Consider the following 72089-nt stretch of genomic DNA (forward strand, 5'->3'; position numbering starts at 1 on the left):
GTGACACTGACACTCCGATACACCCCTCACTGTGACACTGACACTCCAATACACCCCTCACTGTGACACTGACACTTGAATAAACCCTCACCATGACACTAACACTCCGATACTCCCCTCACTGTGACACTGAAATTCCAATACACCCCTCACTGTGACACTGACACTCCGATACACCCCTCACCGTGACACTGACACTCCGATACACCCCTCACTGTGACACTGACACTCCGATACACCCCTCACTGTGACACTGACACTCCCATACACCCATCACCGTGACACTAACACTCCGATACACCCCTCACTGTGACACTGACACTCCGATACACCCCTCACTGTGACACTGACACTCCCATACACCCCTCACTGTGACACTAACACTCCGATACACCCCTCACTGTGACACTGACACTCCGATACACCCCTCACCGTGACACTGACACTCCCATACACCCCTCACTGTGACACTGACACTTGAATAAACCCCTCACTGTGACAGTGAAATTCTGATACACCCATTACTCTGACACAGTAACTCCGATATACACATCACTGTGACACTGACACTCCGATACACCCCTCACCGTGACACTAACACTCCGATACACCCCTCACTGTGACACTGACACTCCGATACACCCCTCACTGTGACACTGACACTCCCATACACCCCTCATTGTGACACTAACACTCCGATACACCCCTCACTGTGACACTGACACTCCGATACACCCCTCACCATGACACTAACACTCCGATACACCCCTCACTGTGACACTGACACTCCGATACACCCCTCACCGTGACACTGACACTCCCATACACCCCTCACTGTGACACTGACACTTGAATAAACCCCTCACTGTGACTCTGAAATTCCGATACACCCCTCACTGTGACACTGACACTCCGATACTCCCCTCACTGTGACAGTGAAATTCTGATACACCCATTACTCTGACACAGTAACTCCGATATACACATCACTGTGACACTGACACTCCGATACACCCCTCACCGTGACACTGACACTCCGATACACCCCTCACTGTGACACTGACACTCCCATACACCCCTCATTGTGACACTAACACTCCGATACTCCCCTCACTGTGACACTGACACTCCCATACACCCCTCATTGTGACACTAACACTCCGATACTCCCCTCACTGTGACACTGACACTTGAATAAACCCCTCACCATGACACTAACACTCCGATACACCCCTCACCGTGACACTGACACTCCGATACTCCCCTCAATGTGACACTAACACTTGAATAAACCCCTCACTGTGACACTGAAATTCCGATACACCCATTACTCTGACACAGTAACTCCGATATACACGTCACTGTGACACTGAAACTCCGATACACCCCTCACCGTGACACTGACACTCCAATACACCCCTCACTGTGACACTGACACTCCGATACTCCCCTCACTGTCACACTGTCACTTGAATAAACCCCTCACTGTGACACTGACACACTGATACACCTGTCACTGTGACACTGACACTCCGATACACCCCTCACCGTGACACTGACACTCCCATACACCCCTCACTGTGACACTGACACTTGAATAAACCCCTCACAGTGACACTGACACAACAATACAACCCTCACTGTGACACTGAAACATGGATACAACCCTCACTGTGACACTGACACACTGATACACCTGTCACTGTGACACTGACACTCCGATACACAGTGCACTGTGAGAGTGACACTCTGATACACCTGTCACTGTAAGAGTGACACACCGATACACCTGTCACTGTGAGAGTGACACACCGATACACACCTCACTGTGACACTGAAACTCCGATACTCCCCTCACTGTGACAGTGACACTTGAATAAACCACTCACTGTGACACTGAAATTCCAATACACCCCTCATTGTGACACTGACACTCCGATACACCCTTTTCTGTGACACTGAAACTCTATTACTCCCCTCACTGTGACAATGACACTTGAATAAACCCCTCACTGTCACACTGAAACACGGATACACCACGCACTGTGACACTGACACCCCGATACACCAGTCACTGTGACACTGACACCCCGATACACCCCTCACTGTGACACTGACACTTGGATACATGCCTCACTGTCACACTGACACTCCGATACACCCCTTACTGTGACACTGACACTCCGATACACCCCTCACTGTGACACTGACACTCCGATACACCCCTCACCGTGACACTAACACTCCGATACACCCCTCACTGTGACACTGACACTCCGATACACCCATTACTCTGACACAGTAACTCCGATACACCCCTCACTGTGACACTGACACTCCGATACACCCTTGATTGTGAGACTGACACTCCGATACACCCCTCACTGTGACACTGACACTCCGATACACCCCTCACTGTGACACTGACACTCCAATACACCCCTCACTGTGACACTGACACTTGAATAAACCCTCACCATGACACTAACACTCCGATACTCCCCTCACTGTGACACTGAAATTCCAATACACCCCTCACTGTGACACTGACACTCCGATACACCCCTCACTGTGACACTGACACTCCGATACACCCCTCACCGTGACACTAACACTCCGATACACCCCTCACTGTGACACTGACACTCCGATACACCCCTCACCGTGACACTGACACTCCCATACACCCCTCACTGTGACACTAACACTCCGATACACCCCTCACTGTGACACTGACACTCCGATACACCCCTCACCGTGACACTGACACTCCCATACACCCCTCACTGTGACACTGACACTTGAATAAACCCCTCACTGTGACAGTGAAATTCTGATACACCCATTACTCTGACACAGTAACTCCGATATACACATCACTGTGACACTGACACTCCGATACACCCCTCACCGTGACACTAACACTCCGATACACCCCTCACTGTGACACTGACACTCCGATACACCCCTCACTGTGACACTGACACTCCCATACACCCCTCATTGTGACACTAACACTCCGATACACCCCTCACTGTGACACTGACACTCCGATACACCCCTCACTGTGACACTGACACTCCCATACACCCCTCACTGTGACACTGACACTTGAATAAACCCTCACCATGACACTAACACTCCGATACACCCCTCACTGTGACACTGACACTCCGATACACCCCTCACCGTGACACTGACACTCCCATACACCCCTCACTGTGACACTGACACTTGAATAAACCCCTCACTGTGACTCTGAAATTCCGATACACCCCTCACTGTGACACTGACACTCCGATACTCCCCTCACTGTGACAGTGAAATTCTGATACACCCATTACTCTGACACAGTAACTCCGATATACACATCACTGTGACACTGACACTCCGATACACCCCTCACCGTGACACTGACACTCCGATACACCCCTCACTGTGACACTGACACTCCCATACACCCCTCATTGTGACACTAACACTCCGATACTCCCCTCACTGTGACACTGACACTCCCATACACCCCTCATTGTGACACTAACACTCCGATACTCCCCTCACTGTGACACTGACACTTGAATAAACCCCTCACCATGACACTAACACTCCGATACACCCCTCACTGTGACACTGACACTCCGATACACCCCTCACCGTGACACTGACACTCCGATACTCCCCTCACTGTGACACTGACACTCCGATACACACCTCACTGAGAGTGACACTCCGATACTCCCCTCATTGTGACAGTGACACTTGAATAAACCCCTCACCGTGACACTGACACTCTGATACACCCATCACCGTGACACTAACACTCCGATACACCCCTCACTGTGACACTGACACTCCGATACACCCCTCACTGTGACACTGACACTCCCATACACCCATCACCGTGACACTAACACTCCGATACACCCCTCACTGTGACACTGACACTCCGATACACCCCTCACTGTGACACTGACACTCCCATACACCCCTCACTGTGACACTAACACTCCGATACACCCCTCACTGTGACACTGACACTCCGATACACCCCTCACCGTGACACTGACACTCCCATACACCCCTCACTGTGACACTGACACTTGAATAAACCCCTCACTGTGACAGTGAAATTCTGATACACCCATTACTCTGACACAGTAACTCCGATATACACATCACTGTGACACTGACACTCCGATACACCCCTCACCGTGACACTAACACTCCGATACACCCCTCACTGTGACACTGACACTCCGATACACCCCTCACTGTGACACTGACACTCCCATACACCCCTCATTGTGACACTAACACTCCGATACACCCCTCACTGTGACACTGACACTCCCATACACCCCTCATTGTGACACTAACACTCCGATACACCCCTCACTGTGACACTGACACTCCGATACACCCCTCACCATGACACTAACACTCCGATACACCCCTCACTGTGACACTGACACTCCGATACACCCCTCACCGTGACACTGACACTCCCATACACCCCTCACTGTGACACTGACACTTGAATAAACCCCTCACTGTGACTCTGAAATTCCGATACACCCCTCACTGTGATACTGACACTCCGATACTCCCCTCACTGTGACAGTGAAATTCTGATACACCCATTACTCTGACACAGTAACTCCGATATACACATCACTGTGACACTGACACTCCGATACACCCCTCACCGTGACACTGACACTCCGATACACCCCTCACTGTGACACTGACACTCCCATACACCCCTCATTGTGACACTAACACTCCGATACTCCCCTCACTGTGACACTGACACTCCCATACACCCCTCATTGTGACACTAACACTCCGATACTCCCCTCACTGTGACACTGACACTTGAATAAACCCCTCACCATGACACTAACACTCCGATACACCCCTCACCGTGACACTGACACTCCGATACTCCCCTCAATGTGACACTAACACTTGAATAAACCCCTCACTGTGACACTGAAATTCCGATACACCCATTACTCTGACACAGTAACTCCGATATACACGTCACTGTGACACTGAAACTCCGATACACCCCTCACCGTGACACTGACACTCCAATACACCCCTCACTGTGACACTGACACTCCGATACTCCCCTCACTGTCACACTGTCACTTGAATAAACCCCTCACTGTGACACTGACACACTGATACACCTGTCACTGTGACACTGACACTCCGATACACCCCTCACCGTGACACTGACACTCCCATACACCCCTCACTGTGACACTGACACTTGAATAAACCCCTCACAGTGACACTGACACAACAATACAACCCTCACTGTGACACTGAAACATGGATACAACCCTCACTGTGACACTGACACACTGATACACCTGTCACTGTGACACTGACACTCCGATACACAGTGCACTGTGAGAGTGACACTCTGATACACCTGTCACTGTAAGAGTGACACACCGATACACCTGTCACTGTGAGAGTGACACACCGATACACACCTCACTGTGACACTGAAACTCCGATACTCCCCTCACTGTGACAGTGACACTTGAATAAACCACTCACTGTGACACTGAAATTCCAATACACCCCTCATTGTGACACTGACACTCCGATACACCCTTTTCTGTGACACTGAAACTCTATTACTCCCCTCACTGTGACAATGACACTTGAATAAACCCCTCACTGTCACACTGAAACACGGATACACCACGCACTGTGACACTGACACCCCGATACACCAGTCACTGTGACACTGACACCCCGATACACCCCTCACTGTGACACTGACACTTGGATACATGCCTCACTGTCACACTGACACTCCGATACACCCCTTACTGTGACACTGACACTCCGATACACCCCTCACTGTGACACTGACACTCCGATACACCCCTCACCGTGACACTAACACTCCGATACACCCCTCACTGTGACACTGACACTCCGATACACCCATTACTCTGACACAGTAACTCCGATACACCCCTCACTGTGACACTGACACTCCGATACACCCTTGATTGTGAGACTGACACTCCGATACACCCCTCACTGTGACACTGACACTCCGATACACCCCTCACTGTGACACTGACACTCCAATACACCCCTCACTGTGACACTGACACTTGAATAAACCCTCACCATGACACTAACACTCCGATACTCCCCTCACTGTGACACTGAAATTCCAATACACCCCTCACTGTGACACTGACACTCCGATACACCCCTCACTGTGACACTGACACTCCGATACACCCCTCACCGTGACACTAACACTCCGATACACCCCTCACTGTGACACTGACACTCCGATACACCCCTCACCGTGACACTGACACTCCCATACACCCCTCACTGTGACACTAACACTCCGATACACCCCTCACTGTGACACTGACACTCCGATACACCCCTCACCGTGACACTGACACTCCCATACACCCCTCACTGTGACACTGACACTTGAATAAACCCCTCACTGTGACAGTGAAATTCTGATACACCCATTACTCTGACACAGTAACTCCGATATACACATCACTGTGACACTGACACTCCGATACACCCCTCACCGTGACACTAACACTCCGATACACCCCTCACTGTGACACTGACACTCCGATACACCCCTCACTGTGACACTGACACTCCCATACACCCCTCATTGTGACACTAACACTCCGATACACCCCTCACTGTGACACTGACACTCCGATACACCCCTCACTGTGACACTGACACTCCCATACACCCCTCACTGTGACACTGACACTTGAATAAACCCTCACCATGACACTAACACTCCGATACACCCCTCACTGTGACACTGACACTCCGATACACCCCTCACCGTGACACTGACACTCCCATACACCCCTCACTGTGACACTGACACTTGAATAAACCCCTCACTGTGACTCTGAAATTCCGATACACCCCTCACTGTGACACTGACACTCCGATACTCCCCTCACTGTGACAGTGAAATTCTGATACACCCATTACTCTGACACAGTAACTCCGATATACACATCACTGTGACACTGACACTCCGATACACCCCTCACCGTGACACTGACACTCCGATACACCCCTCACTGTGACACTGACACTCCCATACACCCCTCATTGTGACACTAACACTCCGATACTCCCCTCACTGTGACACTGACACTCCCATACACCCCTCATTGTGACACTAACACTCCGATACTCCCCTCACTGTGACACTGACACTTGAATAAACCCCTCACCATGACACTAACACTCCGATACACCCCTCACTGTGACACTGACACTCCGATACACCCCTCACCGTGACACTGACACTCCGATACTCCCCTCACTGTGACACTGACACTCCGATACACACCTCACTGAGAGTGACACTCCGATACTCCCCTCATTGTGACAGTGACACTTGAATAAACCCCTCACTGTGACAGTGACACAACAATACACCCCTCACGGTGACACTAACACTTGAATAAACCCCTCACGGTGACACAGACACAACAATACACCCCTCACGGAGACAGTGACACTCTGATACTCCCCTCAATGTGACACTAACACTTGAATAAACCCCTCACTGTGACACTGACATTCCGATACTCCCCTCACTGTGACACTGACACTTGAATAAACCCCTCACAGTGACACTGACACAACAATACTCCCCTCACTGTGACACTGACACTCCAATACACGCCTCATTGTGATACTGACACTTGAATAAACCCCTCAAAGTGACACTGACACAACAATACTCCCCTCACTGTGACACTGACACTCCGATACACACCTCACTGAGAGTGACACTCCGATACTCCCCTGATTGTGACAGTGACACTTGAATAAACCCCTCACGGTGACAGTGACACAACAATACACCCCTCACGGTGACAGTGACACTCTGATACTCCCCTCAATGTGACACTAACACTTGAATAAACCCCTCACTGTGACACTGACACTCCGATACTCCCCTCAATGTGACACTAACACTTGAATAAACCCCTCACTGTGACACTGAAATTCCGATACACCCATTACTCTGACACAGTAACTCCGATATACACGTCACTGTGACACTGAAACTCCGATACACCCCTCACCGTGACACTAACACTCCGATACACCCCTCACTGTGACACTGACACTCTGATATACCCATCACCGTGACACTGACACTCCGATACTCCCCTCACTGTGACACTGACACTCCGATACTCCCCTCAATGTGACACTAACACTTGAATAAACCCCTCACTGTGACACTGACACTCCGATACTCCCCTCACTGTGACACTGACACTCCGATACTCCCCTCAATGTGACACTAACACTTGAATAAACCCCTCACTGTGACACTGAAATTCCGATACACCCATTACTCTGACACAGTAACTCCGATATACACGTCACTGTGACACTGAAACTCCGATACACCCCTCACCGTGACACTGACACTCCAATACACCCCTCACTGTGACACTGACACTCCGATACTCCCCTCACTGTCACACTGAAACATGGATACAACCCTCACTGTGACACTGTCACTTGAATAAACCCCTCACTGTGACACTGACACACTGATACACCTGTCACTGTGACTGACACTCCGATACACCCCTCACCGTGACACTGACACTCCCATACACCCCTCACTGTGACACTGACACTTGAATAAACCCCTCACAGTGACACTGACACAACAATACAACCCTCACTGTGACACTGAAACATGGATACAACCCTCACTGTGACACTGACACACTGATACACCTGTCACTGTGACACTGACACTCCGATACACAGTGCACTGTGAGAGTGACACTCTGATACACCTGTCACTGTAAGAGTGACACACCGATACACCTGTCACTGTGAGAGTGACACACCGATACACACCTCACTGTGACACTGAAACTCCGATACTCCCCTCACTGTGACAGTGACACTTGAATAAACCACTCACTGTGACACTGAAATTCCAATACACCCCTCATTGTGACACTGACACTCCGATACACCCTTTTCTGTGACACTGAAACTCTATTACTCCCCTCACTGTGACAATGACACTTGAATAAACCCCTCACTGTCACACTGAAACACGGATACACCACGCACTGTGACACTGACACCCCGATACACCAGTCACTGTGACACTGACACCCCGATACACCCCTCACTGTGACACTGACACTTGGATACATGCCTCACTGTCACACTGACACTCCGATACACCCCAAACTGTGACACTGACACTCCGATACACCCCTCACTGTGACACTGATACTTCAATAAATCCCTCACTGTGACTCTGAAATTCCGATACACCCATTACTCTGACACAGTAACTCCGATACACCCCTCACTGTGACACTGACACTCCGATACACCCTTGATTGTGAGACTGACACTCCGATACACCCCTCACTGTGACACTGACACTCCGATACACCCCTCACTGTGACACTGACACTCCAATACACCCCTCACTGTGACACTGACACTTGAATAAACCCTCACCATGACACTAACACTCCGATACTCCCCTCACTGTGACACTGAAATTCCAATACACCCCTCACTGTGACACTGACACTCCGATACACCCCTCACCGTGACACTGACACTCCGATACACCCCTCACCGTGACACTGACACTCTGATACACCCATCACCGTGACACTAACACTCCGATACACCCCTCACTGTGACACTGACACTCCGATACACCCCTCACTGTGACACTGACACTCCCATACACCCATCACCGTGACACTAACACTCCGATACACCCCTCACTGTGACACTGACACTCCGATACACCCCTCACTGTGACACTGACACTCCCATACACCCCTCACTGTGACACTAACACTCCGATACACCCCTCACTGTGACACTGACACTCCGATACACCCCTCACCGTGACACTGACACTCCCATACACCCCTCACTGTGACACTGACACTTGAATAAACCCCTCACTGTGACAGTGAAATTCTGATACACCCATTACTCTGACACAGTAACTCCGATATACACATCACTGTGACACTGACACTCCGATACACCCCTCACCGTGACACTAACACTCCGATACACCCCTCACTGTGACACTGACACTCCGATACACCCCTCACTGTGACACTGACACTCCCATACACCCCTCATTGTGACACTAACACTCCGATACACCCCTCACTGTGACACTGACACTCCGATACACCCCTCACCATGACACTAACACTCCGATACACCCCTCACTGTGACACTGACACTCCGATACACCCCTCACCGTGACACTGACACTCCCATACACCCCTCACTGTGACACTGACACTTGAATAAACCCCTCACTGTGACTCTGAAATTCCGATACACCCCTCACTGTGACACTGACACTCCGATACTCCCCTCACTGTGACAGTGAAATTCTGATACACCCATTACTCTGACACAGTAACTCCGATATACACATCACTGTGACACTGACACTCCGATACACCCCTCACCGTGACACTGACACTCCGATACACCCCTCACTGTGACACTGACACTCCCATACACCCCTCATTGTGACACTAACACTCCGATACTCCCCTCACTGTGACACTGACACTCCCATACACCCCTCATTGTGACACTAACACTCCGATACTCCCCTCACTGTGACACTGACACTTGAATAAACCCCTCACCATGACACTAACACTCCGATACACCCCTCACCGTGACACTGACACTCCGATACACCCCTCACCGTGACACTGACACTCCCATACACCCCTCACCGTGACACTGACACTCCCATACACCCCTCACTGTGACACTGACACTCCGATACTCCCCTCACTGTGACACTGACACTTGAATAAACCCCTCACTGTGACACTGACACTCCGATATACACATCACTGTGACACTGACACTCCGATACACCCCTCACTGTGACACTGACACTCCGATACACCCCTCACCGTGACACTGACACTCCGATACACCCCTCACCGTGACACTGACACTCCCATACACCCCTCACTGTGACACTGACACTCCGATACTCCCCTCACTGTGACACTGACACTTGAATAAACCCCTCACTGTGACTCTGAAATTCCGATACACCCCTCACTGTGACAGTGAAATTCTGATACACCCATTACTCTGACACAGTAACTCCGATATACACGTCACTGTGACACTGACACTCCAATACATCCCTCACTGTGACAGTGAAATTCTGATACACCCATTACTCTGACACAGTAACTCCGATATACACGTCACTGTGACACTGATACTCCAATACATCCCTCATTGTGACACTGACACTCTGATACACCCTTTTCTGTGACACTGAAACTCCGATACTCCCCTCACTGTGACACTGACACTCCAATACACCCCTCACTGTGACACTGAAACTCCGATACTCCCCTCACTGTGACACTGACACTCCAATACACCCCTTACTGTGACACTGACACTCCAATACACCCCTTACTGTGACACTGACACTCCGATACACCCCTCACCGTGACACTGACACTCCAATGCACCCCTTACTGTGACACTGACACTCCGATACTCCCCTCAATGTGACACTGACACTCCAATACACCCCTTACTGTGACACTGACACTCCGATACACCCCTTACTGTGACACTAACACTCCGATACTCCCCTCACTGTGACAGTGAAACATGGATACTCCCCTCACGGTGACACTGACATTCCGATACTCCCCTCACCGTGACACTAACACTTGAATAAACCCCTCACTGTGACACTGACACTCCAATACTCCCCTCACTGTGACACTGAGACTTGAATAAACCCCTCACTGTGACACTGACACTCCGATACTCCCCTCACTGTGACACTGAGACTTGAATAAACCCCTTACTGTGACACTGACACTCCCATACACCCCTCACTGTGACACTGACACTCCCATACACCCATCACTGTGACACTGACACTCCCATACACCCATCACTGTGACACTGACCCTCCCATACACCCCTCACCGTGACACTGACACTCCGATACACCCCTCACCGTGACACTAACACTCCGATACACCCTTTTCTGTGACACTGAAACTCCGATACTCCCCTCACTGTGACACTGACACTTGAATAAACCCCTCATTGTGACACTGACACTCCGATACACCCCTCATTGTGCCACTGACACTCCGATACACCCTTCACTGTGACACTGACACATGGATACACGCCTCACTGTCACACTGAAACATGAATAAACCCCTCACTGTGACACTGACACTCCCATACACACCTCACTGTGACACTGAAACTCCGATACTCCCCTCACTGTGACACTGACACTCCAATACACCCCTTACTGTGACACTGACACACTGATACACCTGTCACTGTGACACTGAAACATGGATACACCGCTCACCGTGACACTGTCACTCCAATACTCCCCTCACTGTGACACTGACACTCCAATACACACCTCACTGAGACACTGACACTTCAATACTCCCCTCACTGTGACACTGAGACTTGAATAAACCCCTCACTGTGACACTGACACTCCGATACTCCCCTCAATGTGACACTGACACTCCGATACAACCCTCATGGTGACAGTGACACAACAATACACCACTCACTGTGACATTGAGATTTGAATAAACCCCTCACGGTGACACTGACACAACAATACACCCCTCACGGTGACAGTGACACAACAATACACCCCTCACCGTGACACTAACACTCCGATACACCCTTTTCTGTGACACTGAAACTCCGATACTCCCCTCACTGTGACACTGACACTTGAATAAACCCCTCATTGTGACACTGACACTTCGATACACGCCTCACTGTGACACTGACACATGGATACACGCCTCACTGTCACACTGAAACATGAATAAACCCCTCACTGTGACACTGACACTCCCATACACCCCTCACTGTGACACTGACACTCCAATACACCCCTCACCGTGACATTGCTCTCCGATACACCCCTCACTGTGAGGCTGACACTCCGATACACCCTTGATTGTGAGACTGACACTCCAATACACCCCTCACGGTGACAATGACACTCCGATACTCCCCTTACTGTGACACTGACACTCTGATACACCCCTCACTGTGATACTGACACTCGGGTACACCCCTCACTGTCACACTGAAACATGGATACAACCCACACTGTGACAGTGAAATTCCGATACACCCATCACTGTGACACAGTAACTCCGATATACACGTCACTGTGACACTGAAACTCCGATACACCCCTCACCGTGACACTGACACTCCGATACACCCCTCACCGTGACACTGACACTCCAATAAACCCCTCACCGTGACACTGACACTCCAATATACCCCTCACTGTGACACTGAAACTCCAATAAACCCCTCACTGTGACACTGAAACTCCGATACACCCCTCACCGTGACACTGACACTCCGATACACCCCTCACCGTGACACTGACACTCCAATAAACCCCTCACCGTGACACTGACACTCCAATATACCCCTCACTGTGACACTGAAACTCCAATAAACCCCTCACCGTGACACTGACACTCCAATAAACCCCTCACCGTGACACTGAAACTCCAATAAACCCCTCACCGTGACACTGACACTCCGATACAACCTTTTCTGTGACACTGAAACTCCGATACACCCTTTTCTGTGACACTGAAACTCCAATAAACTTCTCACTGTGACACTGACACTCTCATACACCCATCACCGTGACACTAACACTCCGATACACCCCTCACTGTGACACTGACACTCCCATACACCCCTCACTGTGACACTGACACTCCGATACACCCATCACCGTGACACTGACACTCCCATACACCCATCACCGTGACACTGACCCTCCCATACACCCCTCACCGTGACACTGACACTCCAATACACCCCTCACCGTGACACTGACACTCCGATACACCCATCACCGTGGCATTTCAGTTCTAATTCCTCAAACTCAAATGCAGACTTTCCGGTCCCTCACAGTGTGAGATCTGTTTGAGTTTGTGGTGTTGGCGTGTCTGAGGTCCCACTTTGATTTTATTTTTGTTTCCTCCTGTTGACGTAACACTTCTGTATGAAGGCAAACAGGGAGATTCCCCCTCTCTCTAACCCTCGCATCACCGGTCAGTGATGGGGGGGGGGGGGGGCAGGAATCTGTGCCGATTCCCCCTCTCTCTAACCCTCACGTCACCGGTCAGTGATGGGGGGGGTAGGAATCTGTGCCGATTCCCCCTCTCTCTAACCCTCACGTCACCGGTCAGTGATGGGGGGGGGGGCAGGAATCTGTGCCGATTCCCCCTCTCTCTAACCCTCGCGTCACCGGTCAGTGATGGGGGGGGCAGGAATCTGTGCCGATTGCTCCTCTGTCTAACCCAGAGGGTCACTGGGCAGTCATGGGAGTGGGAACCGGGTGTCTACGGGGTAGTGTAGTGGTTAACACGATGCTTTACAGTACCGGCAACCCGGGTTCAATTCCCACCTCTGCCTGTGAGGAGTTTGTACGTTCTCCTCGTGACAATGTGGGTTTCCTCCGGGTACTCCGGGTTCCTCCCACAGTTCAAGGACTGACCGGTTAGACAACACACAATAGGCGCAGGAGTAGGCCATTCGGCCCTTCGAGCCAGCACCGCCATTCACTGCGATCATGGCTGATCATCCACAATCTGTACCCCCGTTCCTGCCCTCTCCCCATATCCCTTGACTCCGCTATCTTTAAGAGCTCTATCTAACTCTTTCTTGAAAGCATCCAGAGAATTGGCCTCCACTGCCTTCTGAGGCAGAGCATTCCACAGATCCACAACTCTCTGGGTGAAAAAGTTTTTCCTCAACTCCGGTCCAAATGGCCTACCCCTTATTCTTAAACTGTGGCCTCTGGTTCTGGACTCCCCCAACATCGGGAACATGTTTCCTGCCTCTAGCGCATCCAATCCCTTAATAATCTTAAATGTTTTAATCAGATCCCCTCTCATCCTTCTAAATTCCAGTGTATACAAGCCCAGTCGCTCCAATCTTTCAACAAATGACAGTCCCGCCATCCCGGGAATCAACCTCCTGAACTTGCGCTGCACTCCCTCAATAGCAAGAATGTCCTGGAAACTGCCCCGCGATTAGGCTCGGATTAAATCGGGGGATTGCGAGTCAGCCCAGCTTAAAGGTGCCGGGAGAGGGCCTATTCTGTGGCGTTCCCCAATAAATTAACAGCCAGTTATGCGCACGCCAAACCGTGTGTGTGTTCGGAACCCATCGGGAGCCGATATTCAGTCCGACGTTACTGGCAACCAACCTCGGGGATTACAACCATAGATCCCCCTCAAGTCGACAGGGAGGCTCAGAAGGCGAGTGGTGCGTTGGCCGTCATTCGCTGGGGGGGGTGTGAGGTAGCGTTCAAGGGCCGCGAGGCAACGGTGCAGGTCTCTAAAGCGCTGGTCGGACCACGCTGGGAGTTCTGCGTTCAGCCCGGGTCAGCTCATCACGGGGAGCTTGTGGCAGCTTTAGAGAGGGCGCAGAGGAGATTCACCAGGAAGCTGCCTGGACTCGAGAGCATCTCTTTTTAAGGAGAGGTTGAGCCAGCTGGGGCCTTCTCTCTTTGGAGCGAAGGCGGATGAGAGGCAACTTAACAGAGGTATGCAAGTCGAGGAGGGGCTTAGACAGTGTGGATGGTTGGCACGGGGGGGGGGGCAAGTGTTGGAAGGAAGATTTGGGATCGTGTCAGAGATACCATAGAACCATAGAACATTACAGCACAGAAACAGGCCTTTTGGCCCTTCTCGGCTGTACCGAACCATTTTTCTGCCCAGTCCCACTGACCTGCACCCGGCCCATATCCCTCCATACACCTCTCATCCATGTACCTGCCCAAGTTTTTCTTAAATGTTAAAAGTGAGCCCACATTTACTAGCTCATTCCACACTCCCACCACTCTCTGTGTGAAGAAGCCCCCCCTCAATGTTCCCTTTAAACTTTTCCCCCTTCACCCTTAACCCATGACCTCTGCTTTTTCTTCCCCCTAGCCTCAGTGGAAAAAGCCTGCTTGCATTCACTCTATCTATACCCATCATAATTTGATACACCTCTATCAAATCTCCCCTCATTCTCCTACGCTCCAGGGAATAAAGTCCTAAACTATTCAACCTTTCTCTGCAACTCAGTTTCTCAAGTCCTGGCAACATCCTGGTAAACCTTCTCTGCACTCTTGCAACATTATTAATATCCTTCCTGTAACAAACTGCACACAATACTCCAAATTCGGTCTCACCAATGCCTTGTACAACCTCACCATAACATTCCAACTCTTATACTCAATACAACACACACAACTTGCTGGTGGAACACAGCAGGCCAGGCAGCATCTATAGGGAGAAGCGCTGTCGACGTTTCGGGCCGAGACCCTTCATCAGGACTAACTGAAAGGAAAGATAGTAAGAGATTTGAAAGTAGGAGGGGGAGAGGGAAATGCAAAATGATAGGAGAAGACCGGAGGGGGTGCGGATGAAGCTAAGAGCTGGAAAGGTGATTGGCGAAAGTGATACAGAGCTGGAGAAGGGAAAGGATCATGGGACGGGAGGCCTAGGGAGAAAGAAAGGGGGAGGGGAGCACCAGAGGGAGATGGAGAACAGGCACAGTGATGGGCAGAGAGAGAAAAAAAAATTAAATGTATCAGGGATGGGGTAAGAAGGGGAGGAGGGGCATTAACGGAAGTTAGAGAAGTCAATGTTCATGCCATCAGGTTGGAGGCTACCCAGCCGGTATATAAGGTGTTGTTCCTCTAATATGAGTGTGGCTTCTGCCCGTCACTCTACCTGTTCTCATCTCCCTCTGATGGTCCCCTCCCTCTTTCTTTCTCCCTAGGCCTCCCGTCCCATGATCCTTTCCCTTCTCCAGCTCTGTATACCTTTCGCCAATCACCTTTCCATCTCTTAGCTTCACCCCACCCCCTCCGGTCTTCTCCTATCATTTCACATTCCACCCCCCCACCTCCTACTTTCAAGTCTCTTACTATCTTTCCTTTCAGTTAGTCCTGACGAAGGGTCTCGGCCCAAAACGTCAACAGCGCTTCTCCCTATAGATGCTGCCTGGCCTGTTGCGTTCCACCAGCATTTTGTGTGTGTTGCCTGAATTTCCAGCATCTGCAGATTTCCTCGTGTTTGCCTTACACTCAATACTTTGATTTATAAAGGCCAATGTACCAAAAGCTCTCTTTATGACCCTATCTACCTGTGACGCCACTTTTAGGGAATTTTGTATCTGTATTCCCAGATCCCTCTGTTCTACTGCACTCCTCAGTGCCCTACCGTTTCCCTTGTATGTTTTACCTTGGTTTGTCCTTCCAAAGTCCAATACCTCACACTTGTCTGTATTAAACTCCATCTGCCATTTCTCAGCCCATTTTTCCAGCTGGTCCAGATCCCTCTGCAAGCTTTGAAAACCTTCCTCACCGTCCGCTACACCTCCAAACTTTTGTACCGTCAGCAAATTTGCTGATCCAATTCTTTTCTTTTTAAAACGCCCAGCCGTGGGGGCGGCGGTGGAGGCAGACACATTGGGGGCATTTAAGAGGCTCCTCGGTTGGCAAGTGGATGATCGAGAAACGGTGGGTTTCGTGGGAGGGAAGGGTCAGATTGATATTGGAGTAGGTTGAAGGGTCGGATTGATATTGTGGGCCGAAGCACTGGGACGTTCCCGAGGGATTCGGAAAGGAAAAGGGGAAATATTTTTCTTCCACGAGGAGGTGGCAACTCGCAGGGAGATTAGAGCGTTGGGAAAGCATCGCAAAGGGGAGTGGGCAGCTGTGGGGAAAGAGGGGACAAAGCTGATTCAATATCTCAATGGGGGTCAAGTACTTTACTTACCTTAAGCACACTGGGATTCTGCAGATGCCGGAAATTCAGAGGGACACGCTCAAAATGCTGGAGGAACTCGGCAGCGTCTATAATCGACGTTTCGGGCTGATTCCTGCACAGCAAAAGCTCCCGCCGATTTCCTCTCCAGGGTTTCCTCACAGATGCAACACGGTGCACGGCCCTTCAGCCCGACGGGCCCGTGCTGCCCCACTACACCCCCCGCGAGCAATTAACCGACGTCTTTGGGACGTGGGAGGAGCCCCGGGGGCGGCCCACGGACGGATGGCGGCGGGAACTGAACCCGGGTCGCCGTTGCCGTGGTAGCAAGCAAAAGATGTCGGGAGGACTCGGCGGGCCCGGGCCCAGGCCGCATCCGCGGCGGGTCGGCGTTTCCGGTCGAGGCCCCTCAACCGGAGTGGACAAAAGAAAGTCGAGAGGAGGTGGCCGGTGTACGATGGCCCGGGTCAGGGGCAAAACCAGCTCCGGCAAGGCGAGCGGGGATGGTAGGTGACGAGTGGGAGGCGATGCGTGGATCCACTGAGGGGGATGATGGGCAGACGGAGGAGGGGAGAGTGGGGATAGTGACAGAGGCTAGGAGGTGATGGACAGGTGGAGGACGGGAGAGTGGGGATAGTGACAGAGGCTGGGAGGTGATGGACAGGTGAAGGAGGGGAGAGTGGAGATAGTGACAGAGGCTGGGAGGTGATGGGCAGGTGGAGGAGGGGAGAGTGGGGATAGTGACAGAGGCTGGGAGGTGATGGGCAGACGGATGAGGGGAGAGTGGGGATAGAGACAGAGGCTGGGAGGTGATGGACAGATGGAGGAGGGAAGAGTGGGGATAGTGACAGAGGCTGGGAGGTGATGTACAGATGGAGGAGGGGAGAGTGGGGATAGTGACAGAGGCTGGGAGGTGATGGATGGATGGAGGAGGGGAGAGTGGGGATAGTGACAGAGGCTGGGAGGTGATGGATGGATGGAGGAGGGGAGAGTGGGGATAGTGACAGAGGCTGGGAGGTGATGGACAGGTGGAGGAGGGGAGAGTGGGGATAGTGACAGAGGCTGAGAGGTGATGGATGGATGGAGGAGGGAAGAGTGGGGATAGTGACAGAGGCTGGGAGGTGATGGACAGGTGGAGGAGGGGAGAGTGGGGATAGTGACAGAGGCTGGGAGGTGATGGACAGGTGGAGGAGGGGAGAGTGGGGATAGTGACAGAGGCTGGGAGGTGATGGACAGGTGAAGGAGGGGAGAGTGGGGATAGTGACAGAGGCTGGGAGGTGATGGACAGGTGGAGGAGGGGAGAGTGGAGATAGTGACAGAGGCTGGGAGGTGATGGACAGGTGGAGGAGGGGAGAGTGGGGATAGTGACAGAGGCTGGGAGGTGATGGATGGATGGAGGAGGGGATAGTGACAGAGGCTGGGAGGTGATGGACAGGTGGAGGAGGGGAGAGTGGGGATAGTGACAGCGGCTGGGAGGTGATGGATGGATGGAGGAGGGGATAGTGACAGAGGCTGGGAGGTGATGGACAGGTGGAGGAGGGGAGAGTGGGGATAGTGACCGAGGCTGGGAGATGATGGATGGATGGAGGAGGGGAGAGTGGTGATAGTGACAGAGGCTGGGAGGTGATGGGCAGGTGAAGGAGGGGAGAGGGGAGATAGTGACAGAGGCTGGGAGGTGATGGATGGATGGAGGAGGGGAGAGTGGGGATAGTGACAGAGGCTGGGAGGTGATGGACAGGTGGAGGAGGGGAGAGTGGGGATAGTGACAGAGGCTGGGAGGTGATGGACAGGTGGAGGAGGGGAGAGTGGGGATAGAGACAGAGGCTGGGAGGTGATGGACAGGTGGAGGAGGGGAGAGTGGGGATAGTGACAGAGGCTGGGAGGTGATGGATGGATGGAGGAGGGGAGAGTGGGGATAGTGACAGAGGCTGGGAGGTGATGGATGGATGGAGGAGGGGAGAGTGGGGATAGTGACAGAGGCTGGGAGGTGATGGACAGGTGGTGGAGGGGAGAGTGGGGATAGTGACAGAGGCTGGGAGGTGCTGGACAGGTGGAGGAGGGGAGAGTGACAGAGGCTGGGAGGTGATGGATGGATGGAGGAGGGGAGAGTGGGGATAGTGACAGAGGCTGGGAGGTGATGGATGGAGGAGGGGAGAGTGGGGATAGTGACAGGCTGGGAGGTGATGGACAGGTGGAGGAGGGGAGAGGGGAGATAGTGACAGAGGCTGGGAGGTGATGGATGGATGGAGGAGGGGAGAGTGGGGATAGTGACAGAGGCTGGGAGGTGATGGACAGGTGGAGGAGGGGAGAGTGGGGATAGTGACAGAGGCTGGGAGGTGATGGACAGGTGGAGGAGGGGAGAGTGGGGATAGTGACAGAGGTTGGGAGGTGATGGACAGGTGGAGGAGGGGAGAGTGGGGATAGTGACAGAGGCTGGGAGGTGATGGATGGATGGAGGAGGGGAGAGTGGGGATAGTGACAGAGGCTGGGAGGTGATGGGCAGGTGGAGGAGGGGAGAGGGGATAGTGACAGAGGCTGGGAGGTGATGGACAGGTGGAGGAGGGGAGAGTGAGGATAGTGACAGAGGCTGGGAGGTGATGGACAGGTGGAGGAGGGGAGAGTGGGGATAGTGACAGAGGCTGGGAGGTGATGTACAGATGGAGGAGGGGAGAGTGGGGATAGTGACAGAGGCTGGGAGGTGATGGATGGATGGAGGAGGGGAGAGTGGGGATAGTGACAGAGGCTGGGAGGTGATGGACAGGTGGAGGAGGGGAGAGTGGGGATAGTGACAGAGGCTGAGAGGTGATGGATGGATGGAGGAGGGAAGAGTGGGGATAGTGACCGAGGCTGGGAGGTGATGGACAGGTGGAGGAGGGGAGAGTGGAGATAGTGACAGAGGCTGGGAGGTGATGGACAGGTGGAGGAGGGGAGAGTGGGGATAGTGACAGAGGCTGGGAGGTGATGGATGGATGGAGGAGGGGATAGTGACAGAGGCTGGGAGGTGATGGACAGGTGGAGGAGGGGAGAGTGGGGATAGTGACAGAGGCTGGGAGGTGATGGACAGGTGGAGGAGGGGAGAGTGGGGATAGTGACAGAGGCTGGGAGGTGATGGATGGATGGAGGAGGGGATAGTGACAGAGGCTGGGAGGTGATGGACAGGTGGAGGAGGGGAGAGTGGGGATAGTGACCGAGGCTGGGAGATGATGGATGGATGGAGGAGGGGAGAGTGGAGATAGTGACAGAGGCTGGGAGGTGATGGGCAGGTGAAGGAGGGGAGAGGGGAGATAGTGACAGAGGCTGGGAGGTGATGGACAGGTGGAGGAGGGGAGAGTGGGGATAGTGACAGAGGCTGGGAGGTGATGGACAGATGGAGGAGGGGAGAGTGGGGATAGTGACAGAGGCTGGGAGGTGATGGACAGGTGGAGGAGGGGAGAGTGGGGATAGTGACAGAGGCTGGGAGGTGATGGATGGATGGAGGAGGGGAGAGTGGGGATAGTGACAGAGGCTGGGAGGTGATGGACAGGTGGAGGAGGGGAGAGTGGGGATAGTGACAGAGGCTGGGAGGTGATGGACAGATGGAGGAGGGGAGAGTGGGGATAGTGACAGAGGCTGGGAGGTGATGGACAGGTGGAGGAGGGGAGAGTGGGGATAGTGACAGAGGCTGGGAGGTGCTGGACAGGTGGAGGAGGGGAGAGTGACAGAGGCTGGGAGGTGATGGATGGATGGAGGAGGGGAGAGTGGGGATAGTGACAGAGGCTGGGAGGTGATGGACAGGTGGAGGAGGGGAGAGTGGGGATAGTGACAGAGGTTGGGAGGTGATGGACAGGTGGAGGAGGGGAGAGTGGGGATAGTGACAGAGGCTGGGAGGTGATGGATGGAGGAGGGGAGAGTGGGGATAGTGACAGGCTGGGAGGTGATGGACAGGTGGAGGAGGGGAGAGGGGAGATAGTGACAGAGGCTGGGAGGTGATGGATGGATGGAGGAGGGGAGAGTGGGGATAGTGACAGAGGCTGGGAGGTGATGGACAGGTGGAGGAGGGGAGAGTGGGGATAGTGACAGAGGCTGGGAGGTGATGGACAGGTGGAGGAGGGGAGAGTGGGGATAGTGACAGAGGCTGGGAGGTGATGGACAGGTGGAGGAGGGGAGAGTGGGGATAGTGACAGAGGCTGGGAGGTGATGGATGGATGGAGGAGGGGAGAGTGGGGATAGTGACAGAGGCTGGGAGGTGATGGGCAGGTGGAGGAGGGGAGAGGGGATAGTGACAGAGGCTGGGAGGTGATGGACAGGTGGAGGAGGGGAGAGTGAGGATAGTGACAGAGGCTGGGAGGTGATGGACAGGTGGAGGAGGGGAGAGTGGAGATAGTGACAGAGGCTGGGAGGTGATGGACAGGTGGAGGAGGGGAGAGTGGGGATAGTGACAGAGGCTGGGAGGTGATGGACAGGTGGAGGAGGGGAGAGTGGGGATAGTGACAGAGGCTGGGAGGTGATGGATGGATGGAGGAGGGGAGAGTGGGGATAGTGACAGAGGCTGGGAGGTGATGGACAGATGGAGGAGTGGAGAGTGGGGATAGTGACAGAGGCTGGGAGGTGATGGATGGATGGAGGAGGGGATAGTGACAGAGGCTGGGAGGTGATGGGCAGGTGAAGGAGGGGAGAGTGGGGATAGTGACAGAGGCTGGGAGGTGATGGACAGATGGAGGAGGGGAGAGTGGGGATAGTGACAGAGGCTGGGAGGTGATGGACAGGTGGAGGAGGGGAGAGTGGGGATAGTGACGGAGGCTGGGAGGTGATGGACAGGTGGAGGAGGGGAGAGTGAGGATAGTGACAGAGGCTGGGAGGTGATGGACAGGTGGAGGAGGGGAGAGTGGGGATAGTGACAGAGGCTGGGAGGTGATGGACAGATGGAGGAGGGGAGAGTGGGGATAGTGACAGAGGCTGGGAGGTGATGGACAGGTGGAGGAGGGGAGAGTGGGGATAGTGACAGAGACTGGGAGGTGATGGATGGATGGAGGAGGGGAGAGTGGGGATAGTGACAGAGGCTGGGAGGTGATGGACAGATGGAGGAGGGGAGAGTGGGGATAGTGACAGAGGCTGGGAGGTGATGGATGGATGGAGGAGGGGAGAGTGGGGATAGTGACAGAGGCTGGGAGGTGATGGACAGATGAAGGAGGGGAGAGTGGGGATAGTGACAGAGGCTAGGAGGTGATGGACAGGTGGAGGAGGGGAGAGTGGGGATAGTGACAGAGGCTGGGAGATGATGGACAGATGGAGGAGGGGAGAGTGGGGATAGTGACAGAGGCTGGGAGGTGATGGATGGATGGAGGAGGGGAGAGTGGGGATAGTGACAGAGGCTGGGAGGTGATGGATGGATGGAGGAGGGGAGAGTGGGGATAGTGACAGAGGCTGGGAGGTGATGGACAGATGGAGGAGGGGAGAGTGGGGATAGTGACAGAGGCTGGGAGGTGATGGATGGAGGAGGGGAGAGTGGGGATAGTGACAGAGGCTGGGAGGTGATGGACAGGTGGAGGAGGGGAGAGTGGGGATAGTGACAGAGGCTGGGAGGTGATGGACAGGTGGAGGAGGGGAGAGTGGGGATAGTGACAGAGGCTGGGAGGTGATGGACAGGTGGAGGAGGGGAGAGTGGGGATAGTGACAGAGGCTGGGAGGTGATGGATGGATGGAGGAGGGGAGAGTGGGGATAGTGACAGAGGCTGGGAGGTGATGGATGGATGGAGGAGGGGAGAGTGGGGATAGTGAAAGAGGCTGGGAGGTGATGGACAGGTGGAGGAGGGGAGAGTGGAGATAGTGACAGAGGCTGGGAGGTGATGGACAGGTGGAGGAGGGAAGAGTGGGGATAGAGGCCGGGAGGTGATGGGTGGATGGAGGAGGGGAGAGTGGGGATAGTGACAGAGGCTGGGAGATGATGGATGGATGGAGGAGGGGAGAGTGGGGATAGTGACCGAGGCTGGGAGATGATGGATGGATGGAGGAGGGGAGAGTGGAGATAGTGACAGAGGCTGGGAGGTGATGGACAGGTGGAGGAGGGGAGAGAGGGGATAGTGACAGAGGCTGGGAGATGATGGATGGATGGAGGAGGGGAGAGTGGAGATAGTGACAGAGGCTGGGAGGTGATGGACAGATGGAGGAGGGGAGAGTGGGGATAGTGACCGAGGCTGGGAGATGATGGATGGATGGAGGAGGGGAGAGTGGAGATAGTGACAGAGGCTGGGAGGTGGTGGACAGATGGAGGAGGGGAGAGTGGGGATAGTGACGGAGGCTGGGAGGTGATGGATGGAGGAGGGGAGAGTGGGGATAGTGACAGAGGCTGGGAGGTGATGGACAGGTGGAGGAGGGGAGAGTGGGGATAGTGACAGAGGCTGGGAGGTGATGGATGGATGGAGGAGGGGAGAGTGGGGATAGTGACAGAGGCTGGGAGGTGATGGACAGGTGGAGGAGGGGAGAGTGGGGATAGTGACAGAGGCTGGGAGGTGATGGACAGATGGAGGAGGGGAGAGTGGGGATAGTGACAGAGGCCGGGAGGTGATGGACAGGTGGAGGAGGGGAGAGTGGGGATAGTGACAGAGGCTGGGAGGTGATGGACAGGTGGAGGAGGGGAGAGTGGGGATAGTGACAGAGGCTGGGAGGTGATGGACAGGTGGAGGAGGGGAGAGTGGGGATAGTGACAGAGGCTGGGAGGTGATGGACAGGTGGAGGAGGGGAGAGTGGGGATAGTGACAGGCTGGGAGGTGATGGACAGGTGGAGGAGGGGAGAGGGGAGATAGTGACAGAGGCTGGGAGGTGATGGATGGATGGAGGAGGGGAGAGTGGGGATAGTGACAGAGGCTGGGAGGTGATGGACAGGTGGAGGAGGGGAGAGTGGGGATAGTGACAGAGGCTGGGAGGTGATGGACAGGTGGAGGAGGGGAGAGTGGGGATAGTGACAGAGGTTGGGAGGTGATGGACAGGTGGAGGAGGGGAGAGTGGGGATAGTGACAGAGGCTGGGAGGTGATGGATGGATGGAGGAGGGGAGAGTGGGGATAGTGACAGAGGCTGGGAGGTGATGGGCAGGTGGAGGAGGGGAGAGGGGATAGTGACAGAGGCTGGGAGGTGATGGACAGGTGGAGGAGGGGAGAGTGAGGATAGTGACAGAGGCTGGGAGGTGATGGACAGGTGGAGGAGGGGAGAGTGGGGATAGTGACAGAGGCTGGGAGGTGATGGACAGGTGGAGGAGGGGAGAGTGGGAATAGAGACAGAGGTTGGGGGTGATGGATGGATGGAGGAGGGGAGAGAGGGGATAGTGACAGAGGCTGGGAGGTGATGGACAGGTGGAGGAGGGGAGAGTGGGGATAGTGACAGAGGCTGGGAGGTGATGGATGGATGGAGGAGGGGAGAGTGGGGATAGTGACAGAGGCTGGGAGGTGATGGACAGGTGGAGGAGGGGAGAGTGGGGATAGTGACGGAGGCTGGGAGGTGATGTACAGATGGAGGAGGGGAGAGTGGGGATAGTGACAGAGGCTGGGAGGTGATGGACAGGTGGAGGAGGGGAGAGTGGGGATAGTGACAGAGGCTGGGAGGTGATGGATGGATGGAGGAGGGGAGAGTGGGGATAGTGACAGAGGCTGGGAGGTGATGGACAGGTGGAGGAGGGGAGAGGGGATAGTGACAGAGGCTGGGAGATGATGGATGGATGGAGGAGGGGAGAGTGGGGATAGTGACAGAGGCTGGGAGATGATGGATGGATGGAGGAGGGGAGAGTGGGGATAGTGACAGAGGCTGGGAGGTGATGGACAGGTGGAGGAGGGGAGAGAGGGGATAGTGACAGAGGCTGGGAGGTGATGGACAGGTGGAGGAGGGGAGAGTGGGGATAGTGACAGAGGCTGGGAGGTGATGGACAGGTGGAGGAGGGGAGAGTGGGGATAGTGACAGAGGCTGGGAGGTGATGGACAGATGGAGGAGGGGAGAGTGGGGATAGTGACAGAGGCTGGGAGGTGATGGACAGGTGGAGGAGGGGAGAGTGGGGATAGTGACAGAGGCTGGGAGGTGATGGACAGGTGGAGGAGGGGAGAGTGGGGATAGTGACAGAGGCTGAGAGGTGATGGATGGATGGAGGAGGGAAGAGTGGGGATAGTGACCGAGGCTGGGAGGTGATGGACAGGTGGAGGAGGGGAGAGTGGAGATAGTGACAGAGGCTGGGAGGTGATGGACAGGTGGAGGAGGGGAGAGTGGGGATAGTGACAGAGGCTGGGAGGTGATGGATGGATGGAGGAGGGGATAGTGACAGAGGCTGGGAGGTGATGGACAGGTGGAGGAGGGGAGAGTGGGGATAGTGACAGAGGCTGGGAGGTGATGGACAGGTGGAGGAGGGGAGAGTGGGGATAGTGACAGAGGCTGGGAGGTGATGGATGGATGGAGGAGGGGATAGTGACAGAGGCTGGGAGGTGATGGACAGGTGGAGGAGGGGAGAGTGGGGATAGTGACCGAGGCTGGGAGATGATGGATGGATGGAGGAGGGGAGAGTGGAGATAGTGACAGAGGCTGGGAGGTGATGGGCAGGTGAAGGAGGGGAGAGGGGAGATAGTGACAGAGGCTGGGAGGTGATGGACAGGTGGAGGAGGGGAGAGTGGGGATAGTGACAGAGGCTGGGAGGTGATGGACAGATGGAGGAGGGGAGAGTGGGGATAGTGACAGAGGCTGGGAGGTGATGGACAGGTGGAGGAGGGGAGAGTGGGGATAGTGACAGAGGCTGGGAGGTGATGGATGGATGGAGGAGGGGAGAGTGGGGATAGTGACAGAGGCTGGGAGGTGATGGACAGGTGGAGGAGGGGAGAGTGGGGATAGTGACAGAGGCTGGGAGGTGATGGACAGATGGAGGAGGGGAGAGTGGGGATAGTGACAGAGGCTGGGAGGTGATGGACAGGTGGAGGAGGGGAGAGTGGGGATAGTGACAGAGGCTGGGAGGTGCTGGACAGGTGGAGGAGGGGAGAGTGACAGAGGCTGGGAGGTGATGGATGGATGGAGGAGGGGAGAGTGGGGATAGTGACAGAGGCTGGGAGGTGATGGACAGGTGGAGGAGGGGAGAGTGGGGATAGTGACAGAGGTTGGGAGGTGATGGACAGGTGGAGGAGGGGAGAGTGGGGATAGTGACAGAGGCTGGGAGGTGATGGATGGAGGAGGGGAGAGTGGGGATAGTGACAGGCTGGGAGGTGATGGACAGGTGGAGGAGGGGAGAGGGGAGATAGTGACAGAGGCTGGGAGGTGATGGATGGATGGAGGAGGGGAGAGTGGGGATAGTGACAGAGGCTGGGAGGTGATGGACAGGTGGAGGAGGGGAGAGTGGGGATAGTGACAGAGGCTGGGAGGTGATGGACAGGTGGAGGAGGGGAGAGTGGGGATAGTGACAGAGGTTGGGAGGTGATGGACAGGTGGAGGAGGGGAGAGTGGGGATAGTGACAGAGGCTGGGAGGTGATGGATGGATGGAGGAGGGGAGAGTGGGGATAGTGACAGAGGCTGGGAGGTGATGGGCAGGTGGAGGAGGGGAGAGGGGATAGTGACAGAGGCTGGGAGGTGATGGACAGGTGGAGGAGGGGAGAGTGAGGATAGTGACAGAGGCTGGGAGGTGATGGACAGGTGGAGGAGGGGAGAGTGGGGATAGTGACAGAGGCTGGGAGGTGATGGACAGGTGGAGGAGGGGAGAGTGGGGATAATGACAGAGGCTGGGAGGTGATGGACAGGTGGAGGAGGGGAGAGTGGGGATAGTGACAGAGGCTGGGAGGTGATGGATGGATGGAGGAGGGGAGAGTGGGGATAGTGACAGAGGCTGGGAGGTGATGGACAGATGGAGGAGTGGAGAGTGGGGATAGTGACAGAGGCTGGGAGGTGATGGATGGATGGAGGAGGGGATAGTGACAGAGGCTGGGAGGTGATGGGCAGGTGAAGGAGGGGAGAGTGGGGATAGTGACAGAGGCTGGGAGGTGATGGACAGATGGAGGAGGGGAGAGTGGGGATAGTGACAGAGGCTGGGAGGTGATGGACAGGTGGAGGAGGGGAGAGTGGGGATAGTGACGGAGGCTGGGAGGTGATGGACAGGTGGAGGAGGGGAGAGTGAGGATAGTGACAGAGGCTGGGAGGTGATGGACAGGTGGAGGAGGGGAGAGTGGGGATAGTGACAGAGGCTGGGAGGTGATGGACAGGTGGAGGAGGGGAGAGTGGGGATAGTGACAGAGGCTGGGAGGTGATGGACAGATGGAGGAGGGGAGAGTGGGGATAGTGACAGAGGCTGGGAGGTGATGGATGGATGGAGGAGGGGAGAGTGGGGATAGTGACAGAGGCTGGGAGGTGATGGACAGATGAAGGAGGGGAGAGTGGGGATAGTGACAGAGGCTGGGAGATGATGGACAGATGGAGGAGGGGAGAGTGGGGATAGTGACAGAGGCTGGGAGATGATGGACAGATGGAGGAGGGGAGAGTGGGGATAGTGACAGAGGCTGGGAGGTGATGGATGGATGGAGGAGGGGAGAGTGGGGATAGTGACAGAGGCTGGGAGGTGATGGACAGATGGAGGAGGGGAGAGTGGGGATAGTGACAGAGGCTGGGAGGTGATGGATGGAGGAGGGGAGAGTGGGGATAGTGACAGAGGCTGGGAGGTGATGGACAGGTGGAGGAGGGGAGAGTGGGGATAGTGACAGAGGCTGGGAGGTGATGGACAGGTGGAGGAGGGGAGAGTGGGGATAGTGACAGAGGCTGGGAGGTGATGGACAGGTGGAGGAGGGGAGAGTGGGGATAGTGACAGAGGCTGGGAGGTGATGGATGGATGGAGGAGGGGAGAGTGGGGATAGTGACAGAGGCTGGGAGGTGATGGATGGATGTAGGAGGGGAGAGTGGGGATAGTGACAGAGGCTGGGAGGTGATGGACAGGTGGAGGAGGGGAGAGTGGAGATAGTGACAGAGGCTGGGAGGTGATGGACAGGTGGAGGAGGGGAGAGTGGGGATAGTGACAGAGGCTGGGAGATGATGGATGGATGGAGGAGGGGAGAGTGGGGATAGTGACCGAGGCTGGGAGATGATGGATGGATGGAGGAGGGGAGAGTGGAGATAGTGACAGAGGCTGGGAGGTGATGGACAGGTGGAGGAGGGGAGAGAGGGGATAGTGACAGAGGCTGGGAGATGATGGATGGATGGAGGAGGGGAGAGTGGAGATAGTGACAGAGGCTGGGAGGTGATGGACAGATGGAGGAGGGGAGAGTGGGGATAGTGACCGAGGCTGGGAGATGATGGATGGATGGAGGAGGGGAGAGTGGAGATAGTGACAGAGGCTGGGAGGTGGTGGACAGATGGAGGAGGGGAGAGTGGGGATAGTGACGGAGGCTGGGAGGTGATGGATGGAGGAGGGGAGAGTGGGGATAGTGACAGAGGCTGGGAGGTGATGGACAGGTGGAGGAGGGGAGAGTGGGGATAGTGACAGAGGCTGGGAGGTGATGGATGGATGGAGGAGGGGAGAGTGGGGATAGTGACAGAGGCTGGGAGGTGATGGACAGGTGGAGGAGGGGAGAGTGGGGATAGTGACAGAGGCTGGGAGGTGATGGACAGATGGAGGAGGGGAGAGTGGGGATAGTGACAGAGGCTGGGAGGTGATGGACAGGTGGAGGAGGGGAGAGTGGGGATAGTGACAGAGGCTGGGAGGTGATGGACAGGTGGAGGAGGGGAGAGTGGGGATAGTGACAGAGGCTGGGAGGTGATGGACAGGTGGAGGAGGGGAGAGTGGGGATAGTGACAGAGGCTGGGAGGTGATGGACAGGTGGAGGAGGGGAGAGTGGGGATAGTGACAGAGGCTGGGAGGTGATGGACAGATGGAGGAGGGGAGAGTGGGGATAGTGACAGAGGCTGGGAGGTGATGGACAGGTGGAGGAGGGGAGAGTGGGGATAGTGACAGAGGCTGGGAGGTGATGGACAGATGGAGGAGGGGAGAGTGGGGATAGTGACAGAGGCTGGGAGGTGATGGACAGGTGGAGGAGGGGAGAGTGGGGATAGTGACAGAGGCTGGGAGGTGATGGACAGATGGAGGAGGGGAGAGTGGGGATAGTGACAGAGGCTGGGAGGTGATGGACAGGTGGAGGAGGGGAGAGTGGGGATAGTGACAGAGGCTGGGAGGTGATGGACAGGTGGAGGAGGGGAGAGTGGGGATAGTGACAGAGGCTGGGAGGTGATGGATGGAGGAGGGGAGAGTGGGGATAGTGACAGAGGCTGGGAGGTGATGGACAGGTGGAGGAGGGGAGAGTGGGGATAGTGACAGAGGCTGGGAGGTGATGGACATCTGGAGGAGGGGAGAGTGGGGATAGTGACAGAGGCTGGGAGGTGATGGACAGATGGAGGAGGGGAGAGTGGGGATAGTGACAGAGGCTGGGAGGTGATGGATGGATGGAGGAGGGGAGAGTGGGGATAGTGACAGAGGCTGGGAGGTGATGGACAGATGAAGGAGGGGAGAGTGGGGATAGTGACAGAGGCTAGGAGGTGATGGACAGGTGGAGGAGGGGAGAGTGGGGATAGTGACAGAGGCTGGGAGGTGATGGACAGGTGGAGGAGGGGAGAGTGGGGATAGTGACAGAGGCTGGGAGGTGATGGATGGATGGAGGAGGGGAGAGTGGGGATAGTGACAGAGGCTGGGAGGTGATGGATGGATGGAGGAGGGGAGAGTGGAGATAGTGACAGAGGCTGGGAGGTGATGGACAGGTGGAGGAGGGGAGAGTGGGGATAGTGACGGAGGCTGGGAGGTGATGGACAGGTGGAGGAGGGGAGAGTGGGGATAGTGACAGAGGCTGGGAGGTGATGGACAGGTGGAGGAGGGGAGAGTGGGGATAGTGACAGAGGCTGGGAGGTGATGGACAGATGGAGGAGGGGAGAGTGGGGATAGTGACAGAGGCTGGGAGGTGATGGACAGGTGGAGGAGGGGAGAGTGGGGATAGTGACAGAGGCTGGGAGGTGATGGATGGATGGAGGAGGGGAGAGTGGGGATAGTGACAGAGGCTGGGAGGTGATGGACAGGTGGAGGAGGGGAGAGTGGGGATAGTGACAGAGGCTGGGAGGTGATGGACAGGTGGAGGAGGGGAGAGTGGGGATAGTGACAGAGGCTGGGAGGTGATGGATGGATGGAGGAGGGGAGAGTGGGGATAGTGACAGAGGCTGGGAGGTGATGGACGGGTGGAGGAGGGGAGAGTGGGGATAGTGACAGAGGCTGGGAGGTGATGGACAGGTGGAGGAGGGGAGAGTGGGGATAGTGACAGAGGCTGGGAGGTGATGGACAGGTGGAGGAGGGGAGAGTGGGGATAGTGACAGAGGCTGGGAGGTGATGGACAGGTGGAGGAGGCGAGAGCGGGGATAGTGACAGAGGCTGGGAGGTGATGGACATCTGGAGGAGGGGAGAGTGGGGATAGTGACAGAGGCTGGGAGGTGATGGACAGATGGAGGAGGGGAGAGTGGGGATAGTGACAGAGGCTGGGAGGTGATGGATGGATGGAGGAGGGGAGAGTGGGGATAGTGACAGAGGCTGGGAGGTGATGGACAGATGAAGGAGGGGAGAGTGGGGATAGTGACAGAGGCTAGGAGGTGATGGACAGGTGGAGGAGGGGAGAGTGGGGATAGTGACAGAGGCTGGGAGGTGATGGATGGATGGAGGAGGGGAGAGTGGGGATAGTGACAGAGGCTGGGAGGTGATGGACAGGTGGAGGAGGGGAGAGTGGGGATAGTGACAGAGGCTGGGAGGTGATGGACAGGTGGAGGAGGGGAGAGTGGGGATAGTGACAGAGGCTGGGAGGTGATGGATGGAGGAGGGGAGAGTGGGGATAGTGACAGAGGCTGGGAGGTGATGGACAGGTGGAGGAGGGGAGAGGGGATAGTGACAGAGGCTGGGAGGTGATGGACAGGTGGAGGAGGGGAGAGTGGGGATAGTGACAGAGGCTGGGAGGTGATGGACAGGTGGAGGAGGGGAGAGTGGGGATAGTGACAGAGGCTGGGAGGTGATGGACAGGTGGAGGAGGGGAGAGTGGGGATAGTGACAGAGGCTGGGAGGTGATGGACAGATGGAGGAGGGGAGAGTGGAGATAGTGACGGAGGCTGGGAGGTGATGGATGGATGGAGGAGGGGAGAGTGGAGATAGTGACAGAGGCTGGGAGGTGATGGACAGGTGGAGGAGGGGAGAGTGGGGATAGTGACGGAGGCTGGGTGGTGATGGATGGATGGAGGAGGGGAGAGTGGGGATAGTGACAGAGGCTGGGAGGTGATGGACAGGTGGAGGAGGGGAGAGTGGGGATAGTGACAGAGGCTGGGAGGTGATGGATGGATGGAGGAGGGGAGAGTGGGGATAGTGACAGAGGCTGGGAGGTGATGGACAGGCGGAGGAGGGGAGAGTGGGGATAGTGACAGAGGCTGGGAGGTGATGGACAGGTGGAGGAGGGGAGAGTGGGGATAGTGACAGTGGCTGGGAGGTGATGGATGGATGGAGGAGGGGAGAGTGGGGATAGTGACAGAGGCTGGGAGGTGATGGACAGATGGAGGAGGGGAGAGTGGAGATAGTGACAGAGGCTGGGAGGTGATGGATGGATGGAGGAGGGGAGAGTGGGGATAGTGACAGAGGCTGGGAGGTGATGGACAGGTGGAGGAGGGGAGAGTGACAGAGGCTGGGAGGTGACGGGCAGGTGAAGGAGGGGAGAGTGGGGATAGTGACAGAGGCTGGGAGGTGATGGACAGATGGAGGAGGGGAGAGTGACAGAGGCTGGGAGGTGATGGGCAGGTGAAGGAGGGGAGAGTGGGGATAGTGACAGAGGCTGGGAGGTGATGGACAGATGGAGGAGGGGAGAGTGGAGATAGTGACAGAGGCTGGGAGGTGATGGATGGATGGAGGAGGGGAGAGTGGGGATAGTGACAGAGGCTGGGAGGTGATGGACAGGTGGAGGAGGGGAGAGTGACAGAGGCTGGGAGGTGATGGGCAGGTGAAGGAGGGGAGAGTGGGGATAGTGACAGAGGCTGGGAGGTGATGGACAGGTGGAGGAGGGGAGAGTGACAGAGGCTGGGAGGTGATGGACAGGTGGAGGAGGGGATAGTGACAGAGGCTGGGAGGTGATGGGCAGACGGATGAGGGGAGAGTGGGGATAGTGACAGAGGCTGGGAGGTGATGGACAGGTGGAGGAGGGGAGAGTGGGGATAGTGACCGAGGCTGGGAGGTGATGGACAGGTGGAGGAGGGGAGAGTGGGGATAGTGACAGAGGCTGGGAGGTGATGGACAGGTGGAGGAGGGGAGAGTGGGGATAGTGACAGAGGCTGGGAGGTGATGGACAGATGGAGGAGGGGAGAGTGGGGATAGTGACAGAGGCTGGGAGGTGATGGACAGGTGGAGGAGGGGAGAGTGGGGATAGTGACAGAGGCTGGGAGGTGATGGACAGATGGAGGAGGGGAGAGTGGGGATAGTGACAGAGGCTGGGAGGTGATGGACAGGTGGAGGAGGGGAGAGTGGGGATAGTGACAGAGGCTGGGAGGTGATGGACATATGGAGGAGGGGAGAGTGGGGATAGTGACAGAGGCTGGGAGGTGATGGACAGATGGAGGAGGGGAGAGTGGGGATAGTGACAGAGGCTGGGAGGTGATGGATGGATGGAGGAGGGGAGAGTGGGGATAGTGACAGAGGCTGGGAGGTGATGGACAGATGAAGGAGGGGAGAGTGGGGATAGTGACAGAGGCTGGGAGGTGATGGACAGATGGAGGAGGGGAGAGTGGGGATAGTGACAGAGGCTGGGAGGTGATGGACAGGTGGAGGAGGGGAGAGTGGGGAGAGTGACAGAGGCTGGGAGGTGATGGACAGGTGGAGGAGGGGAGAGTGGGGATAGTGACAGAGACTGGGAGGTGATGGACAGATGGAGGAGGGGAGAGTGGGGATAGTGACAGAGGCTGGGAGGTGATGGACAGATGGAGGAGGGGAGAGTGGGGATAGTGACAGAGGCTGGGAGGTGATGGACAGGTGGAGGAGGTGAGAGTGGAGATAGTGACAGAGGCTGGGAGGTGATGGACAGATGAAGGAGGGGAGAGTGGGGATAGTGACAGAGGCTGGGAGGTGATGGATGGATGGAGGAGGGGAGAGTGGGGATAGTGACAGAGGCTGGGAGGTGATGGACAGGTGGAGGAGGGGAGAGTGGGGATAGTGACAGAGGCTGGGAGGTGATGGACAGGTGGAGGAGGGGAGAGTGGGGATAGTGACAGAGGCTGGGAGGTGATGGATGGATGGAGGAGGGGAGAGTGGGGATAGTGACAGAGGCTGGGAGGTGATGGACAGGTGGAGGAGGGGAGAGTGGGGATAGTGACAGAGGCTGGGAGGTGATGGACAGGTGGAGGAGGGGAGAGTGGGGATAGTGACAGAGGCTGGGAGGTGATGGACAGATGGAGGAGGGGAGAGTGGAGATAGTGACAGAGGCTGGGAGGTGATGGACAGGTGGAGGAGGGGAGAGTGGAGATAGTGACAGAGGCTGGGAGGTGATGGACAGGTGGAGGAGGGGAGAGTGGAGATAGTGACAGAGGCTGGGAGGTGATGGATGGATGGAGGAGGGGAGAGTGGGGATAGTGACAGAGGCTGGGAGGTGATGGATGGAGGAGGGGAGAGTGGGGAGAGTGACAGAGGCTGGGAGGTGATGGACAGGTGGAGGAGGGGAGAGTGGAGATAGTGACAGAGGCTGGGAGGTGATGGACAGGTGGAGGAGGGAAGAGTGGGGATAGTGACAGAGGCTGGGAGGTGATGGACAGGTGGAGGAGGGGAGAGTGGAGATAGTGACAGAGGCTGGGAGGTGATGGACAGGTGGAGGAGGGGAGAGTGGGGATAGTGACAGAGGCTGGGAGATGATGGATGGATGGAGGAGGGGAGAGTGGGGATAGTGACAGAGGCTGGGAGATGATGGACAGGTGGAGGAGGGGAGAGTGGGGATAGTGACCGAGGCTGGGAGATGATGGATGGATGGAGGAGGGGAGAGTGGAGATAGTGACAGAGGCTGGGAGGTGATGGACAGGTGGAGGAGGGGAGAGAGGGGATAGTGACAGAGGCTGGGAGATGATGGATGGATGGAGGAGGGGAGAGTGGAGATAGTGACAGAGGCTGGGAGGTGATGGACAGATGGAGGAGGGGAGAGTGGGGATAGTGACAGAGGCTGGGAGGTGATGGACAGATGGAGGAGGGGAGAGTGGAGATAGTGACAGAGGCTGGGAGGTGGTGGACAGATGGAGGAGGGGAGAGTGGGGATAGTGACGGAGGCTGGGAGGTGATGGACAGGTGGAGGAGGGGAGAGTGGGGATAGTGACAGAGGCTGGGAGGTGATGGACAGGTGGAGGAGGGGAGAGTGGGGATAGTGACAGAGGCTGGGAGGTGATGGACAGATGGAGGAGGGGAGAGTGGGGATAGTGACAGAGGCTGGGAGGTGATGGGTGGATGGAGGAGGGGAGAGTCGGGATAGTGACAGAGGCTGGGAGGTGATGGATGGATGGAGGAGGGGAGAGTGGGGATAGTGACAGAGGCTGGGAGGTGATGGATGGATGGAGGAGGGGAGAGTGGGGATAGTGACAGAGGCTGGGAGGTGATGGACAGGTGGAGGAGGGGAGAGTGGGGATAGTGACAGAGGCTGGGAGGTGATGGGTGGATGGAGGAGGGGAGAGTCGGGATAGTGACAGAGGCTGGGAGGTGATGGATGGATGGAGGAGGGGAGAGTGGGGATAGTGACAGAGGCTGGGAGGTGATGGATGGATGGAGGAGGGGAGAGTGGGGATAGTGACAGAGGCTGGGAGGTGATGGACAGATGGAGGAGGGGAGAGTGGGGATAGTGACAGAGGCTGGGAGGTGATGGACAGGTGGAGGAGGGGAGAGTGGGGATAGTGACAGAGGCTGGGAGGTGATGGACAGGTGGAGGAGGGGAGAGTGGGGATAGTGACAGAGGCTGGGAGGTGATGGACAGGTGGAGGAGGGGAGAGTGGGGATAGTGACAGAGGCTGGGAGGTGATGGGTGGATGGAGGAGGGGAGAGTCGGGATAGTGACAGAGGCTGGGAGGTGATGGATGGATGGAGGAGGGGAGAGTGGGGATAGTGACAGAGGCTGGGAGGTGATGGATGGATGGAGGAGGGGAGAGTGGGGATAGTGACAGAGGCTGGGAGGTGATGGACAGATGGAGGAGGGGAGAGTGGGGATAGTGACAGAGGCTGGGAGGTGATGGATGGATGGAGGAGGGGAGAGTGGGGATAGTGACAGAGGCTGGGAGGTGATGGACAGGTGGAGGAGGGGAGAGTGGGGATAGTGACGGAGGCTGGGAGGTGATGGACATATGGAGGAGGGGAGAGTGGGGATAGTGACAGAGGCTGGGAGGTGATGGACAGACGGAGGAGGGGAGAGTGGGGATAGTGACAGAGGCTGGGAGGTGATGGACAGGTGGAGGAGGGGAGAGTGGGGATAGTGACAGAGACTGGGAGGTGATGGACAGGTGGAGGAGGGGAGAGTGGAGATAGTGACAGAGGCTGGGAGGTGATGGACAGACAGAGGAGGGGAGAGTGAGGATAGTGACAGAGGCTGGGAGGTGATGGACAGATGGAGGAGGGGAGAGTGGGGATAGTGACAGAGGCTGGGAGGTGATGGACAGGTGGAGGAGGGGAGAGTGGGGATAGTGACAGAGGCTGGGAGGTGATGGACAGGTGGAGGAGGGGAGAGTGGGGATAGTGACAGAGGCTGGGAGGTGATGGATGGAGGAGGGGAGAGTGGGGATAGTGACAGAGGCTGGGAGGTGATGGACAGGTGGAGGAGGGGAGAGTGGGGATAGTGACAGAGGCTGGGAGGTGATGGACAGGTGGAGGAGGGGAGAGTGGGGATAGTGACAGAGGCTGGGAGGTGATGGACAGGTGGAGGAGGGGAGAGTGGGGATAGTGACAGAGGCTGGGAGGTGATGGACAGGTGGAGGAGGGGAGAGTGGGGATAGTGACAGAGGCTGGGAGGTGATGGACAGGTGGAGGAGGGGAGAGTGGGGATAGTGACAGAGGCTGGGAGGTGATGGACAGGTGGAGGAGGGGAGAGTGGGGATAGTGACAGAGGCTGGGAGGTGATGGACAGGTGGAGGAGGGGAGAGTGGGGATAGTGACAGAGGCTGGGAGGTGATGGACAGGTGGAGGAGGGGAGAGTGGGGATAGTGACAGAGGCTGGGAGGTGATGGACAGGTGGAGGAGGGGAGTGGAGATAGTGACAGAGGCTGGGAGGTGATGGACAGGTGGAGGAGGGGAGAGGAGATAGTGACAGAGGCTGGGAGGTGATGGACAGGTGGAGGAGGGGAGAGGAGATAGTGACAGAGGCTGGGAGGTGATGGGCAGGTGGAGGAGGGGAGAGGGGATAGTGACAGAGGCTGGGAGGTGATGGATGGATGGAGGAGGGGAGAGTGGGGATAGTGACAGAGGCTGGGAGGTGATGGACAGACGGAGGAGGGGAGAGTGGGGATAGTGACAGAGGCTGGGAGATGATGGACAGGTGGAGGAGTGGAGAGTGGGGATAGTGACAGAGGCTGAGAGGTGATGGACAGGTGGAGGAGGGGTGAGTGAGGATAGTGACAGAGGCTGGGAGGTGATGGACAGGTGGAGGAGGGGAGAGTGGGGATAGTGACAGAGGCTGGGAGGTGATGGACAGGTGGAGGAGGGGAGAGTGGGGATAGTGACAGAGGCTGGGAGGTGATGGACAGGTGGAGGAGGGGAGAGTGGAGATAGTGACAGGCTGGGAGGTGATGGACAGGTGGAGGAGGGGAGAGTGGGGATAGTGACAGAGGCTGGGAGGTGATGGACAGGTGGAGGAGGGGAGAGTGGGGATAGTGACAGAGGCTGGGAGGTGATGGACAGGTGGAGGAGGGGAGAGTGTGGATAGTGACAGAGGCTGGGAGGTGATGGATGGATGGAGGAGGGGAGAGTGGGGATAGTGACAGAGGCTGGGAGGTGATGGACAGATGGAGGAGGGGAGAGTGGGGATAGTGACAGAGGCTGGGAGGTGATGGACAGGTGGAAGAGGGGAGAGTGGGGATAGTGACAGAGGCTGGGAGGTGATGGACAGGTGGAGGAGGGGAGAGTGGGGATAGTGACAGAGGCTGGGAGGTGATGGACAGGTGGAGGAGGGGAGAGTGGGGATAGTGACAGAGGCTGGGAGGTGATGGACAGGTGGAGGAGGGGAGTGGAGATAGTGACAGAGGCTGGGAGGTGATGGACAGGTGGAGGAGGGGAGAGGAGATAGTGACAGAGGCTGGGAGGTGATGGACAGGTGGAGGAGGGGAGAGGAGATAGTGACAGAGGCTGGGAGGTGATGGGCAGGTGGAGGAGGGGAGAGGGGATAGTGACAGAGGCTGGGAGGTGATGGATGGATGGAGGAGGGGAGAGTGGGGATAGTGACAGAGGCTGGGAGGTGATGGACAGACGGAGGAGGGGAGAGTGGGGATAGTGACAGAGGCTGGGAGGTGATGGACAGGTGGAGGAGGGGAGAGTGGGGATAGTGACAGAGGCTGGGAGGTGATGGACAGATGGAGGAGGAGAGAGTGGGGATAGAGACAGAGGTTGGGGGGTGATGGATGGATGGAGGAGGGGAGAGTGGGGATAGTGACAGAGGCTGGGAGGTGATGGACAGGTGGAGGAGGGGAGAGTGGGAATAGAGACAGAGGTTGGGGGGTGATGGATGGATGTAGGAGGGGAGAGTGGAGATAGTGACAGAGGCTGGGAGGTGATGGGCAGATAGAGGAGGAGAGTGGGGATAGTGACAGAGGCTGGGAGGTGATGGACAGGTGGAGGAGGGGAGAGTGGGGATAGTGACAGAGGCTGGGAGGTGATGGATGGATGGAGGATGGGAGAGTGGGGATAGAGACAGAGGCTAGGAGGTGATGGACAGGTGGAGGAGGGGAGAGTGGGGATAGTGACAGAGGCTGAGAGGTGATGGACAGGTGGAGGAGGGGTGAGTGGGGATAGTGACAGAGGCTGGGAGGTGATGGACAGGTGGAGGAGGGAAGAGTGGGGATAGTGACAGAGGCTGGGAGGTGATGGACAGGTGGAGTAGGGAAGAGTGGGGATAGTGACAGAGGCTGGGAGGTGATGGACAGGTGGAGGAGGGGAGAGTGGGGATAGTGACAGAGGCTGGGAGGTGATGGACAGCTGGAGGAGGGGAGAGTGAGGATAGTGACAGAGGCTGGGAGGTGATGGACAGGTGGAGGAGGGGAGAGTGGGGATAGTGACAGAGGCTGGGAGGTGATGGATGGATGGAGGAGGGGAGAGTGGGGATAGTGACAGAGGCTGGGAGGTGATGGACAGGTGGAGGAGGGGAGAGTGGGGATAGTGACAGAGGCTGGGAGGTGATGGACAGGTGGAGGAGGGGAGAGTGGGGATAGTGACAGATGCTGGGAGGTGATGGATGGATGGAGGAGGGGAGAGTGGGGATAGTGACAGAGGCTGGGAGGTGATGGACAGGTGGAGGAGGGGAGAGTGGGGATAGTGACAGAGGCTGGGAGGTGATGGATGGATGGAGGAGGGGAGAGTGGGGATAGTGACAGAGGCTGGGAGGTGATGGACAGCTGGAGGAGGGGAGAGTGAGGATAGTGACAGAGGCTGGGAGGTGATGGACAGGTGGAGGAGGGGAGAGTGGGGATAGTGACAGAGGCTGGGAGGTGATGGACAGGTGGAGGAGGGGAGAGTGGGGATAGTGACAGAGGCTGGGAGGTGATGGACAGGTGGAGGAGGGGAGAGTGGGGATAGTGACAGTGGCTGGGAGGTGATGGACAGGTGGAGGAGGGGAGAGTGGGGATAGTGACAGAGGCTGGGAGGTGATGGACAGGTGTAGGAGGGGAGAGTGGAGATAGTGACAGAGGCTGGGAGGTGATGGACAGACGGAGGAGGGGAGAGTGGGGATAGTGACAGAGGCTGGGAGGTGATGGACAGATGGAGGAGGAGAGAGTGGGGATAGAGACAGAGGTTGGGGGGTGATGGATGGATGGAGGAGGGGAGAGTGGAGATAGTGACAGAGGCTGGGAGGTGATGGGCAGATAGAGGAGGAGAGTGGGAATAGAGACAGAGGTTGGGGGGTGATGGATGGATGGAGGAGGGGAGAGTGGAGATAGTGACAGAGGCTGGGAGGTGATGGGCAGATAGAGGAGGAGAGTGGGGATAGTGACAGAGGCTGGGAGGTGATGGACAGGTGGAGGAGGGGAGAGTGGGGATAGTGACAGAGACTGGGAGGTGATGGACAGGTGGAGGAGGGGAGAGTGGGGATAGTGACAGAGGCTGGGAGGTGATGGATGGTTGGAGGATGGGAGAGTGGGGATAGAGACAGAGGCTAGGAGATGATGGACAGGTGGAGGATGGGAGAGTGGGGATAGAGACAGAGGCTAGGAGGTGATGGACAGGTGGAGGAGGGGAGAGTGGGGATAGTGACAGAGGCTGAGAGGTGATGGACAGGTGGAGGAGGGGTGAGTGGGGATAGTGACAGAGGCTGGGAGGTGATGGACAGGTGGAGGAGGGAAGAGTGGGGATAGTGACAGAGGCTGGGAGGTGATGGACAGGTGGAGGAGGGAAGAGTGGGGATAGTGACAGAGGCTGGGAGGTGATGGACAGGTGGAGGAGGGGAGAGTGGGGATAGTGACAGAGGCTGGGAGGTGATGGACAGCTGGAGGAGGGGAGAGTGAGGATAGTGACAGAGGCTGGGAGGTGATGGACAGGTGGAGGAGGGGAGAGTGGGGATAGTGACATAGGCTGGGAGGTGATGGACAGGTGGAGGAGGGGAGAGTGGGGATAGTGACAGAGGCTGGGAGGTGATGGACAGGTGGAGGAGGGGAGAGTGGGGATAGTGACAGAGGCTGGGAGGTGATGGACAGGTGGAGGAGGGGAGAGTGGGGATAGTGACAGAGGCTGGGAGGTGATGGACAGGTGGAGGAGGGGAGAGTGGGGATAGTGACAGAGGCTGGGAGGTGATGGATGGATGGAGGAGGGGAGAGTGGGGATAGTGACAGAGGCTGGGAGGTGATGGATGGAGGAGGGGAGAGTGGGGATAGTGACAGTGGCTGGGAGGTGATGGACAGGTGGAGGAGGGGAGAGTGGGGATAGTGACAGAGGCTGGGAGGTGATGGACAGGTGTAGGAGGGGAGAGTGGAGATAGTGACAGAGGCTGGGAGGTGATGGACAGACGGAGGAGGGGAGAGTGGGGATAGTGACAGAGGCTGGGAGGTGATGGACAGATGGAGGAGGAGAGAGTGGGGATAGAGACAGAGGTTGGGGGGTGATGGATGGATGGAGGAGGGGAGAGTGGAGATAGTGACAGAGGCTGGGAGGTGATGGGCAGATAGAGGAGGAGAGTGGGAATAGAGACAGAGGTTGGGGGGTGATGGATGGATGGAGGAGGGGAGAGTGGAGATAGTGACAGAGGCTGGGAGGTGATGGGCAGATAGAGGAGGAGAGTGGGGATAGTGACAGAGGCTGGGAGGTGATGGACAGGTGGAGGAGGGGAGAGTGGGGATAGTGACAGAGACTGGGAGGTGATGGACAGGTGGAGGAGGGGAGAGTGGGGATAGTGACAGAGGCTGGGAGGTGATGGATGGTTGGAGGATGGGAGAGTGGGGATAGAGACAGAGGCTAGGAGATGATGGACAGGTGGAGGAGTGGAGAGTGGGGATAGTGACAGAGGCTGAGAGGTGATGGACAGGTGGAGGAGGGGTGAGTGAGGATAGTGACAGAGGCTGGGAGGTGATGGACAGGTGGAGGAGGGGAGAGTGGGGATAGTGACAGAGGCTGGGAGGTGATGGACAGGTGGAGGAGGGGAGAGTGGGGATAGTGACAGAGGCTGGGAGGTGATGGACAGGTGGAGGAGGGGAGAGTGGAGATAGTGACAGGCTGGGAGGTGATGGACAGGTGGAGGAGGGGAGAGTGGGGATAGTGACAGAGGCTGGGAGGTGATGGACAGGTGGAGGAGGGGAGAGTGGGGATAGTGACAGAGGCTGGGAGGTGATGGACAGGTGGAGGAGGGGAGAGTGTGGATAGTGACAGAGGCTGGGAGGTGATGGATGGATGGAGGAGGGGAGAGTGGGGATAGTGACAGAGGCTGGGAGGTGATGGACAGATGGAGGAGGGGAGAGTGGGGATAGTGACAGAGGCTGGGAGGTGATGGACAGGTGGAAGAGGGGAGAGTGGGGATAGTGACAGAGGCTGGGAGGTGATGGACAGGTGGAGGAGGGGAGAGTGGGGATAGTGACAGAGGCTGGGAGGTGATGGACAGGTGGAGGAGGGGAGAGTGGGGATAGTGACAGAGGCTGGGAGGTGATGGACAGGTGGAGGAGGGGAGTGGAGATAGTGACAGAGGCTGGGAGGTGATGGACAGGTGGAGGAGGGGAGAGGAGATAGTGACAGAGGCTGGGAGGTGATGGACAGGTGGAGGAGGGGAGAGGAGATAGTGACAGAGGCTGGGAGGTGATGGGCAGGTGGAGGAGGGGAGAGGGGATAGTGACAGAGGCTGGGAGGTGATGGATGGATGGAGGAGGGGAGAGTGGGGATAGTGACAGAGGCTGGGAGGTGATGGACAGACGGAGGAGGGGAGAGTGGGGATAGTGACAGAGGCTGGGAGGTGATGGACAGGTGGAGGAGGGGAGAGTGGGGATAGTGACAGAGGCTGGGAGGTGATGGACAGATGGAGGAGGAGAGAGTGGGGATAGAGACAGAGGTTGGGGGGTGATGGATGGATGGAGGAGGGGAGAGTGGGGATAGTGACAGAGGCTGGGAGGTGATGGACAGGTGGAGGAGGGGAGAGTGGGAATAGAGACAGAGGTTGGGGGTGATGGATGGATGTAGGAGGGGAGAGTGGAGATAGTGACAGAGGCTGGGAGGTGATGGGCAGATAGAGGAGGAGAGTGGGGATAGTGACAGAGGCTGGGAGGTGATGGACAGGTGGAGGAGGGGAGAGTGGGGATAGTGACAGAGGCTGGGAGGTGATGGATGGATGGAGGATGGGAGAGTGGGGATAGAGACAGAGGCTAGGAGGTGATGGACAGGTGGAGGAGGGGAGAGTGGGGATAGTGACAGAGGCTGAGAGGTGATGGACAGGTGGAGGAGGGGTGAGTGAGGATAGTGACAGAGGCTGGGAGGTGATGGACAGGTGGAGGAGGGGAGAGTGGGGATAGTGACAGAGGCTGGGAGGTGATGGACAGGTGGAGGAGGGGAGAGTGGGGATAGTGACAGATGCTGGGAGGTGATGGACAGGTGGAGGAGGGGAGAGTGGAGATAGTGACAGGCTGGGAGTTGATGGACAGGTGGAGGAGGGGAGAGTGGGGATAGTGACAGAGGCTGGGAGGTGATGGACAGGTGGAGGAGGGGAGAGTGGGGATAGTGACAGAGGCTGGGAGGTGATGGACAGGTGGAGGAGGGGAGAGTGGGGATAGTGACAGAGGCTGGGAGGTGATGGATGTATGGAGGAGGGGAGAGTGGGGATAGTGACAGAGGCTGGGAGGTGATGGACAGATGGAGGAGGGGAGAGTGGGGATAGAGACAGAGGCTGGGAGGTGATGGACAGGTGGAGGAGGGGAGAGTGGGGATAGTGACAGAGTCTGGGAGGTGATGGACAGCTGGAGGAGGGGAGAGTGGGGATAGTGACAGAGTCTGGGAGGTGATGGACAGGTGGAGGAGGGGAGAGTGGGGATAGTGACGGAGGCTGGGAGGTGATGGACAGGTGGAGGAGGGGAGAGTGACAGAGGCTGGGAGGTGATGGATGGAGGAGGGGAGAGTGAGGATAGTGACAGAGGCTGGGAGGTGATGGACAGATGGAGGAGGGGAGAGTGGGGATAGTGACAGAGGCTGGGAGGTGATGGACAGGTGGAGGAGGGGAGAGTGGGGATAGTGACGGAGGCTGGGAGGTGATGGACAGGTGGAGGAGGGGAGAGAGGGGATAGTGACAGAGGCTGGGAGGTGATGGATGGATGGAGGAGGGGAGAGTGGGGATAGTGACAGAGGCTGGGAGATGATGGACAGGTGGAGGAGGGGAGAGTGGGGATAGTGACAGAGGCTGGGAGGTGATGGATGGATGGAGGAGGGGAGAGTGGGGATAGTGACAAAGGCTGGGAGGTGATGGACAGGTGGAGGAGGGGAGAGTGGGGATAGTGACAGAGGCTGGGAGATGATGGACAGGTGGAGGAGGGGAGAGTGGGGATAGTGACAGAGGCTGGGAGGTGATGGACAGGTGGAGGAGGGGAGAGTGGGGATAGTGGCAGAGGCTGGGAGGTGATGGACTGGTGGAGGAGGGGAGAGTGGGGATAGTGACAGAGGCTGGGAGGTGATGGACAGGTGGAGGAGGGGAGAGTGGGGATAGTGACAGAGGCTGGGAGGTGATGGACAGATGGAGGAGGGGAGAGTGGGGATAGTGACAGAGGCTGGGAGGTGATGGGTGGATGGAGGAGGGGAGAGTGGGGATAGTGACAGAGGCTGGGAGGTGATGGACAGGTGGAGGAGGGGAGAGTGGGGAGAGTGACAGAGGCTGGGAGGTGATGGACAGGTGGAGGAGGGGAGAGTGGGGATAGTGACAGAGGCTGGGAGGTGATGGACAGATGGAGGAGGGGAGAGTGACAGAGGCTGGGAGGTGATGGACAGGTGGAGGAGGGGAGAGTGGGGATAGTGGCAGAGGCTGGGAGGTGATGGACTGGTGGAGGAGGGGAGAGTGGGGATAGTGACAGAGGCTGGGAGGTGATGGACAGGTGGAGGAGGGGAGAGTGGGGATAGTGACAGAGGCTGGGAGGTGATGGACAGATGGAGGAGGGGAGAGTGGGGATAGTGACAGAGGCTGGGAGGTGATGGACAGGTGGAGGAGGGGAGAGTGGGGATAGTGACAGAGGCTGGGAGGTGATGGACAGGTGGAGGAGGGGAGAGTGGGGATAGTGACAGAGGCTGGGAGGTGATGGACAGATGGAGGAGGGGAGAGTGACAGAGGCTGGGAGGTGATGGACAGGTGGAGGAGGGGAGAGTGGGAATAGTGACAGAGGCTGGGAGGTGATGGACAGGTGGAGGAGGGGAGAGTGGAGATAGTGACAGAGGCTGGGAGGTGATGGACAGGTGGAGGAGGGGAGAGTGGGGATAGTGACAGAGGCTGGGAGGTGATGGACAGGTGGAGGAGGGGAGAGTGGGGATAGTGACAGAGGCTGGGAGGTGATGGGTGGATGGAGGAGGGGAGAGTGGGGATAGTGACAGAGGCTGGGAGGTGATGGACAGGTGGAGGAGGGGAGAGTGGGGAGAGTGACAGAGGCTGGGAGGTGATGGACAGATGGAGGAGGGGAGAGTGACAGAGGCTGGGAGGTGATGGACAGGTGGAGGAGGGGAGAGTGGGAATAGTGACAGAGGCTGGGAGGTGATGGGCAGGTGGAGGAGGGGAGAGGGGATAGTGACAGAGGCTGGGAGGTGATGGACAGATGGAGGAGGGGAGAGTGGGGATAGTGACAGAGGCTGGGAGGTGATGGGTGGATGGAGGAGGGGAGAGTGGGGATAGTGACAGAGGCTGGGAGGTGATGGACAGGTGGAGGAGGGGAGAGTGGGGAGAGTGACAGAGGCTGGGAGGTGATGGACAGATGGAGGAGGGGAGAGTGACAGAGGCTGGGAGGTGATGGACAGGTGGAGGAGGGGAGAGTGGGAATAGTGACAGAGGCTGGGAGGTGATGGACAGGTGGAGGAGGGGAGAGTGGAGATAGTGACAGAGGCTGGGAGGTGATGGACAGGTGGAGGAGGGGAGAGAGGGGAGAGTGACAGAGGCTGGGAGGTGATGGATGGATGTAGGAGGGGAGAGTGACAGAGGCTGCGAGGTGATGGACAGGTGGAGGAGGGGAGAGTGGGGATAGTGACAGAGGCTGGGAGGTGATGGACAGGTGGAGGAGGGGAGAGTGGGGATAGTGACAGAGGCTAGGAGGTGATGGACAGGTGGAGGAGGGGAGAGTGGGGATAGTGACAGAGGCTGGGAGGTGATGGACAGGTGAAGGAGGGGAGAGTGGGGATAGTGACAGAGGCTGGGAGGTGATGGACAGATGGAGGAGGGGAGAGTGGGGATAGTGACAGAGGCTGGGAGGTGATGGATGGATGGAGGAGGGGAGAGTGGGGATAGTGACAGAGGCTGGGAGGTGATGGACAGGTGGAGGAGGGGAGAGTGGGGATAGTGACAGAGGCTGGGAGGTGATGGACAGGTGGAGGAGGGGAGAGTGGAGATAGTGACAGAGGCTGGGAGGTGATGGATGGATGGAGGAGGGGAGAGTGGGGATAGTGACAGAGGCTGGGAGGTGATGGACAGGTGGAGGAGGGGAGAGTGAGGATAGTGACAGAGGCTGGGAGGTGATGGACAGGTGGAGGAGGGGAGAGTGGGGATAGTGACAGAGGCTGGGAGGTGATGGACAGGTGGAGGAGGGGAGAGTGGGGATAGTGACAGAGGCTGGGAGGTGATGGACAGGTGGCGGAGGGGAGAGTGGGGATAGTGACAGAGGCTGGGAGGTGATGGGCAGATAGAGGAGGAGAGTGGGGATAGTGACAGAGGCTGGGAGGTGATGGACAGGTGGAGGAGGGGAGAGTGGGGATAGTGACAGAGGCTGGGAGGTGATGGACGGATGGAGGAGGGGAGAGTGGGGATAGTGACAGAGGCTGGGAGGTGATGGACGGATGGAGGAGGGGAGAGTGGGGATAGTGACAGAGGCTGGGAGGTGATGGACAGGTGGAGGAGGGGAGAGTGGGGATAGTGACAGAGGCTGGGAGGTGATGGACAGGTGAAGGAGGGGAGAGTGGAGATAGTGACAGAGGCTGGGAGGTGATGGATGGATGGAGGAGGGGAGAGTGGGGATAGTGACAGAGGCTGGGAGGTGATGGACAGGTGGCGGAGGGGAGAGTGGGGATAGTGACAGAGGCTGGGAGGTGATGGGCAGATAGAGGAGGAGAGTGGGGATAGTGACAGAGACTGGGAGGTGATGGGTGGATCCGGGTGACGAGGGAAATGGAGGAAGAGTGTCAGAGACTGGGAGGTGATGGGCAGATAGAGGAGGAGAGTGGGGATAGTGACAGAGGCTGGGAGGTGATGGACAGGTGGAGGAGGGGAGAGTGGAGATAGTGACAGAGGCTGGGAGGTGATAGACAGGTGGATCCGGGTGAGGAGGAGTGATGGGCAGATGGAGGAGGGAAGAGTGGGGATAGAGGCCGGGAGGTGATGGGTGGAACCGGGTGAGCGGGGGTGGTAGGCAGACGAAGAAGGGGGAACGGAAATGACATCAAAGGGCCACAAGGGGACAGGCAGAGACCGCGAAGTGTACAGATGGTGGGAACCCGATGGGAGGGGATGGTGAGACACAAGAACATACAATGGGGGTGGGAACGGTGTGCTGGGCAGGGGGATGCCAGAGGGTGGCGAATCTGGAATTCGTTGCCACAGACCGCAGCGAAGGCCAATTCACTGGGCGTGTTTAAACCAGAGGTTACGGGGAGAAGGCAGGAGAATTGGTTTGGGAGGGATAGTAAATCAGCCGACAGGCCGAATGGCCTAATGCTGTTTTCTTTGCCTTATGGGACCCAGAGGGAAGAGTGCCTGAATGACAGGCCGATGGAGTGGGCAAAGCAGGAAGACATTGGGCTGAGGGACGGGTGTAGGGGGAGAACAGGAGCAGGTTGGAGATGGCAGAATTCATTCTGTCAGGTTGGGAGGCAGATGAGGTATTGTTCCTCCAGCTGAGGGGAAAGTTTATCAGACGGTGCATTACAGGAACTGCATGGGCTGGGATACGACAGAGAGGCTTGTTTGAGGGGCGTTCTTAAGGAGAAAGAGGGAACTCCAGAGCCTGGGGGCCCCGGTGTGTGACGGGACAGACTTTCAGAGGTGGGACTAGCATCGGAACGGGGGGTGGGGGGAGCGGGCTCAGAGGCGGGCAGGGGTGTCTGGGAACTGGTGCAAACAGGTCACGCCGACCGCAGGGGAAGAGAGGCTTCCTCTTTTGCTGGTCTGTATGGCTGTGCGTGTGCATCACTCGACCACTTCCCTCACTGTGTCAGGCGCACACACACACACATACACAGAACGAGCTCCTTCCTCCCCAGCGCCTGCCAAGACCCTGCTCGACCCCGGCGTATCTCAGCCTGTCCCGTAACTCCCACTGTCAAAGTCGGAGTCAAATGTACTATCAAAGTAGCATACACCATCCGGAGATTCGCTTTCTCGCGGGCATTGACATGAAAATAAAGAAATACAATCGAAGTTGCCAAAACAAAAAATACAAATGAAGAAAGACTGGCAAACAATCCGTCTACAAGAGATGTCAAATTCAACAAGAAAGATTTCAAACGCTCATTGCCTGGAGAAATCATCAGGCTTTTACAAGGTAAATTTATCATCAAATATGTCACCATATAGAACTTAGAAACCTACAGCACGTTACAGGCCCTTCGGCCCACAATGTTGTGCCGACCGTGAAACCTATTCCAGAACCTGCCTAGAATTCCTCTACCGCATAGCCCTCCATTTTTCTAAGAGCCTCTTAAAAGACCATATCGTATCCACCTCCAGCACCGTCGCTGGCAGCCCGTTCCACAAACCCACCACTCTCTGGGTGAAAAACTTACCCCTGACATCTCCTCTGTACCTACTTCCAAGCACCTTAAAACTGTGCCCTCTCGTGTTAGCCATTTCAGCCCTGGGAAAAAGCCTCTGACTATCCACACAATCAATGCCTCTCATCATCTTATACACCTCTATCAGGTCACCTCTCATCCTCCGTCGCTCCAAGGAGAAAAGGCCGAGTTCACTCAACCTGTTCTCATAAGGCATGCTCCCCAATCCAGACAACATCCTTGTAAATCTCCTCTGCACCCTCTCAATGGTTTCCACATCCTTCCTGTAGTGAGGCGACCAGAACTGAGCACAGTACTCCAAGTGGGGTCTGACCAGGATCCTATATAGCTGCAACATTACCTCTCGGCTCTTGAACTCAATCCCACGGTTGATGAATGCCAACACACCACACTCCTTCTTAACAACACTGTCAACCTGCACAGCAGCTTTGAGTGTCCTATGGACACGGATCCCGAGATCTCGCCGATCCTCCACACTGCCAGGAGTCTTACCATTAACACTATATTCTGCCTTCAAATTTGACCTACCGAAATGAACCACTTCACACTTATCTGGGTTGAACTCCATCCGCCACATCTCAGCCCAGTTCTGCATCCTATCGATGTCCCGCTGTAAACTCCGACAGCCCTCCACACTGTCCACAACACCCCCAACTCTTGTGTCATACAACCCTGAGATTCATCTTCTTGTGGACAATCACGGGAAGATAAAGAAATAGAACAGAATTTGTAAAAAAAAAAAAGTATTACTTCAGCAAAGACTAGCAAACAACGGGTGTGTAAAAGAAGACAAAATAATCAAATAGCAATTCATAATACCAAGAACACGAGTTGTAGGGTCCTTGAAAGTGAGTCCGCAGGTCATGGAGTCAGTTCAGGGTTGAGGTGAGTGAAGTTATCCATGCTGGTTCAGGGGCTTGATTGTACTAAGATTATAACTCACAATCAGAACCAGATTTAATATCACCGGTCGTGAAATGTGTGAACTTTACGGCAGCAGTTTGATGGTCAGTAATTATAGAGAAAAAAATGAGTTACATTCAGTATGTCTTATAAATAGTTAAAATAAGTAGCACATTGAGTATAGGAGTTGGGATTTAATGTTAAAATTGTACAAGGCATCGGTGAGCCTGAATTTGGAGTATTGTGTACAATTCTGGTCACTGAATTATAGGAAAGATGTCAACAAAAGAGAGAGAGTACAGAGAAGATTTACTAGAATGTTACCTGGGTTTCAGCACCTAAGTTACAGAGAAAGGTTGAACAAGTTAGGTCTTTATTCTTTGGAGCGTAAAAGGTTGAGGGGGGACTTGATAGAGGTATTTAAAATTATGAGGGGGTAGATAGAGTTGAGGTGTATAGGCTTTTTCCATTGAGAATAGGTGAGATTCAAACAAGAGGACATGAGTTGAGAGTTAAGGGGCAAAAGTTTAGGGGTAACACGAGGGGGAACTTCTTTACTCGGAGAGTGGTCACTGTGTGGAATGAGCTTCCAGTAGAAGTGGTAGAGGCAGGTTCGGTATTGTCATTGAAAGTAAAATTGGATAGGTATATGGACAGGAAAGGAATGGAGGGTTATGGGCTGAGTGTGAGCCAGTGGGACTAGGTGAGAGTAAGCGTTCGGCACGGACTAGAAGGGCCGAGATGGCCTGTTTCCGTGCTGTAAATTGTTAAATGGTTAAAATAACACAGGAATAAAAAAGTAGTGAGGTAGTGTTCATGGGTTCAATGTCCATTCAGGAATCGGATGGCAGAGGGGAAGAAGCTGTTCCTGAATCGTTGAGTGTGTGTCTTCTGGTTTCTGTACCTCCTTCCCGACAGTAACAGTGTGAAGAGGGCACGGCCTGGGTGGTGGAGATCATTAATGGTTCTTAACTGCTCCTGAACCTGGTGGTATGGGACCCAGGGATCCTGTACCTCCTTCCCGATTGGCAGTAGTGAGAAGAGAGCACGGCCAGGGTGGTGGGGGTCCTTGATGATGGATGCTGCTTTCCTGTAACAGTGCTCATGCTAGATATCGTCAATGGTGGGCTGATCTCCGTACGCTTCTGAGATCCTGGGTTTTGGTGTTTCCGAGATGCAACCAGTTAAGGAAGTCTCCACTGTGCATCTGTACAGTGCATTTAGAATGCGATCAAGAAAGAGGTGTCCTTCATAAGTTTATTCAAACATTCACCATGAATGGCAGCATTTTAGAGCACTTTGGCCCAGCTAGTCCATGCTGAACTGGTGTTCTGCCTCATCCCACCGATCCGCACCTGGACCATAGCGATTCCGGTCAATGTTTCTCACCCTCTGCACGCCACCTTGGCTGAACAGAGGAGCACTTTTAGTAACAGACTGAAACAACTGCGCTGCTCCAAAGAGCGATATACGAGGTAATCCTTACCCTCGGCCATTAGGCTCGATAATGAGTCAACCTACAGCCGGGGAAGTGATGACTCCCTCCTGTTAGACTGTCTGAGGTGACTTATTTTTTATTCTTTCTTACTTCTCTTCTAATATTTGTATATCTGTGCACTTGTAATGCTTCTGTGACACTGTAATTTCCTTTGGGATCAATAAAGTATCTGTCTACCTTAACCCATGACCTCTCGTTGTAGTCAAGTACACAAAACAGTGCAGGCATTACAATAAATAGTAAACAAGACAATATTGCAAAAAGGAGTCAGGGGCATCCAGTCCTGCTTATGATCGGAATCAAGAGACCAGTGTCGCCCCCACAAGGAGCCTTGCCTTTGTAATACGCAGCAGTGGCTTGATTGCAGAGGCAGGGGGTATTTCAGTCGGCTTGAGGCTAAGATGAAGACTGGCAGAGCTGCTGGAAGTGAGGGGAAGTCATCTTGCACGACAGAGAGACAGCCATGTTGGTGAAAGGGGCTGAAAGTGGCAGACAGCCGTTAATCCGTGATGAGTTTTGAGAACACGAGCTACAAAGGGCATTTATTATCAAAGTATGCACGCCGTTTACAACCGTGAAAGTCGCCTTCTCCCCGGACAGCCGCAAGGCAAAGCAACAGCGTGGTCAACGTTCAGAGAGTGACATCAACCAACCTTCCCCCACAAACAGGAAAAAAAACCAAATCTAGCAAACGGCAACAAGGACATTAACCTCCCCGCCACCACACATGCAGAAAAAAAACACATCACACAAATGGCAACAAGAAAGACGGAGCAAAACACAGAATATGGAAACACAAAACCGACAGAGTCCAATCGGGCTACAGTCCGAACACCCCCCGCAGACCCATAGCTTCGGTGCCGTTCTCCGACAGCATCGAGGGAGAGAGGGGGAGATCATTCACTCACTCACCGTGAACGGCAGCATCATAGATCACTTCGGCCCAGCTCGTCCATGCTGAACTGGTGTTCTGCCTCATCCCACCAATCCCCACCTGGACCATAGCCCTCCCGTCCATGTACCTATCCAAAGTCCTTTTAAATTCTGCCAGCAACCCCACCACACTGAGTCCCGTCATCTGCAGAAATTCCCTGATGGCTCAGCAATAGTTGGGTGTATGAAGGGAGGACGGGAGGATGAATACAGGGCCCTGGTGGAGGACTCTGGCAAATGGTGCGAGCTGAATCATCTGCAGCTCAACATCAGTCAGACAAAGGAGATGGTGATGGTCTTTAGGAAGACTGAGCCTGCACTGCTCCCTGTTACTATCAATGGTGAGGACGTGGATGTGGTGAGGACCTACAAGTACCTGGATGATGGACTTGAGTGGAGAACCAACACAGAAGCTGCGTACAAGGAGGGCCAGAGTCGCCTCTACTTCCTGAGGAGACTGAGGCCCTTCGGAGTGTACAGGCCTCTCCTTCACACGTTCTACCAGTCTGTTGTCACCAGTACAATCTTCCACGTGGTGGCGAGCTGGGGCAATGGCATCAACACGGGTGATGCCAACAGGCTCGATAAACTGATTGGAAAGGCCCGGCTCTGTTATAGGAATCAAACCGGACACACTGGAGGCTGTGGCAGAACAAAGGACCCGATGGAAAACCCTGGCGATACCAGACAATGTTTCTCACCCTCTGCAAGCCACCTTGGCTGAACAGAGGAGCACTTTCAGTAACTGCGCTGCTCCAAAGAGCGATATACGAGGTAATCCGTACCCTCGGCTGTTAGGCTCGATAATGAGTCAACCTACAGCCGGGGAAGTGATGATCCCCCCCCCCTCCTGTTAGACTGTCTGAGGTGACTTATTTTTTTATTCTACTTCTCTTCTGATATTTGTATATCTGTGCACTTGTAATGCTTCTGTTATACTGTAATTTCCTTTCGGATCAATAAGGTCAATAGACCAATATCTATCTTATCCTCCACTTCCTCTGGCAGCTCGCACCATACTCGCACCACCCCCAAGTGAAGGGATTTCCCCTCAGGTTCCCTTTAAATATTGCACCTTTCACCCTTAACCTATAACCTATGTCCTCTGGTTATGGTCCCACCCAGCCTCAGTGGAAAAAGCCTGCTTGCATTAACCCAGTCTATACCCCTCAAATCTCCCCTTGTTCTCCTACGCTCCAAGGAATGAAGTTCTAATCAATTCAACCTTTCCCTCTAACTCGGGTCATCGAGTCCCCTCAATGTCTTTGTAAGCTTTTTCTTCACTCTTTCAGTCTCATCGACACCCTTTCCTGTAGCTAGGTGCCCAAAGCTGCACGCAGTGCTCCAAATCTGGCCTCACCAGCGTCTTGTACAACTTCAGCATAACCTCCCATCTCCCACCATCAAAAACTTCGGCAGACTTCCCTAGATGCGTGGTGGAAAGCCTATTGACCTGGGATGGAAACACCAGTGCCTTCGAGTGGGAAAATCCTACAAAAGACAATAGACAGTAGGTGCAGGAGTAGGCCATTCAGCCCTTCTAGCCAGCACCACCATTCACTGTGATCATGGCTGATCATCCACAGTCAGTACCCCCGTTCCTGCCCTCTCCCCATATCCCTTGACTCCGCTATCTATAAGAGCTCTATCTAACTCTCTCTTGAATGCATCCAGAGACTTGACCTCCACTGCCTTCTGGGGCAGAGCATTCCACATATCCACAATTCTCTGGGTGAAAAAGTTTTTCCGCATCTCTGTTCTAAATGGTCCTACCCCTTATTCTTAAACTGTGGCCTCTGGTTCTGGACTCCCCCAACATCGGGAACATGTTTCCTGCCTCTAGTGTGTCCAATCCCTTAATAATCTTATATGTTTCAATCAGATCCCCTCTCATCCTTCTAAATTCCAGTGTATACAAGCCCAGTCGCTCCAATCTTTCAACATATGACAGTCCCGCCATTCCAGGAATTAACCTGGTGAACCTACGCTGCACTCCCTCAATAGCAAGAATGTCCTTCCTCAAATTTGGAGACCAAAACTGCACACAATACTCCAGGTGTGGTCTCACCAGGGCCCTGTACAACTGCAGAAGGACCTCTTTACTCCTATACTCAATTCCTCTTGTTATTAGCTTTCTTCGCTGCCTGCTGTACCTGGTAGCGGGTTCGGCCCAGTACACCTCAGGTAAAGTCCTCCCAACCATTCAGCACATCTATATAAAACGTTGTAGAAAAGCGTTGTTTATCACCACCTCTTTTCCCGCTGCTGCCATCAGGTAGAAGGTACAAGAGCCTCAGGACTCACACCACCAGGTTCAGGGACAGTTACCACCCCTCAACCATCAGGTAGAAGGTACAGGAGCCTCAGGACTCGCACCACCAGTTCAGGAACAGTTACCACCCCTCAACCATCAGGTAGAAGGTACAGGAGCCTCAGGACTCGCACCACCAGTTCAGGAACAGTTACCACCCCTCAACCATCAGGTAGAAGGTACAGGAGCCTCAGGACTCGCACCACCAGTTCAGGAACAGTTACCACCCCTCAACCATCAGGTAGAAGGTACAGGAGCCTCAGGACTCGCACCACCAGGTTCAGGAACAGTTACTACCCCTCAACCATCAGGTAGAAGGTACAGGAGCCTCAGGACTCACACCACCAGGTTCAGGAACAGTTACTACCCCTCAACCATCAGGTAGCAGGTACAGGAGCCTCAGGACTCACACCACCAGGTTCAGGAACAGTTACTACCCCTCAACCATCAGGTAGAAGGTACAGGAGCCTCAGGACTCACACCACCAGGTTCAGGAACAGTTACCACCCCTCAACCATCAGGTAGAAGGTACAGGAGCCTCAGGACTCGCACCACCAGTTCAGGAACAGTTACCACCCCTCAACCATCAGGTAGAAGGTACAGGAGCCTCAGGACTCGCACCACCAGTTCAGGAACAGTTACCACCCCTCAACCATCAGGTAGAAGGTACAGGAGCCTCAGGACTCGCACCACCAGTTCAGGAACAGTTACCACCCCTCAACCATCAGGTAGAAGGTACAGGAGCCTCAGGACTCGCACCACCAGTTCAGGAACAGTTACCACCCCTCAACCATCAGGTAAAAGGTACAGGAGCCTCAGGACTCGCACCACCAGTTCAGGAACAGTTACCACCCCTCAACCATCAGGTAGAAGGTACAGGAGCCTCAGGACTCGCACCACCAGTTCAGGAACAGTTACCACCCCTCAACCATCAGGTAGAAGGTACAGGAGCCTCAGGACTCGCACCACCAGTTCAGGAACAGTTACCACCCCTCAACCATCAGGTAGAAGGTACAGGAGCCTCAGGACTCGCACCACCAGTTCAGGAACAGTTACCACCCCTCAACCATCAGGTAGAAGGTACAGGAGCCTCAGGACTCGCACCACCAGTTCAGGAACAGTTACCACCCCTCAACCATCAGGTAGAAGGTACAGGAGCCTCAGGACTCGCACCACCAGTTCAGGAACAGTTACCACCCCTCAACCATCAGGTAGAAGGTACAGGAGCCTCAGGACTCGCACCACCAGGTTCAGGAACAGTTACTACCCCTCAACCATCAGGTAGCAGGTGCAGGAGCCTCAGGACTTGCACCACCAGGTTCAAGAACTGTTACTATCCCTCAACCATCAGGCTCCCGAACAAAAGGTGATAACTACACTCATTCTATTTCTGGTATTCCCACAACCAATCCCAGAATCCCTCACTCTGCAATGCCCGGCCGCTCGCCGCGCAAGTCCTGCTCTGGTCTGCCCTCCTAAACCGCAACACTTCACTCTTCTCTGCCTTAGATTCCGTCCGTCACTCTTAGGCCCATTTTCACCAGCTGGTGCAGATCCCTCCGCAAGCTTTGATGGTCTTCCTGCAGCCCCCGGTCTTGTTGTCATCTGCAACTTTGCAGCTCTGTTTTGCCTCATTAGCATCCAGACTGTTGATACAGATGACAAACAACTCGGGCGTCCGCGTTAAGTTCCATCTGCTACTTTTCAGCCCGTGCTTTTTTATTTCCCCCCGCCCCACAGCTGGTCCAGATCAAGGATCTCAGGGACAGCTAGAGGAACAGAGAGGACTTGGAGAACAAGTCCAAACGTCCTTGGAAGGCGGCAGCACAGGAGAGAAGAGGAAGGCATGTGGGGTTCTGTCCTTCGACAATCAGGTCACCGAGTACAGAAGCTGGGAGTTTAGGATCCAACTTTAGAAAACTTTCGCACACTGGGGCATTAGGGTCAGGTTTAATATCACCAGGATATGTTGTGAAGTTTGGTAGCTTTGCGACAGCAGTACAAAGCAATGCATAATAATAGAGAAAAAACTGAACTACAGTAATTATATATGTATATTAAATAGTTAAGTTAAAATAAGTATTTCAAAGAACAGAAATACAAAGTAGAGGTAGTGTTATGAGTTCAATTCAGAAGTCAGACAGTTGAGGGGAAGAAGCTGTTCCTGAATCATTAAGTTTGTGCCTTCAGGCTTCTGTACCTCCTCCCTGATGGTAGCAATGAGAAGAGGGCATGTCCTGAGTGATGGGGGTCCCTAATGATGGACGCCGCCTTTCTGAGGCATCGCTCCCTGGAGATGTCCGGGATACGACGGAGGCTGGTGTCCATGATGGAGCTGACTGAGTTTACAACTCTCTGCAGCTGACTTCGATCCTGTGCAGGACCCCCACCACCCCCCCGTACCAGGCGGTGATGCGACCAGTCAGATGTGTTCTCCGTGGCACATCTTTCGGGTGCTTCAGGCGGCCAAACAAACCACTTCTGGTCGCCACACCATCAGGGGGAACGTGATGGCCGCCGAGAGGGAGAGGAGGAAGCCTCAGGCAACTGGGCAGTTCAAGTGGTTCAGCATGGGCTGGAAGGGCCGAAGGGACTCTCTCTGAGTAGATTTCTCCAGAGTAGTTTGGCTATGAGGAGAGACTGGAGATACAGGGGCTGGAGAAGATAAAGAACAGACACATTGCTGAGATGTATAAAACTGTCCAGGCAGTGGACACCATCAGATTATTTATGTAACTAGTAAAATGGCCACTGAGTGTATGCTCGTGATCATCTGCTGCTGCAGCCCGTCCACTTCAAGCTTCGATGTGTTGTCCGTTCAGAGATACTGTTTCCCACGCCGCCGTTATAACGTGCGGTTATTCGCTTACTTTTACCGAAAAGCACAATGTGTGCTTTTTTTCCTCTCTGCGCATTGGTTGTCTGTTGGTCTTTTTTTTAATATATAATGGTTCCTTGTTCTGTGGCTGCCTGTAAGGAGGCAAATCTCAAGGTTCTGTAAATGTCTAGGTACTTTGATTAAAAGATGTGCAGAGAAAAATAGCACCAATCATGCAAACGATAAAAGCAAGCAACAGCAACAGCATTTAGAATGAAAGTGAGTCCTCAGACACAAAGCCTGAAGCAGGCCCACAGCCTCAGTCCATAACACAGTGGAACAAACCATCACGAAGCCTGGAGAAGGCCCACAGCCTCAATCCATAACACAGTGGCCCAGAACGTCACGAAGCCTGGAGAAGGCCCACAGCCTCAATCCATAACACAGCGGAGCATAAACATCACGAAGTCTGAAGAAGGCCCACAGCCTCAGTCCATAACACAGTGGCTCAGAATGTCACAAAGCCTGAAGCAGGCCCACAGCCTCAGTCCATAACACAGTGGCCCAGAACGTCACGAAGCCCACAGCCTCTGCACTGCAGAGCAGCGAGCAGAACCGGCCCAACCCTCACCGCCGGGCCCGACACCCTGCCTCTTTTTTTAAATAAAAATTTTTTTATTAGTTTTTCAAAACATTTTACAAAATTAAAAACCCCAAATCCCAATGAGGAGCATTAATACAGTGCAAGATTAAGCATACAATAACAATATGCTACAAAGGAAGAGAATTTAACAAAAAAGCACCTAAATTAAAGACAAGTGAGCTTAGTGTCCTCCCCAAGCCCCACAACACAAGAAAAAAACAACAACAACTCCAGACCAACCACCACACAGTATAAAGAGTATAAGTCCGGACAGTCAAACTCCCAGACTGTGAATACACTTAGCAACAGAGGATAATAATGCCTACTACCAGAAAAAAAAGGGAGCTGAAAGCAAGGGACCGAAAAGAAGAGAAAAAAAAAAGAAAAAAAAACCCTAGTCAAGAGGAAGGTTATGAAAGTACTCGATAAAAGGTCCCCAGATCTTATGGAACTTTAGATCCGAATTGAGAACTGAATAATGAATTTTTTCGTGGTCCAAGCAGGCCATAATGTCGTTAAGCCATTGCGCATGAGTGGGCGGGGCAACATCTCTCCATCTAAGGAGGATCAAGCGTCTCGCCAGGAGAGAGGCAAAGGATAGTATTCGGCATTTGGTCGGACCCAGACATAAATCTGTCTCGCCCCAAAAACCGAACAGAGCAATTAAGGGGTTAGGTTCTAGGTGCTGATTCAGAATACCCGATAATGTAGTGAAGACACCCTGCCTTTACAAACCGTCCAGCCCAGCGCTTAAACCGCACAAATATCGGGTCGCTCCCCACACCGGGGCACGGGCCCTATCACTTCGATGTGGCTCTGGGTCTGGAGCCTGCCGCCTCACCCGGTCTCTCGCTCACAAGGCGCTTTCGCCCACAGAGCCACCGCTCACTGGACGTGGTTTGTTTCTCGCAGCCCGTTCTCCGTAAACTCTAGAGGCTGCTGCGCGTGAAAATCCCAGGAGGTCAGCGGTTTCTCAGATACTCAGACCACCCCATCTGGCAACAGCAGTCACAGTCTCTGAGATCAAATTCCTTCCCCCATCCTGGTGTCTGGTCGAAACAACAACTGAACCTCTTGACCGCGTCGCCATGCTTTTCTGGACTGAATTGCTGCCACGTGATTGGCTGATGAGGTGTTTGCGTTAACGAGCAGGTGTACCAGATAGAGAGGCCAGCAAGTGTACATTCAGGCTGCAGGACACTAGGGCACAGTTAGACAAAACTACGGCACCGACGTGGTGCAGAGGGGATCTGAGGTAAAGAGGGCAAACACCGGGACAGCTTCGTCCGAGAGGGGGACGCAGCCGGATCACTCGAGCCGAGTTTGAGAAGAGCTCATTGAATCGCCAAGGCACTGCAGGTGAGGGATCAAGCGACGGGATTCGTACAGAAGCGTGCCCGAAGGACCTCGTTCCTCGCCGAATGGTCCACGGCTCGAGTGGGGCCTTCCACAGCGCCTGGCTGACAATGGCTTAGCCCAGCTGTGTCCAACAGAGCAGCCGACTGGCAGGATGGTTCCTGGGGGGGGTGGGGTGGGACAGCAGTGACCGCAGCTGCGTCCCGAGGAGGGGACGGAGCATACGTGGCCCCGGCTGAGGGATCATTGAAGGGGAAATGCGTGCTAGGTAAGTAAAAGATTCCAGAGGGCGGGGAAGAGCGAGAGTGGGGAGGGGAGAGGAAGGCCAGGGGTGGTACTTGGAAGAACTGGCGGTAAAACTTCAGCCACAGAACCCGAGGGGGACACGTCTTCACCCACGCCGGCAGGAATAAGTCCCTAAGACATCGGAGCAGAATTAGGCGATTTGCCGTAGAGTCTGCTCTGCCGGTTCATCGTGGCCGATCCGTTACCCCTCTTGGCCCCTGATCCCCCGCCTTCAAACGGCCTGGCCCTTACCAAGCTGTACAAAGACAACCCTTTCTTCCCCGAGACAGGCAGTCATGGTGGGAAGAGAGTACATCTGCTTGTAAGGTGAACTCAAACAGTTTCTGCAGACACTCTCCAACCTCTCAGATGCTCAAAGGCTTCCCTTCTCAGGCTGTGACGAGCTCCGCCCCTCCTCTTTAGCACCAAGGAAATTAAATGCTCGATAAATGTTCCCTCTGTGTCTGGCCCCGGGAGTGTGTGATGGGACGGTGTAGAGGGAGCTTCACTCTGTCTGACCCCAGGAGTGTGTGATGGGACGGTGTGGAGGGAGCTTCACTCTGTGTCTGACCCCGGGAGTGTGTGATGGGACGGTGTGGAGGGAGCTTCACTCTGTGTCTGACCCCGGGAGTGTGTGATGGGACGGTGTGGAGGGAGCTTCACTCTGTGTCTGACCCCGGGAGTGTGTGATGGGACGGTGTGGAGGGAGGTTCACTCTGTGTCTGGCCCCGGGAGTGTGTGATGGGACGGTGTGGAGGGAGCTTCACTCTGTGTCTGACCCCGGGAGTGTGCGATGGGACGGTGTGGAGGGAGCTTCACTCTGTGTCTGACCCCGGGAGTGTGTGATGGGACGGTGTGGAGGGAGCTTCACTCTGTGTCTGACCCCGGGAGTGTGTGATGGGACGGTGTGGAGGGAGCTTCACTCTGTGTCTGACCCCGGGAGTGTGTGATGGGACGGTGTGGAGGGAGCTTCACTCTGTGTCTGACCCCGGGAGTGTGTGATGGGACGGTGTGGAGGGAGCTTCACTCTGTGTCTGACCCCGGGTGTGTGTGATGGGACGGTGTGGAGGGAGCTTCACTCTTGTGTCTGACCCCGGAAGTGTGTGATGGGACGGTGTGGAGGGAGCTTCACTCTGTGTCTGGCCCCGGGAGTGTGTGATGGGACGGTGTGGAGGGAGCTTCACTCTTGTGTCTGACCCCGGGAGTGTGTGATGGGACGGTGTGGAGGGAGCTTCACTCTGTGTCTGACCCCGGGAGTGTGTGATGGGACGGTGTGGAGGGAGATTCACTCGGTGTCTGACCCTGGGAGTGTGTGATGAGACGGTGTGGAGGGAGATTCACTCGGTGTCGGACCCCGGGAGTGTGTGATGGGATGGTGTGGAGGGAGATTCACTCTGTGTCTGACCCTGGGAATGTGTGATGGGACGGTGTAGAGGGAGCTTCACTCTGTGTCTGACCCCGGGAGTGTGTGATGAGACGGTGTGGAGGGAGATTCACTCTGTGTCTGACCCCGGGAGTGTGTGATGGGACGGTGTGGAGGGAGATTCACTCGGTGTCTGACCCCGGGAGTGTGTGATGAGACGGTGTGGAGGGAGATTCACTCGGTGTCGGACCCCGGGAGTGTGTGATGGGATGGTGTGGAGGGAGATTCACTCTGTGTCTGACCCTGGGAATGTGTGATGGGACGGTGTAGAGGGAGCTTCACTCTGTGTCTGACCCCGGGAGTGTGTGATGGGACGGTGTGGAGGGAGCTTCACTCTGTGTCTGACCCCGGGAGTGTGTGATGGGACGGTGTGGAGGGAGCTTCTCTCTGTGTCTGGCCCCGGGAGTGTGTGATGGGACGGTGTGGAGGGAGCTTCACTCTGTCTGACCTCGGGAGTGTGTGATGGGACGGTGAGGAGGGAGCTTCTCTCTGTGTCTGACCCCGGGAGTGTGTGATGGGACGGTGTGGAGGGAGCTTCACTCTGTCTGACCCCGGGAGTGTGTGATGGGACGGTGAGGAGGGAGCTTCTCTCTGTGTCTGACCCCGGGAGTGTGTGATGGGACGGTGTGGAGGGAGCTTCACTCTGGGTCTGACCCCGGCAGTGTGTGATGGGACGGTGTGGAGGGAGCTTCACTCTGTGTCTGACCCCGGGAGTGTGTGATGGGACGGTGTGGAGGGAGCTTCACTCTGTGTCTGACCCCGGGAGTGTGTGATGGGACGGTGTGGAGGGAGCTTCACTCTGTGTCTGACCCCGGGAGTGTGTGATGGGACGGTGTGGAGGGAGCTTCACTCTGTGTCTGACCCCGGGAGTGTGTGATGGGACGGTGTGGAGGGAGCTTCACTCTGTGTCTGACCCCGGGAGTGTGTGATGGGACGGTGTGGAGGGAGCTTCACTCTGTGTCTGACCCCGGGTGTGTGTGATGGGACGGTGTGGAGGGAGCTTCACTCTTGTGTCTGACCCCGGAAGTGTGTGATGGGACGGTGTGGAGGGAGCTTCACTCTGTGTCTGGCCCCGGGAGTGTGTGATGGGACGGTGTGGAGGGAGCTTCACTCTTGTGTCTGACCCCGGGAGTGTGTGATGGGACGGTGTGGAGGGAGCTTCACTCTGTGTCTGACCCCGGGAGTGTGTGATGAGACGGTGTGGAGGGAGATTCACTCTGTGTCTGACCCCGGGAGTGTGTGATGGGACGGTGTGGAGGGAGATTCACTCGGTGTCTGACCCCGGGAGTGTGTGATGAGACGGTGTGGAGGGAGATTCACTCGGTGTCGGACCCCGGGAGTGTGTGATGGGATGGTGTGGAGGGAGATTCACTCTGTGTCTGACCCTGGGAATGTGTGATGGGACGGTGTAGAGGGAGCTTCACTCTGTGTCTGACCCCGGGAGTGTGTGATGAGACGGTGTGGAGGGAGATTCACTCTGTGTCTGACCCCGGGAGTGTGTGATGGGACGGTGTGGAGGGAGATTCACTCGGTGTCTGACCCCGGGAGTGTGTGATGAGACGGTGTGGAGGGAGATTCACTCGGTGTCGGACCCCGGGAGTGTGTGATGGGATGGTGTGGAGGGAGATTCACTCTGTGTCTGACCCTGGGAATGTGTGATGGGACGGTGTAGAGGGAGCTTCACTCTGTGTCTGACCCCGGGAGTGTGTGATGGGACGGTGTGGAGGGAGCTTCACTCTGTGTCTGACCCCGGGAGTGTGTGATGGGACGGTGTGGAGGGAGCTTCTCTCTGTGTCTGGCCCCGGGAGTGTGTGATGGGACGGTGTGGAGGGAGCTTCTCTCTGTGTCTGGCCCCGGGAGTGTGTGATGGGACGGTGTGGAGGGAGCTTCACTCTTGTGTCTGACCCCGGAAGTGTGTGATGGGACGGTGTGGAGGGAGCTTCTCTCTGTGTCTGACCCCGGGAGTGTGTGATGGGACGGTGTGGAGGGAGCTTCACTCTGTGTCTGACCCCGGCAGTGTGTGATGGGACGGTGTGGAGGGAGCTTCACTCTGTGTCTGACCCCGGGAGTGTGTGATGGGACGGTGTGGAAGGAGCTTCACTCTGTGTCTGACCCCGGGAGTGTGTGATGGGACGGTGTGGAGGGAGCTTCTCTCTGTGTCTGACCCCGGGAGTGTGTGATGGGACGGTGTGGAGGGAGCTTCACTCTGTGTCTAACCCCGGGAGTGTGTGATGGGACGGTGTGGAGGGAGCTTCACTCTGTGTCTGACCCCGGGAGTGTGTGATGGGACGGTGTGGAGGGAGCTTCACTCTGTGTCTAACCCCGGGAGTGTGTGATGGGACGGTGTGGAGGGAGCTTCACTCTGTGTCTAACCCCGGGAGTGTGTGATGGGACGGTGTGGAGGGAGCTTCACTCTGTGTCTGACCCCGGGAGTGTGTGATGGGACGGTGTGGAGGGAGCTTCACTCTGTGTCTGACCCCAGGAGTGTGTGATGTGATAGTGTGGAGGGAGCTTCTCTCTGTGTCTGACCCCGGGAGTGTGTGATGGGACGGTGTAGAGGGAGCTCCGCCCTTTATTCTTTAGGCGTGGGTTTTCCAGTGTTTAGTCCTAGCTGAATTAATCCATCCCTGGCAACAGTAGTCAGTCTCCCCCACAGCCTCTCCATCTCTGCAGACTGTCTCAGCCTCTCCCCCCTCGAGCACGGTGACCAGAATTGCACATGGTCCTCCAGAAGAGGTCTGGGCTTGGTTTACTAAAGTCGGGATGCAGTTGATGCCCGATTCGGTGCACGGTACTTCTCCACAAGACCCTGCCATTCCAGGAGTCTGTCGAAACCTCGACAGTGCATCCAAAATCCATTAGTCTGTATTGAACTCCATCTGTCGGTTTTTGGCAAGTTGTTAATTATTGTCGCGTTTTTTTCCGAGATACAGCGGGAAGCTTTCAGCTGCTGTGCGCCACCCAGACAGATCATGCCGAACGCGAGTCCATCGAGGCGGCCGGAAAGAAAACTGAAGCACAGAATATTCGCCCAGTGGCCGCTTTACGAAGGGGCGCCCGCTCGTCAGCGCAAATATCTCACCAGCCAATCAGGCGGCGGCGGCTCAACGCGGTCAAGAGGTTCGGTTGCTGTGCAGACCAGACGTCGGGACGGGGGAAGAAATGTGATCCGAGCGATTTTTGCCGGTGCCAGATGGGGTGGCCCGAGGATCTCAGAAGCTGCTGGTCTCCTGGAATTTTCCCACACACAGCAGCCCCCAGAGTTTGCAGAGACTGGTGCGGGAAACAAAACAAAGAGCATTCAGTGAGTGTTATTTCTGTGGGCGAAAACGCCTTGTTAATGAGAGACAACAAGAGGAAATCGGCAGATGCTGGAAATTCAAGCAACACACACAAAATGCTGGTGGAATGCAGCAGGCCAGGCAGCATCTATAGGGAGAAGCACAGCTGACGTTTCGGGCCGAGACCCTCCGTCAGGACTAACTGAAAGGAAAGATAGTAAGAAATTTTAAAGTAGGAGGGGGAGGGGGAAATGCAAAATGATAGGAGAAGGCCGGAGGGGGTGGGGTGAAGCTGAGAGCTGGAAAGGTGATTGGCGAAAGTGATACAGAGCTGGAGAAGGGAAAGGATCATGGGACGGGAGGCCTCGGGAGAAAGAAAGGGGGGGGGGAGCACCAGAGGGAGATGGAGAACAGGCAGAGAGATGGGCAGAGAGAGAAAAAAATGGAGGGGGGAACTAAATATATCAGGGATGAGGTAAGAAGGGGAGGAGGGGAATTAAAGGAAGTTAGAGAAGTCAGTGTTCATGCCATCAGGTTGGAGGCTACCCAGCCGGTATATAAGGTGTTGTTCCTCCAACCTGAGTGTGGCTTCATCTTGACAGTAGAGGAAGTCATGGATAGACATATCAGAATGGGAATCAGAGGAGAACGGCCAGACTGGTTCAAGCTGACAGGAAGGCGACAGTAACTCAAATAACCACCTGTTACAACAGCGGTGTGCAGAGGAGCATCTCTGAACGCACAACACGTCGAAACTTGGAGTAGACAGCAGCAGGAGATCACGCTGGGTACAACTTCTACAAAGTGGCCACCAAGTACAGGCAGACAATGTGAAAGGACCGCGCCAAGCTGGGCTGAGAGATGAGGAGTTCATCTTTATTGGACGAGGTCCATTCAAGAGTCTCATTGTACAACTGGCCTCCAACCTGATGGCACGAACATCAATTCCTCCTTCTGATGATTGTTTCCGTCTCCCTCCCCTCCTCTTCTATTCCCCACTGAAGCCTCTTACCTCTTCTCACCTTCTTCCTGCGTACCCTCCTCCTTCCCTTTCTCCTATGGTCCACTTCTTCTCCATCCCTTGACTTTTCCCACCATCTTGGCTTCAACTATCACCTTCCCGCTAGCTCTCTTCCCTCCCCCCCCCCCACCCCATCTGTTTATTCTGGAATCTTCCCCTTTCCACTTCAGTCCCGAAGAAGGGTCTCAGCCCGAAACGTCAACTGCTTGTTCATGTGGTGTCTGAAAAGAGGACGCTGTCCAAGTTGCATGCCATCTTGGACAATGTCTCCAATCCACTCCATAATGTACTGGTTAGGCACAGGAGTTCATTCAGCCAGAGACTCATTCCACCTAGATGCAACACTGAGCGTCATAGGAAGTCATTCCTGCCTGTGGCCATCAAACTTTACAACTCCTCCGTCGGAGTGTCAGACACCCTGAGCCAATAGGCTGGTCCTGGACTTTATTTCCACTTGGCATAATTTACTTATTATCATTTAATTATTTATGGTTTTATATTGCTATATTTCTACACTATTCTTGGTTGGTGCGGCTGTAACGAAACCCAATTTCCTTCGGGATCAGTAAAGTATGTCTGTCTGTCTGTCTGTCTTTCCATAGGTGCTGCCTGGCCTGCTGAGACTCGCCAGCGTTTTTGTGGGTGCTGCTCTGGATCTGCAAGACTTTGCGTTTAGGAAGTGTAGAAGGTGTGTGTGTGTGTGTGTGTGTGTGTGTGTGTGTGTGTGTGTGTGTGTGTGTGTGTGTGTGTGTGTGTGTGTGTGTGTGTGTGTGTGTGTGTGTGTGTGTGTGTGTGTGTGTGTGTGTGTGTGTGTGTGTGTGTGTGTGTGTGTGTGTGTGTGTGTGTGTAGGAAGGCCACACGCAATATACCAGAGGAAGACGATAAGACATAGGAACAGAATTAGGCCATTCAGCCCATCGAGTCTGGTCCACCATTGCATCGTGGATGATTCATTACCCCTCTCAAACCCCATTCCCCTGCCTTCTCCCTGTAACCTTTGACACCATCGCTAACCAAGAACTTATTAACCTCCGCTTTAAATATGGCCAGTGCCTGAGGCAATGAATTGCTTAGATTTGCCACCCCCTGACTAAAGAAATTCCTCTTCGCCTCCATTCTAAATGGACGCCCTTCTATTCTGAGGCTGCGTCCTCTGGTCCTGGACTCTCCCACGATGGGAATCATCCTCTCCCTGCCTTTCAGCATTCAAACCGGGCGTCAACGGCAGCCCCCTTTTGGGCTGAGGTCCTTCATCGGGACTGGGAAGGGAGGCAGAACACGATCACAAGAGGGTTCTGCAGGTGCCGGAAATCCAGAGCGACGCACGCAAAACGCTGGAGGAGCTCAGCAGGCCGGGCGGCATCCACGGAGGTAGAATCAGCAGTTGACGTTTCGGTCCGAGACCTGACATCAGGGCCGGAAAGGAAGGGGCGGGGGGGGGGGGGCAGAATAAGAAGGTGAGGGAGCGGGAGGGTTATACGACAGCGATAGGACAACTAGCAGTCTGACTGGAAGGAGGACCCTGGTAGGAATTTCAACATCTGGTTCCAAGGGACGGTCAGTCCAACTGGTTTGGTGCCAATGGCTGAGTTGGTGATGCCAGGAGCCGTAACAAAGCCCGGTTGACCGGCTGGGTGCTGCCTGGAAGGGTTCGAAGGGGAGGCAACTGCAGGAGATGATATAGGCCGAGGGACTGAAAGATACCGACAGCATTGATGGGCTCCAGCCAAAACCCGGTGGGGCAGGATATTCAACTGAAACAGCAGCCTGAAGCAGTCTTCGTCCAAACCTTCATCCGTTATGGCGGTTAAAATATCATTTTACAGCGGGTGACTGTTCCATTCACCGATCCCTGAGGCACACCACCAGTCACAGGCCTCCAGCGAGAGGGGCAACCCTCTGCTACCCCTCTCTGGCTTCTCCCACAAAGCCGATATCCAACCCAGTTTGCCCCCTCATCTTGACCAACCTCCCCACGCGAGACCTTCTCAAAGGCCTCGTCAGCAACACCCACGGCCTTGCCTTCATCAACGTTCCTGGTAACTTCCTCGGAAAACTCTGTAAGACTGGTTTAGAAACAACTCAACACAAAGCCACGCTGGCTATCCCTAATCAGTCTCTGCCTATCGAAATGCATCTGGTCCCTTTGAATACCGTCCAATAACTTTCCCGCTACTGATGTCAGGCTCACCGACCTATAGTTCCCTGGTTTATTCTTGAAGCCTTTCTTGTGTTACCGGGTGACCATCGAAGGCTATTCATTATCGTTTAAAAAAGTGTACGCAGGCATTCATCCGGGTAATGCTGGAACAGTTGCCTGTGCCCTTGAGTGGAGATGGTGACGTCATTACGCACGCGCGGGATAGCGGGGAGACCATTTTGCTTTCCGTTGCCGAAGCTGGTGGGGCGGTGGAGTCAGAGGTACTGGGCTGGGGGAGAAAAGAACTCGACGCTGGATAGTGTGACTTGCAAAGTTCCTCACCGGCCAAAATTGCCACTACCGTATTAGTACCATGCAATTTTCCTTGTATTTTTAAACTGCATATGCAATTGGTCGAGACACAAGTGCGTGGATCGAAGGTTAAACGGAGATTGTAACGGTGGGGCCCGATTGTAAAGTCGTTCGTTTCGTTTTAAGACCCTCTTCTGGCACTAAAACATCTAAAAACAGATAGAGGAATTAAAACCCAAGAAAGTATTCCTCGTCCCGAGCGTGTGCACTTCCCCGGGCCACAACACTTAAACGACAGAACAACATTAGCTACTCTCCAATCCTCCGGCACCTCACCCACGGCTAAGGGTGATTCAAATATCTCTGCGATATTACTGCGCTTGCCCCCCACGGGGTCTGAGGGAAAACCTCGTCAGGCCCTGGCGATTGATTTCTCAGCCCTAATTTGCCTGAAGACAGCGAACACCTCCTCCTCTGTGCTCGTTATATGCTCTGCGACCACACTGCCGCTGTGCCTCGTTTCTATAAACTCTGCCTTTGTGCCCTGAGCAAATACAGATGTCGAAATCCCATTTAAGGACTCCCCAACACAGATGCAAAAACAGAAACCATTTAAGATCTCCCCCCCCCCACCCCCCCAGAAGACTCAACGCCCCACTCCAACACTGGCCCAGATATTATGGGTTAGGGTTAGTGAGGTGCGGGCGCGCTACATTGGTGCCCATTTGTAACCATAACAATTACAGCACGGAAACAGGCCATCTCAGCCCTTCTAGTCCATGCCGAACGCTTACTCTCACCTAGTCCCACTGGCCCGCACTCAGCCCATAACCCTCCATTCCTTTCCTGTCCATATACCTATCCAATTTTACTTTAAATGACAATATCGAACCTGCCTCTACCACTTCTACTGGAAGCTCGTTCCACACAGCTACCACTCTCTGAGTAAAGAAGTTCCCCCTCGTGTTACCCTTAAACTTTTGCCCCCTAACTCTCAACTCATGTCCTCTTGTTTGAATCTCCCCTACTCTCAATGGAAAAAGCCTATACACATCAACTCTATCTATCGCCCTCATAATTTTAAATACCTCTATCAAGTGCCCCCTCAACCTTCTACGCTCCAAAGAATAAAGACCTAACTAGTTCAACCTTTCTCTGTAACTTAGGTGCTGAAACCCAGGTAACATTCTAGTAACACACACAAAATGCTGGTGGAACGCAATGCTTCTCCCTATAGATGCTGCCTGGCCTGCTATGTTCCACCAGCATTTTGTGTGTGTTGCTTGAATTTCCAGCATCTGCAGATTTCCTTGTGTTTGCTTTTTAACATTCTAGTAAATCTCCTCTGTACTCTCTCTATTTTGTTGACATCTTTCCTATAATTCGGTGACAATACTCCAAATCTGGCCTCACCGATGCCTTGTACAATTTTAACATTACATCCCAACTCCTATACTCAATGCTCTGATTTATAAAGGCCAGCATACTAAAAGCTTTCTTCACCACCCTATCCACATGAGATTCCACCTTCAGGGAACTATGCACCATTATTCCTAGATCACTCTGTTCTACTGCATTCCTCAATGCCCTGCTATTTACCATGTATGTCCTATTTTGATTAGTCCTACCAAAATGTAACACCTCACACTTATCAGCATTAAACTGCATCTGCCATCTTTCAGCCCACTCTTCTAACTGGCCTAAATCTCTCTGCAAGCTTTGAAAACCTGCTTCATTATCCACAACGTCACCTTAGTATTTGACGCATTTCACTGACTACTTCGACATGCGCATTGCACATAAAACTAACCTTTCTTTCCTTCTAAAGCTTTTCTCCCCAGCCCATGATAACTTCCAGTCACCAACACAAAAAGCTGGAGGAGCTCAGCGGGCCGGGCAGAGTCTGTGGGCAAGAGCAAACAGTCGACGTTTGGGGCCGAGACCCTTCATCAGGGCTGGATAAGGGATGGGGAGGAGTCACCGTAAGAAGGTAGAGAGAGGGGAGGAAGAAGTGCGAGGTGGCAGGTGATAGGTGGAACGTGAGAGGGGGAGGGGCTAAAGTAAAGAGCTGAGAAGTCGATTGGTGGAAGAGTCAAAGGGCTGGAGAAGGGGGAATCTGATAGGAGAGGGTAGAAGACCATGAAAGGGGGAGGAGGACCAGAGGGAGGTGACGAGCAGGGAAGGAGGGGAGGCGAGAGATGGTTCCAGGATAGACGTGTAACTGTGGTAGTGGGTGTGGGTGGGCGCTTAGGCAAAGAGTTGGAGGCAGCAGAGAGGGGGAGCAGTGAGAGAGAGGGTTTCACTCAACTCCCGGAGGGAAGATTTAAACTCTTCCAGGGTAGGCACCCCTCAAAGAGACCTTGCAGAGCAGTAGTCCAGTCACGAGCACAAGAGATTCTGCAGATGCTGGAAATCCAAGCAACACACACACAGCAGGTCAGGCAGCATCAGTGACTGACGTACGAGGCCTCCCAGTCCTTCCGAGTGACGTCACTTCAGCCCCTCGCCATTTTAAAAAGTCCCCCAGTTCCTCAGTTCTTTCCTCTGCCTCTTTCCATGTGTCCGCTCTGTCACACAGGCTCGCCGTGGGCCAGGCTACAGGACGAACCCCTCCTCCAGACCACTGATGTAAACCGTGAACTGTGCGCACGCTAGCACCAACCCCCCCCCCCCCCACCTTTCTAACAGCTTCCCAACTGGAAAGTAACTCACTTTCTTTCTGGCCTACCGACCGACGCTCAGCCCACACCTCTCTCCCAGCTGCAGTCTCACGCATTCCTCCAAGAAGACCACAGCCTCGTCGCAGGGCTCGGAGGCTTGCCTGCCTCGATGACCCGGAGAGCTGTGTTGGCCGGAGTCAGGGCTTTTATGCTTTGACTCTCGGGAGGGTCAAACATGCCAAACAAGGTCAAAGGGCAGAGGTCAGACTGACAGCGGCCCACCGGTCCTCCAGGTTCGGGGCCTAGCAACTCCGACTGGTCAGACAAAACCGTTACAGAAACAGCCATGAAGAATCCTTCTGCATCTGAGTGCAACGGTATTCCTGAGTCTCCACGCGGGACTTGTGTGAGTGAAAACCGAGAGGAAGCTACTGACACGAAGAAGGAAGCCCTGAACACTGCCAGAGATAGAGGACCTTCATCGCTGCCCTAAAAGGCAGAAGAAAGAAATATCTGGAGTATTCTTGCTATATTTAATCATCTCTTGTGCAACCCTTATTGAAAAGCTTCCAAATACTCTGATGGAACTGGATTCTCCTCACCTGTTCAGATAGTTGCAGCTGTAAACCCTAACAGATTTATCAAATGTATCAGCCCTTTCGTGAATCCACGCTGATTTTTCTCAGTCCTAGAGAAGTTTTCTCAGTGTGCTGTTATATACAGAATCTAAGCCTCCGCTCTGACCTCAAAAGCCAGCGACGTGGACGAGGAAGGGAGGCCATTGGGAATCTAGGCCTCCGCTCCGCGTTCGAAGGCCAGAGGACGTCCGTGGGCGTCAGGCCGGTGAGCACTGTGGACGAGGTCAGCTGATTCCCCCAAGGCCGGTGCGTCCCGAGATCGGATATCAGTGCGAGCAAGGGGCGTGGAGAGCCGGAGACCCCGGGGTCTGGCATCCCTCGCCATCTGCGAGTCCTGGGGTCGGTGGCGGAGGTCACAGTCCTTCGGTCGTGCTGGTTGTTAACACAAATGATGCATTTCACCGATACAGAAACGATTCTGAATCCGAAATCTCCCTAACACCATTTTGCAAACCGCCTCCCTAGAACAGCTAGCCTGCCGATGGGGGCCAGTAGCCCGCGCTCCCACCCTGTTTCTTCAACAAAGCCGTTCGCTTGATTTCAAGATGGCGGCCGCTTGCGATTTACGTCAAGACCTGAAGACCGGTTCTCGTCCGAATTGCAGTCTGATATACACAAAGATCAAAGTTCAGTTATCAAAGCACCTACGTGTCACCATACACAGTGGAGTCCGGTTAACTGGGTCTCGTCATGACCAGTACGATTAAGTGGCTGCCCCAACTTAGCCGAAGTTTCGGGGAAATATTTAAAGTTGTCCGTCCGCCCGAGAAAGCGGGGTCTCCCCGTGACCACCCATTTTAGTTCCACTTCCCATTCTGATACGTCCATCCATGGCCTCCCCTTCCTCCGCGATGAAGCCACACTCAGGTTGGAGGGGGCAACACCTTATATTCCATCTGGGTAGCCTCCAACCTGATAGCATGAACATCGATTTCTCCAACTTCTGGTAATCCCCCCCCCCCACCCCCTTCACCATCCCCCTTTTCCCTCCCTCTCACCTTGTCTCCTTGCCTCCTTCTGGTGCTCTTGCTTTTCTTTCTTCCGCGGCCTTCACCCCTCTCCTGTCAGATCCCCCCTTCTCCAGCCCTTTATCTCTTTCACCAATCGACTTCCCAGCTCTTTACTTCACCCCTCCCCCTCCCTATCACCTTGTGTTTCTCTCTCCCCATCCCCCCACCTTCTAACTCTACCCCTCATCATTTTTGCCTCCAGTCCTGTCGAAGGGCCTCACCCCGAAACGTCGACTGTTCACTCTTTTCCACAGACACTGCCCGGCCCGCTGAGTTCCTCCAGCACC

Source organism: Hemitrygon akajei, chromosome 28 (assembly GCF_048418815.1).
Source record: "Hemitrygon akajei chromosome 28, sHemAka1.3, whole genome shotgun sequence".
NCBI classification, from domain to species: Eukaryota; Metazoa; Chordata; class Chondrichthyes; order Myliobatiformes; family Dasyatidae; genus Hemitrygon; species Hemitrygon akajei.